This window comes from Nerophis ophidion, unplaced genomic scaffold (genome assembly GCF_033978795.1).
Source record: "Nerophis ophidion isolate RoL-2023_Sa unplaced genomic scaffold, RoL_Noph_v1.0 HiC_scaffold_32, whole genome shotgun sequence".
Classification (NCBI taxonomy): domain Eukaryota; kingdom Metazoa; phylum Chordata; class Actinopteri; order Syngnathiformes; family Syngnathidae; genus Nerophis; species Nerophis ophidion.
Window position 1 is genome coordinate 1,246,910 of NW_026906954.1, and position 72,089 is coordinate 1,318,998.

General features: G+C 39.6%; 2 protein-coding genes across 5 annotated transcripts in view; one reads left to right on the top strand and one right to left on the bottom strand.

Moving 5' to 3' along the window:
• Window positions 1-611: 611 nt before the first annotated feature.
• LOC133546569 (uncharacterized) lies at window positions 612-56,612 on the bottom strand. The gene is made up of 7 exons (XM_061892335.1): window positions 56,162-56,612; window positions 44,430-44,648; window positions 32,808-34,078; window positions 23,391-23,657; window positions 13,899-14,040; window positions 5,608-5,826; window positions 612-1,915 (listed from the first exon to the last, which is right to left on the bottom strand). The coding sequence occupies exons 1-7, from the start codon at window positions 56,274-56,276 to the stop codon at window positions 648-650; spliced, it is 3,501 nt and encodes a 1,166-aa protein (XP_061748319.1). The 5' UTR covers window positions 56,277-56,612; the 3' UTR covers window positions 612-647.
• A 10,003-nt stretch (window positions 56,613-66,615) lies between these two features.
• Window positions 66,616-72,089, top strand: part of LOC133546570 (major histocompatibility complex class I-related gene protein-like) — a 17,849-nt gene continuing 12,375 nt past the window's right edge. For all 4 annotated transcript variants that reach the window (XM_061892336.1, XM_061892338.1, XM_061892339.1 and 1 more), the window contains exons 1-6: window positions 66,616-66,797; window positions 67,873-68,139; window positions 68,301-68,579; window positions 70,349-70,657; window positions 70,740-70,844; window positions 70,943-70,960. In XM_061892336.1, the coding sequence (XP_061748320.1) occupies window positions 66,740-66,797; window positions 67,873-68,139; window positions 68,301-68,579; window positions 70,349-70,657; window positions 70,740-70,844; window positions 70,943-70,960 (1,036 nt within the window). In that variant the 5' untranslated portion in view covers window positions 66,616-66,739. The remainder of the gene's footprint in view (window positions 66,798-67,872; window positions 68,140-68,300; window positions 68,580-70,348; window positions 70,658-70,739; window positions 70,845-70,942; window positions 70,961-72,089) is intronic.

Below are 72,089 nucleotides of genomic sequence, written 5' to 3' on the forward strand. Positions count from 1 at the left end.
AAAGCAGGAACCTAATCCTGCAGTCACCAAACCCGATCCCCTCAACGCCTTGACTGCGCCTCGAAATTCTGTCCATAAAAGTTATGGACTTGAATCCTGGAAGTCAGAATGAAAGTCTGATGTTCTTACGACGGAGCAATTTAGGGTTTCTTCACAACACGTAAAAATAAATAAAAATGAAGATAGATTTTAGATGTTTCAGATGTGAACCAGTACATATGTATATCATATAAAGGTGCTAATCTATGGCATTATTAACAATTGGAAATACAAATATGTAATACTTCAATATTTCATATGAATGAGTCTAAAATTGTATGATGTATATGTATATATATATATATATATATATATATATATACACACACACATAAAATGTATATTGCATGTAAAATATGTCTTGTACTGTTTACTCCCACCTTTTTACTCAAATTGTTCTGTCCATTTTTTAATAAAAGTACACAATATCGCATATTAATGCATCTACTTGACTGAAAAAAACACTAATAAAAAATATCTAATCTATAAATGCAGAATGATATTAAACAGATTGTTAGACAAACAACAATGTCACACATGTTATATGTGCTGATGTTGTTAGAAAGTCAAAATGAAAGTCTGGACAGTTTATTTCAAATCCTGCAGTTTCATTTGCTGCTGCTGTTCTCACCAGCACACTTGTGTTTCTTACACTGGTACTTAGAAGACAATCTTTCACCACACACACTGCAACTCAACACTTTCTCACCTGGGTGTCTTCTCATGTGTGCTACAAGGCTTGATCGGTCACAAAAGCTTCTGTTGCAGATTGAACAGGAATGTGATTTTTCACCAGTGTGTGTTCTCATGTGTACTTTCAAATGTTTACTTTGAACAAAATCTTTACCACATTCTGAGCAAGAAAAGGGTTTTTCACCAGTGTGTGTTCTCATGTGTACTTTCAAACTCGGACTTTCTGTAAAACCTTTACCACAGGTAGAACAGGTAAAAGGTTTTTCACCAGTGTGTCTTCTCATGTGTACTTGCAAATTGATTCTTTGTACAAAACATGTACCACAGATTGAACAGACATAAGGTTTTTCTCCCGTGTGTGTTCTCATGTGAATTTTCAAATTGTGACTTTCTACAAAACCTTTGCCACATTTTGAACAGATAAAAGGTTTTTCTCCGGTGTGTCTTCTCATGTGTCTTTTCAGATTACGACGGTATTGAAAGGTTTTGTGACAGTGAGAACATGTGAAGTGTGTGTTGTCAGTGTGACATGTCTTATCATCTTTAGAGTCTTCATCATCAGAGTCAGGAGAGTGTGACGTTGTGTCCTCACTATCTGATAGTGGAGCTAAGAGCTTGTCTGCTTGTGATCCTCCACAGTGGTCTCCATCAGCTTCTGTTGTCATGTGTTGTGTTGAGCTGCTGCTTGGAGGCTCCCCCCCTCCCCTCTCCTCACTTTCACCTTTCACCTCATCATCTTCACTCTTCACAGGGACACCAGTCACTGGGAACTCCTCCAACCATTTAGGCTGACTGATGCCCTCTTCCTCCTCTTCTTCTTTAATGTGCGGCGGCTCTTGGTCCTCCTCTTCCTCTTTAAAGTGAGGGGTCAGTGGGTCCGTCTCTTCCTCTTTAATGTGAGGGTTAAGTGGGTTCTCTTGCTCCTTAAAGTGAGGGGTCAGTGGATCATCCTCTTCCTTTTTGATGTGTAAGATCAGTGGGTCCTCCGCTTGACCTTTATTGTGAAGGGTCAGTTTAACATTATGGGTCTGTGGCGCCTCATGTTCCTCTTTAATGTGGGGGGGCTGTGGCTCCTCTCCTCCCTCTTTGATGTGTTGGGACTGTGGTACCCCTTCTTCCTTGTGTATGTGGGGGGACTGTGGTTCCTCCTCCTGCTCATGAGGTAGATGTTCTTCATTGAGGTCTGCGGGACAGGACAAAACAAACATTCTTCAGAAAAGTCCAGCTTTGCTCAGTCACATGAGACATTGTCCTGCACCAACATATGATCTCACAATCTCATCAGTTTCCCCTCACAGCAGTCAGGGTACTTCCAGCTGACACATGAAGAAGACCTTCAGGGGAATGCCTTCCCAGGCCAACGTCCAATCCACCTTATTCATATAAAATCATCCTAAAAGTCATTCCTGCAATCCTTAATGGTAGACGCTATATGTGAAAGTGTGCTGTTCTCCCTCTGAATAAGTCATACACACACAGGAAATAATGTACCACATGCCAGCCTCCACGCAGTAGTACTAGTGATGAGCTCCCCCTGCTGGTGGACAATAACTACTGCCATTTTCACATTTATCTTTAAAGACACGTCTGTTCTAAAAATAGCATGAGCATAGACAACATCCATCCATCCATTGTCTACTGCTTGTCCCATTCGGGGTCACGCATGTTGTCCAAAAAAGATGACATCTGTTTTGCTTTCATTTAGATAATGTCACCACAGTTAAACTGGGAAGAAGTAATCAGATTACTGACTACTCCTTCAAAAGATCACTTGTCTACCTTATTAATAATAGTAATATTGAATTAATTTAGTGTGTTTCTAGACACTCAAATTGCGTTAGAGTGAGAACTGAGAAGACATCAGTCATGCAGTCCACACATTCAATGTGGTAAGCTACATCTAATTATTGTAATAATATTAAGTAGATGAAGCAATTCCTGAAAGAATTGTGTTTGAATGCTCCAATGCTGAAGTTGAACTGAAAGGTTGACAGAATGTAGTATGAATGTAAGAATAGTTTGAATGTTGAAGAGTTTGAACTTCGGGAAAACCGGGATTTTTTTAAGTTCTTAAACCAACATGATTTTTTGTCCTGACTCAGAGGAATGTTTTGACAGTGGACCGGTTGAAATTGGTTGAACAATGTGAAAAGAGTCATTGCACTAAAGAAGGTTGGAAATAAGGTTAGAAAAAAACGTGAATTCCTGTAAATTTGTTGAATGTGGAAAACTGGTTGTTTGAATTTCCAGGATGAATTGAATGTGTTGAAGGTAGAATGGTTTGAAACATGTGGGAATTGTGGAAATTTGAAACATGGATAATTCATTTTGAATGGGGAAAATGTCCCTAAAAACCGGGAATTCCAGAAAATCCAGGAATTTCTTTTAATAAATGTTGAAAGGGAGCACACAATTCCTGAACACACTGAATATTTTGAAGTTGGAACGGTTTGAATCAGATGAAAAATGTGGGAGTTGTGGAACTTTTATTTTATTCCTTTCAATGGGGATTTCATGGAAATTTTGGAGAATTTCGGGGAAAGCGGGAATTTTTTGGGACATGCTAAAAAATGTGAATGTTCTGAATGAGTTGAAATGGTTGGTGTTGGAATTTTTCAAATCGGTTTAGAAATGTTGAAGTCGTAACATTTTTAATTGAGAAATGGTTTTATGGAATTCCTTTAATTTCGGGAACACTGGAAATTTTTCCAATTCAAAAACAGCTTTGTTTTCTGTCCTGATTAAAAGGATTGATTTGACGGTGGAACGGTTAAGGTGGGTTGAAAAATGTTGTAATTTCAATTTCCAGAATTAGTGGAATATGTTGAATTGTTTGAATCGGTTGAAAAATGTGTAAATGGTGGCATTTTGAAAAAAAGCTCATTCATTTTAGAGAGGACCTCCCATTGGCTCCATTGCAAGTGGATTTTTATTTACATTTATGAGTTAGAATTAGGGCTGGGCGATATATGTAATATACTCCATATATCGAGACAACCGTAATATGTCAAGTATATAAGGCTGGGCGATACGACTAAAAAATGTATCACGATATAACTGTTTCATATCAGTCGATATTGATAATTATTGATATAAAAAAAAACAACTATTTTAAATAAAGACCAGGAGAAAAAAGGCTGAAATTAAATACTTTTATTTTAAATTTAACCTTTAACCTTTCAAACGAGGTCAGCATTATAAATGAAAATACTGGTCGATGTGCAAAATATTGACATTAAATAAATGCTTAATCTAACAAAATGTGCAAAGTATTGTAATTAAGAAATTAGTAGTGTACAATTCAGGCTTTGAAGCCATATTGGTAACGATATATGCAAATAAATAACAGTCAAATTAAGCAAGCAGAAACAAACATGTCTTACAAAATATTGTAAACATCGGAATAAACTTGCGTCTGAACATCTGTGACAAAACAAACCTTTTGCCCTCTTCAGTCATTTATGGAATAATCAAACCAACTTCAGCATATAAAAAAAATAACTCAAGCAACTACTCAACCATCGCTTCACTTTTTATTTACAATTTCCTCTTGTGCTGCCGTACTCATATTCCCATTTCGTTTCACTCCTCGTGGTCAGCTAGACGTTGTTGCTTTTTTTTATTTCCTGTTAGCATTTCCCAGAATGCCTTGCGGTTCAGGCTCAGCCGTGATAGGTCGAGAAGCCAAAGCCCTTCCTCTGCCTACACCTCCCAAAGTGCCGTGCGGTTCCAGCTGGGCCTTACTTCCTATTTTTTTTCTAACAGAACTCAGTGAAATTATCGAACGTTCTATCGACCCCATTTTTTATTGATATTGATCACATGTCTATCGCGATATATATTGTTATTGTTTTATCGCCCAGCCCGCAAAGTATGTGGCAAAAGTGTTGCTACAAAAAGTAGCAGCACTGCTAATGTGTAGCATCATTTGAAAAGTCACCCGCTAAAGAATGAGGAGTCCTTGAAACTCTGCATGTCAACATCTCAGTTTGGTGCCACACCCACAAAATGCCCAAGCAACCATTTCCACATCAACCCCATATTAAAAAATTGGTCAACAACAGAAGGAGATAACGTCCGTAGGAACCTACCACATAGCGAAGGACATACACTATTTGATTTCCTATTATGCAGCACATTTTTATTTGACACTTATTGAAATAGCTTGTGTGACATCATGCACAAAAGTGCACTTTATTTGTTTTAAACTATTGTAGTGGCCTTCTGTACACAAAGTGCACTGTAATTTAGTGTTGTTTTGATATTTCATCTTAGTGACATCATGCACAAAAGTGCACTAATAGCTTGTTTTGAAATGTCTCTGACAATCTTGCATTTTCTGTTTGGAAATGACATGAATGTTTGTGCCACTGTTTAATAAATACACTTTTGCTAATTTGACTTAGTTGTGGTTTCCCTCTCTGCATGAAAGTTTAAAAGTAGCATATATGAATGCAGTATGAAGAAGAATGTTTGAATGTAGACACACAGAATCATCATACTGCTGTGATTATATGCATCAAGTGTTCATTCAAGGCTAAGGCAAAATATCCACATATATATGCTGTATCGTGATGTGGCCTAAAAATATTGAGATATTAAAAAAAGGCCATATTGCCCAGCCCAGTTAGAATGTGATTTTTTGTGTGTAAATATATCAACCGTTGTGTCTTTCATAATGATTGTGAAAAATAGAAAAAATCCCCCAAAAAGTGTGGTTCCCCTCTATATTCAAATGATTATATTCAAGACTTGAAGTGTATGAGCATGAAGTGATAAAGCCTACTTGGATGAGAGGACAAAGGTCTTGTAAGACAAAGTGAAGAGTCCAGTTGTGATGGATTGAATGCCCTGAGAATAAAATGTTGTGCTTACTTGGACTGTGATGAAGCTGTGAGGACTCAGGTGGTTTGTCTTCATGCTCTTCAGTCTTCACAGAGACAACAGTCAGTGGAAACTTGCTGACATCAGCCTCCTCCTGCCCTAGAAGACACTCTCCTTCCTGACTGATCCACACTTCTTCCTCTTCCTCTTTCATGTGGGGGGGCTGTGGATCCTCCTCTTCCTTTTTTATGTGAGGGAGCTGCTGGACATCTGTTGGGTAAATAAGTAAATAAGATAGAGAGTATAGAAATAGTTTTGAACTGACACTGTTAACACAATGACATTATTTGTGTTCTTTCCTGTGTTGTGTTAAAAGTGTGTAGCAAAACAACCAATAAAAACACAGGAAATACCTTCTTTTTTCCTAAAATTAATTCAAAAGTGGTACAGTGAGTACAAAAACAGACTTGGAAATTTGATGCGGGGCAATTTGAAAATTTTTTATAAATACGAGGCAGCATTGATTGAAGCATTCTTAACTTCACTGATGTAAAGTGGATAGATATTGTTTTGTGTATACGGTCTATGACACCTAAACTTTATCTGTAAACTTAACCATATTCTTTTAATGCCATAGTTATTACTATAACTAAAATATCCTGGAAATTCAAAAAATCTAATTCTAAAATCACTGCAAAAACATTCATGGTATGTTTTTGTGATCATGCAAAATATTTTTTGGTGGTCATTTTGTTGGCTGGGCCAAAAGGAACTTTCACCAAAAACATGTTTTACTATGTGCTGTTTTATGGAGTATCTCCATCAACAATTCCTCTTTAGGAATTGGAGACCATCTACGACACGCTGAAGGAAAGTCAGTCACCTTTATGTTCTTTTAATAATTCAAGTTTTGACTACTTTAGTTATGGAAAATAATTGTTTACGTTCACTTATTGATACTTGTAAGTCAGATTTAGGAAGTGAAATTATAACTTTGATTAGATTTGTTTACAGTATAAAATGTATTTAGTGACTGTGTGAGTTTTATGTAAACATGTTGATACAGGTTTACTTCTTGGGGACTGGAATACTGATATGTCCTGAAAGGATGCACCCATTTTTAAAACCTTCACTAAGCTGTGCCACCAACATTGTCTCACTTAGCTCATTTAGCAAACTACCAGGGTGAGTGAGTCCTTTTAAACCTTCATAGACCTCCTTGTTACTTCTGACCAGTCTCAGATCACCACGAGTGGAACTACTGTGTGCGGCTTAAGTGATCATTCCATCATTTTCTGTACCCATGAAGAACAGAACCGAGGCTAACGGCCACAAAACAAGAGAAGCTAGAATCCTCAAGACCTAGACTAGCAAGGCTTTCAATGAGAAACTGCCGAAATAAGACTTGCCTCGGTACTTGCAAGTACACAGGTCTTTGGGTCAATTCCTAACCTCAGAAAAGTAGATAACTTCATAGTCAAAGTGGGTGACAATATAATAACAAACAAAAATGAGATTACCTATCTTGGTTGCATCGTAGAGACTAATCTCTCCAGTGAAAAAATGACTACTAAGGTGGTCAAAGAATCAACCAATGACTTCTGTTCTTACTAGTGTTGTCCCGATACCAATATTATAGTACCGGGACCTATACCAAAATGTATTTTGATACTTTTCAATACTTCTCTAAATAAATGGGACCACAAAAAAGTACATTATTGGCTTCATTTTAACAAAAAATCTTAGGGTACATTAAACATATGATTCTTATTGAAAGTTTTTCCTAAATAAAATAGTAAACATACTAGACAACTCACCCCAATAGTGATGAAGTGCTTCGAGAGGATAGTCATGTCACACATCAAGAAGACCATCCCAGACACACTGGACCCTCTACAGCAGGGGTCACCAACCTTTTTGAAACCAAGAGCTACTTCTTGGGTACTGATCAATGCGAAGGGCTTCCAGTTTGATACATACTTAAATAAATTGCCAGAAATAGCCAATTTGCTCAAATTACCTTTAATAAACAAATCTATATATATAAAAAATTTATATTTCTGTCTGTCATTTTGTCGTAAATGTTTTTTCTTTTTACGGAAGTTTTTTTTTGTAGAGAATAAATGATGAAAAAAAACACTTAATTGAACAGTTTAAAAGAGGAGAAAACACGAAAAAAATTAAAATACAATTTTTAAAAACAGTTTATCTTTAAAATTCCAAATTCAACCGAAAAAAATGAAGAGAAAAACTAGCTAATTTGAATCTTTTTGAAACAATTAAAAAAAATCATTTATGGAACATCACTAGTCATTTTTCCTGATTAATATTAATTTTTGAATGTTGATGACATGTTTTGAATAGGTTAAAATCCAATCTGCACTTTGTTAGAATATATAATAAATTGGACCAAGCGATATTTCTAACAAAGACAAATCATTATTTCTTCTAGATTTTCCATAACAAAAATTTTAAAAGTAATTCAAAATACTTTGAAATAAGATTTAAATTTGATTCTACAGATTTTGTAGATTTGCCAGAATAATTTCTCTGAATTTTAATCATAATAAGTTTGAAGAAATATTTCACTAATATACTTTGTCTCCAAAGACATGCACCTGGGGATAGGTTGATTGGCAACACTAAATTGGCCCTAGTGTGTGAATGTGAGTGTGAATGTTGTCTGTCTCTCTGTGTTGGCCCTGCGATAAGGTGGCGACTTGTCCAGGGTGTACCCTGCCTTCCGCCCGATTGTAGCTGAGATAGGCGCCAGCGCCCCCTGCGACCCCGAAAGGGAATAAGCGGTAGAAAATGGATGGATGGATACTTTGTCGAAAAAACAGAAGCTAAAATGAAGAATTATATTAAAATGTATTTATTATTCCTTACAATAAAAAAAAAAAATACTTGAACATTGATTTAAATTGACAGGAAAGAAGAGGAAGGAATTGAAAAGGTAAAAAGGTGAATGTGTTTAACAATCCTAAAATCAATTTTAAGGTAGTTTTTTTTCTTCAAAAAATTGTCTTTCTGAAAGTTATAAGAAGCAAAGTAAAAAAATAAATGAATGTATTTAAACAAGTGAATACCAAGTCTTTAAAATATTTTCTTGGATTTTCAAATTCTATTTGAGTTTTGTCTCTCTTAGAATTAAAAAGGTCGAGCAAAGCGAGAACAGCTTGCTAGTAAATAAATACAATTTAAAGAATAGAGGCAGCTCACTGGTAAGTGATGCTATTTGAGCTATTTTTAGAACAGGCCAGCGGGCGACTCATCTGGTTCTAACAGGCGACCTGGTGCCCGTGGGCACCGCGTTGGTGACCCCTGCTCTACAGTTTGCCAACAGGCAGAATCGGTCCACTGAGGTTGCAGTCAACCCCGTCATCCACACCACCCTCACCCACGTAGAGGGCAAGGACACCTATGCCAGGCTATTATTCATCGACTACAGCTCTGCTTTTAACACGGTCATCCCACAAAAACTCACTGCTAAACTCCTCACTGTTGGTCTGACACCAACTCTCTGTGACTGGGTCCTGAACTTTCTCACAAACCGGCCCCAGTCAGTCAGTATCGGCAACCAGACATCAGACACAAAGGTTCTAAGCATTGGGACCCCCCAAGGCTGCGTGCTGAGCCCCCTATTGTACACCCTCTTCACACACGACTGCCAAACACCACTGTCATCAAGTTTGCAGATGATACTACGTACAGAAGGGAGGTAGCGGAACTGGTGGCCTGGTGTCAGGATAATAATCTCTCCTTGAACACAGACAAGACCAAGGAGATGATGTACATAGGTGGGACAAAGGTGGACAGGGTGAAAACCTTTAAATTCCTCGGGACTCACATCAGCGAGGACCTCACCTGGGATCACAACACCCAACAAACAATAAAGAAAGGCCAGTAGTGACTGTATTTCCTAAGAAAGCTGAGAAAATTTGGCATGCCACCCAAAATTCTCAGCAACTTCTATAAAAGTACGGTTGAGAGTGTCCTTACCAGCTCAATCATGGTCTGGTATGGAAACTGCACTGCTAAGGACAGGAAGGCACTCCAGCGAGTGATTAAAACTGCTCAGTACATATCAGGAGCAGCCTTCCCCTCACTACAGGACATGTAGTCTACCAGGGCCACCAGGAGAGCACACAACATCATCAAGGACAGTACACAGTCTCTTCAGCCTCCTACCATCAGGCAGACCATACAGGAGCCTGAAATCCAGGACTACAAGACTGACAAACAGTTTTTACCCACAGGCCATCAGGCTTGTGAATGCTAACTTTTGAATGGCAGCTCCCCCCCAACCCCCCGTCTTTACTTTTGTCTTTTTGAACAAAAGACACCTACAATGACCACCCCCTAACTGTGAACCATCACTGTAGACACGTTTCACCGTTGATCACTAAAGACACTTTAACTGCTGCTGTGACCCAAGGTCACCTCCATATTTATACTGTTGACTGTCAATCAGAATGTGCAATAATGTTATGTTACTTACTGTGCCTTGTACATACATTTTTATTTTTATTTTTAGCTAAGTACCGTGTGACTTGTTGAAGGGTGGACAAGCAAAGTAAGATTTTCATTGTACGGCAAACTGTGTGTTTAACTGTGCATATGACAATAAACTATCTTGAATCTTCAATCAAAAAGTGATCTGATGTAATATTTTGATATTTACACATCGCATATTTACACACACGCATTTTACTAGAATGCCCTTATGACCATTACATATATCAATATCAAGTACCTACTGTACTGTTTACTTGTTGAAATACTATTTTTAGAGCAAATATCTACCCAAATGGCCACTTTGTTGCTGCCAAAAATGTATTTTGAATAATAGTTTGATATTGACACATCTCATCTCTGCTTATTTTACTAGAATACTCTAATGAGCATTATATATATATATATATATATATATATATATATATATATATATATATATATATATATATATATATATATAAATCAAGTACCTACTGAGATAGGGTGAGAAGCTCTGCCATCCGGGAGGAACTCAAAGTAAAGCCGCTGCTCCTCCACATGGAGAGGAGTCTGATGAGGTGGTTCGGCATCTGGGCATCTGGTCAGGATGCCACCCGAACACCTCCCGAGGTGTTTAGGGCACGTCCAACCGGTACGAGGCCACGGGGAAGACCCAGGACACGTTGGGAAGACTATGTCTCCCGGCTGGCCTGGGAACGCCTCGGGATCCCCCGGGAAGAGCTAGACGAAGTGGCTAGGGAGAGGGAAGTCTGGGCTTCCCTGCTTAGGCTGCTGCCCCCGCGACCCGATCTCGGATAAGCGGAAGAAGATGGATTGATGGAAGTACCTACTGTACTGTATACTTGTAGAAATACCCTTTACAAAGCTAAAATATACCGAAACAACCACTCTGCTGCTGCCAAAATTTGATTTCAAGTAATATTTTGATACTGAAAAATCTCATCTCTGCATAGTTTACTAGAATACCCTTATGGTAAAATAAATGGGTTGTTCTTGTATAGCGCTTTTCTACCTTCAAGGTACTCAAAGCGCTTTGACACTATTTCCACATTTACCCATTCACACACACATTCACACACTGATGGAGGGAGCTGCCATGCAAGGCGCCAAACCAGCACCCATCAGGAGCAAGGGTGAAGTGTCTTGCTCAGGACACAACGGACGTGACGAAGATGGTACTAGGTGGGGATTGAACCAGGGACCCTCGGGTTGCGCACGGCCACTCTCCCACTACGCCACGCAGTCCCTATGAGCATTATGAGCATTACATCTATCAAAATCAAGTACCTACTGTATTGTTTACTTGTTGAAATACCCTTTTTAGAGCTAAAAAGTACCCAATTTGCCACTTTACTGCGACCAATAATTGATTCCATATGATATTAACAATAATAACAAAATTTTCAGAATAATTGTATATGAGTTCAGCGCCCCCCGCGACCCCAAAAGGGAATAAGCGGTAGGAAATGGATGGATGGAAGTTATAAAAAAACTTTGTATTCCATTGAGTTCAGGTCCCCTGCGAGAAGACCAAAGCTGTCTTTCATCTTATCAAACAAAAGGCTTGTAAAACTCCACTGTCTGCAATGGGATGCAACATAGAGGTTTCGGTTTCTTTGATCTATTGACAGCCACAGGAAGACCTTTTCCTGACCTGAGATCTACAAAGCAGACCATTTCTTTAAACTGTTTACTACCGAGTGCAAAAGCTGCTTACGACCCCCCCCCCCCCCATCCCTTTAAAAACAGCTGCAGCTATGTAATCAGAAAAGGCCCAAATAAAAGAGGAAGCGTGGAACTCCCTCGTCAAAGCGTGGTGGGAAACTGTACGAAGTTGCAGCCCAGACGTTTCTCCTCATGAGCTAAATTGAATCCTGTCTCTGTTTGATTTCTTTGCTTCTTGTCTTGTCTAATAGATGTCATCGGTGTTTGAACCTGACAAAAATGTCAAAGCATTTCTCTAAAACACAATATTATACATTCTGAAAATGTAAACGATAGCAAGAATATACCTACACATTTCAGAAAATTTCGCTCGCAAACACTTTGTTTGGAAGATGTTTACTGCCTTTTTTTTGCCCTTTGAGACACTTGTGATTTAGGGCTGTATAAATAACATTGATTGATTGACTGATTGATACTGAACAAAAATGCTAAATAGCTAAAGAAAACTGTCACTGAACGTCTTAGTGTGATGTCATTCTGTGACAGACAAATGGAACGCAGTTTCCACATGGTGAGGACATTGATGGTCAGACTCACTGTTCTACGGATTACCTCAACTTCTGCCTAGACGTGACCTGCCCTGCTAAGACTGTTCAGTGCTACCCTAATGACAAACTCTGGGTAACACAGGAGGTTCAAGCTGTGCTCAACAAGAAGAAAGCTGCCTTCAGGAGTGGAGACAGGGAGGCAATGAGAGCAGCACAGCGGGAGGTGAAAGGACACGTAAAAAAGGCTAAGGACAGCTACAGGAAGAAGCTGGAGCAGAACAACATGATGGAGGTCTGGGAAGGTGTGAAAACCATCACAGGCCACAAGACAAAGACCAGAGCAGTAGGGGGGACAATAGAGAGGGCCAATGAGATGAATACCTTCTTCAACCGGTTTAACCAGTACTGTTCTCCCCACCCCCCACTCCTCATTGCATCCACTCCCCTTTCTTCTCCCCCCCAGCCATGGTTGCAACCCCCTCCTCCTCCTCCTCCACCACCTCTACGCAAACATTAGTCATCTCTGTGGACCAGGTCAGAGGTCAACTGAGGAAGCGGCATCATAGTTTCTGGTGCGCACAAGATACATATCTCAAAAAAATTGTACCTATGTCCCTTTAGGAGCTCTGTAATTTTTTAAATGATCAGCATGTCATCTTTTATGTGAAATTGTTATTCAAATAAAGATTGCAAAAAGGAAAACTATAGTAGTGACAACATGCAGGAACATAACTGACGTAAAACAAATAAAATGGAAGTGACCTTGTCTCTGCACACGCGTGCATTGATCATGTCTTCTTGAACCGATCGAGCAGGGATTCTAAAACTGTGGTACGTGTACCACTAGTGGTACGCGGGTATCACCTAATGGTACGCCGAATATTATTTCATTTTTTATGTACATTGTTTTATTTTCCAACATGCAAACACTGTGTTACTATTCAAACTGTGTGTACTGTTACAGTAACTAAAATATTAAATATACTTGTTAAATAATGTGTCTTCCTTGTTTTTAATGAATAATTAAGGCCTACTATGCTACTATATTTTAATGCTGTTCATGATGGTGGTACTTGGAAATCCAAGTATTTTCTGAGTTGGTACTTGGTGAAAAAAGTTTGACAACTACTGATGTAGTGAAGTTGTAAACTAAATTGGCAGACACCATTTTGTTATACCCAAACGGCGTCTGCTCATACATCGCGCTTCCAACGAGATCCCGTTCTTTCCCCCGAGTTAGAAAGTTCCAGAACTGTTCACGTTATACCATCTCATCTCATTGTGCAACATGTGAATGTTTGAAGTGGAACTAAATGTGATCTCTGAAAGGGGTACACATTATTTCCAAAGCAGGGCCCCCATCCACATATACAATATTACTACATATCTGATGAAAAATAACATTATTTTTGTTTTTTTAATTATAAGTGTGCCAAATCACCTATATTTGAACATTATCTAATGGAAATGACTGCTGTCTGATAATCACATTAATAACACAATAACAATCATGTGTCTGAGTACACCTATTGATAAATTATTCATCAAACACGTCATATTAATGATGAAATACAAAGTTAGTAAAGATGTGAGAGTAAGAAGTAAACAAACCTGTTCTGTGTAACACAACTTGAGGTTTTTGATGTTGTCGCTCCTTCTCCTCTTTAGTTGGACAAAGTTCCTCCTCGTACTCTGCTATGGTTCTTTCACACATTTTCACACAATCACAACACTTTACACTCACACTTGATCTTAACTAAGCGATGTGTTGATCAAATCCGCGTCTCTTTGTTAGCGGCTAACAAGCTAAGCTAACTAGCATGCTAAGCTAACTAGCGCGCTCAAACAACGAGCAATCTAAGCGGGCCTAATAATGTCCAAAGTTGAGTGAGACGAGTGGAGTTGATGCTGACACAGAGGATGAATAAAGTGTAGTTAGTAGATGTGCCGAGGCTTAGAAGCGTGTGTGGAGTAAAGGAGGACTTTGCTGCGAAGAACATATCCTCCACGCATGCGTCACTTAGGGGCGGGGCCAACGAGTCATCGTGATGGGCAAGTCATGAACGATTCATTCTAAATGCATGTTTTCATGGTGTCTACACAATAAATCACGGCCACCAATGATCCATCCTTCCCTTTATCGACTGTGTGTCCCTTTAGGGATGGCGGGGTGTGCTAGAGCCTATCTCAGCTGCATTCAGGCGGAAGTCGGCGTACACCCTGGACAGGTCGCCACCTCATCGCAGGGCCAACACAGATAGACAGACATGTATATAAACTGTATTTGACTTTAAATCTGATAAATATCATTCAACAACAACACAATTTGCAGACTGTAATTACTGGTTTGCTGGTTTTACTGGTGTAAATTATTATTGCCTATTGTGAGCGAACTGTGGTGCTGAATTTCCACCAGGGATCAAGAAAGTACTTTCTATTCTATTCTAAAATTCTGCATTCGAGAGATCACAACCATTGCAGCCATGCGTCCAAAACGTAACATCATCTTGCAGGGACATAAGGACACGCAAAAGTAAAGTGTCTGTTGTTTTATAATGTAATAATCTATTTAAGAAGAAATGTTCAGAGAATACCTTTTTGTTTTAGTATTTATTGGAGGCCTCAAAAGACAAAGGCCGCCTGTTAACAGCAGAGTGTCAGTGAGGCACACACTCTCAGAAATGCATGGAGGAAAGGTTGGAGACAAGCGGGAAACTCTTAGTTATAGGCCATAAGGTGAACCAGGAAAAAGTGGCTAGAAAGTGATTTTCGTTCCCACGTCTGGGCACTACTCTTTTTTTGCCTACGCAATGCCATTGTGGACATTAGGTTAAATGTTCTACGCAAAATATCCTGGCAGTTTTTTTAAGAGCCATAAATGTATAAAAATAGGAATGCCAAAAAAACGAAAATCTTATGCAGCTGTTTTTTCTTGTAAATATATTTATATTCATTCTGGAAACAGACTCTCTCTAACAAATTGACATTAATGCATATACCTAACATTTGATACAGGTATTTTAGCATTGGTATACTTTAATTTGAATTTAAACCATGAAACATACAAAACAAATGAAAAAAAAAATGCTTCAAAGTAAGTGAATAGCAACCTGTACAATTGAACATACACATGGTACATTAACAATAATGTTTTATACATTAACATTTTCAGCTGATACTTTGTTGTAAGAGGAAGTAAAGAAATAAAATAAAATAAAGAACACTTTGGCCCAAAATGGCTGACAACAATCAAAATATCGAATAATGATGAAAAATGGAAATACACCAAAAACTGCATTACAGTTTAGAATCTGTACACAATATGGTATAAAACAATGTTTACATGAACAAAACAATGTGACAGCAGGTCTTGAGTATTTTTTTATATATTTGTTTTTATTATTTTGTCTTAACTTAGCACATTGTTAAAGCCATATCTCAAGAATTCTTTGATAGATTTTCCTCAAATTTGGCACAAACTCAAACTATGATTATTATATATGTTAAGGTCAAGTGCACTGTAACCTCACATTCTATTTTCAAAGCATTTCATTTAAGTAAAAAAAAAAAAGAAATAGTAAAATACTCTGAGGGATTTTTCTCAAATGGGGCAAAAACTCCAATTTTATTCGAGAACTAACTAAATAAGTGTGAATTTGCGTATTCTGAACGAGGGAGACATTGTTCATCTCTTAGCTTTCACTATCATCAGAACCTCCGACCTTTAGATGCAAAATACATAATGTCTCGACAAACAGATATCACTTTGGAGCGACAGCTGAGCAGCGCTGTTTGAAGTTGTGTACTCTTTTCAAAGATATGGAACTCTTTTCGAAGAAAATCTTTTGAAGACAAGAACAAAGTCACAGGCCAGCATGAAGTAAAGGTATGTAATATATGGCCATATAACAGTGTGTGCACACAAAGACAGCAACAAAAAATCCAATGCATTGGTGGTTAATATTCAATGTTATTGAACCCGATAGTGGGTATTTTCCAGGAGATGTTGTGAATGATTGCAACCCGTTCGTGGGTACATTTAAAATACAAGGTGGTGTTTTATGATTCCTTGTGCAAGCCCATTCGTGGGTGAGGTTTTGGTTTGAACAAATGCAAATGAATAATTGCGGTTTTGATGTTTGGTGTTTTGAGTGACATTAACAAGGTTTCCATTTATTTGATCTGATTTAGAATTGTGGGTTGTGCATAATCATGGATCCTGGGAAAGGAAAATACAATGCTTTGGAAATGCATGATCATGTGTTAAAGTAACGCATTCAATGTGTGATACAATTAAAGGTCAAATGGAACCCTCACAGGCTGAACTGTCAGAAATGATTGAAAATCAGTCACAACCTGCAGAGATGGAAAAACAGGTGGACACAGATCATACTTACCAACACTCCTGGGTTTTCCGGGAGACTCCCGAAATTCAGCGCCTCTCCCGAAAACCTCCTGGGACAATTTTCTCCCGAAATTCAGGCGTAGCTGGAGGCCACACCCCCTCCAGCTCCATGCGGACCTGAGTGACGTGTATAAAGAGCGTGTCTGCCCAATGATGTTATAACTGTAAAATGATCGATGGCGAGTTATTGGTTTCTTATGTGGGTTTATTTTTAGGCAGTTTCATTAACGTCCTCCCAGCGCGGTAAAACAACATACAACAACAGCAGTCCATTTTCGTCTACCGTAAAGCAGTTCGTCTGCCAAACAGCATTGTTGTGAAACTCTTAAACAGGACAATACTGCCATCTACTGTACATGCATATGGTTAGAAAAAGGATGGACGATTCAACCCTTAACTCAACAATGAGTAGATGAGTGTTGTGTGTGTGTAAATGTGTAAATAAATGAACACTGAAATTCAAGTGTGTATTTTATATATGTATATATATATATATATATATATATATATATATACATATACATACATATATATATATATATATATATATATATATATATATATATATATATATATATATATATATATATATATATATATATATATATATATATATATATATCTATTTAATAATACAACTTTAACATTTGACAACCAAATAATAAAACAAGGTGACTCTGTAAAAAATCTGGGTATTATCTTCGACCCAACTCTCTCCTTTGAGTCACACATTAAAAGCGTTACTAAAACGGCCTTCTTTCATCTCCGTAATATCGCTAAAATTCGCTCCATTTTGTCCACTAAAGACGCCGAGATCATTATCCATGCGTTTGTTACGTCTCGTCTCGATTACTGTAACGTATTATTTTCGGGTCTCCCAATGTCTAGCATTAAAAGATTACAGTTGGTACAAAATGCGGCTGCTAGACTTTTGACAAGAACAAGAAAGTTTGATCAAATTACGCCTGTACTGGCTCACCTGCACTGGCTTCCTGTGCACTTAAGATGTGACTTTAAGGTTTTACTACTTACGTATAAAATACTACACGGTCTAGCTCCAGCCTATCTTGCCGATTGTATTGTACCGTATGTCCCGGCAAGAAATCTGCGTTCAAAAGACTCCGGCTTATTAGTGATTCCTAGAGCTCAAAAAAAGTCTGCGGGCTATAGAGCGTTTTCCGTTCGGGCTCCAGTACTCTGGAATGCCCTCCCGGTAACAGTTCGAGATGCTACCTCAGTAGAAGCATTTAAGTCTCATCTTAAAACTCATCTGTATACTCTAGCCTTTAAATAGACCTCCTTTTTAGACCAGTTGATCTGCCGCTTCTTTTCTTTCTCCTATGTCCCCCCCTCCCTTGTGGAGGGGGTCCGGTCCGATGACCATGGATGAAGTACTGACTGTCCAGAGTCGAGACCCAGGATGGACCGCTCGTCGGGACCCAGGATGGACCGCTCGCCTGTATCGGTTGGGGACATCTCTACGCTGCTGATCCGCTTGAGATGGTTTCCTGTGGACGGGACTCTCACTGCTGTCTTGGAGCCACTATGGATTGAACTTTCACAGTATCATGTTAGACCCGCTCGACATCCATTGCTTTCGGTCCCCTAGAGGGGGGGGGGTTGCCCACATCTGAGGTCCTCTCCAAGGTTTCTCATAGTCAGCATTGTCGCTGGCGTCCCACTGAATGTGAATTCTCCCTGCCCACTGGGTGTGAGTTTTCCTTGCCCTTTTGTGGGTTCTTCCGAGGATGTTGTAGTCGTAATGATTTGTGCAGTCCTTTGAGACATTTGTGATTTGGGGCTATATAAATAAACATTGATTGATTGATTGATTGATAAAGGAAACCGCAAGTGCACACACATCCCGCCTACCAATTCTACCAACAGAGGACCAAATCAATCACGACATATGGTACAAAGCCAAATTAATCAATCTACATGAATTCATTGAGCATGTTAACACCTGGATAAAAACACCAACCCTGGAAAATATGGAGGATTTCGAAAACGAAATTAATCCAAATGACAGCATTAGTAATATAAGTCACAAATCACATGGGAGTCACACACGGTCTGGTTCTAGTAATTCTAGAACCTCCTCAGTTCGCAGACAGGCAGAGGCCGACAGGGCTGCCCTCGCTGCCTTGGAAGAGGAGGAAAAGATCAAAAAGAAATTGGAAGAGGAGAGGGAAATAATCAGAAAGAAAAAGGAAATGATGGACCTGCAAGCTCAATTGGCAGCTGCTGATGCAAAATTAGCAGCTTTAAAAGCTTCCAGCCTTCATGCTTCCTCACATACAGCATCTGATGGCATGAGCTCCTACTTAAAAAGAACCAAGGAACCAGCAGTCACTCTCAACCCCCAGGCTCAAGACTATCAACCCCTCACACAGCAGCAGTCAAGCCAAGCTTTACCAACACAGTCCATCCACCATCCATCTGAGCAACTACAAATATCAATCAATCAATGTCAATCAATGTTTATTTATATAGCCCTGTGGAGATCCTCGTCCTGGATCCTCCGTTCCCTCCACGGAAACACCACGCCTGGTTCAGTGGTTACACACTTTTTATTTCTTTACAATTTCTTTTTGTGCTCAATGTCTCTTTCAGCTTTTCAGCTCTCAATGACATGCGTTTCTCCTGATCTCCTTCGTCTGGCTCTCACTCCTCAATCGCCAGCCCCTCTCATGGTTTCCAACGCTGCTGATAAAGGAAACAGGTGATTAGATAACTCGTCCCAGCTGAGGTATCTGCTCATCTGATTGTATTTAATATTCATACTCTATACCTTCTTTCTCTCATTTTCTATCTGTTTTCACCTTCATTCTCTCCTTTTCTCCCCATTTTTACTTTTATTCTCAACTTTTCTCTCAATCTTTGTCAATCCAATCCAATCCAATCCACTTTATTTATATAGCACATTTAAACAACAAGAACGTTTCCAAAGTGCTGCACAGCCATGTTAAAAACAATATTAAAAAAACTATTTTATGTTCCACCAATGACTGAATAAAAACACAAAATAAATAAATATAAAACCAATATAAAAACAAAATATGATTAAAAACTATTTTAAAGGGTAAAAGCAATTAAAACAGTAAAATAGAAATCAAAATGTATAAAAAACACAGAGGACAACAGAGGACAGAGGACCACACAACTCACGTAGTTTTAAAAGCCAAAGAATAAAAGTGGGTCTTAAGACAAGACTTAAAACACTCCACTGTGGAAGCAGTTTGAACATGGAGGGGCAGAGTGTTCCAGAGCTTAGGGCCGACCACAGAGAAGGCCCTGTCTCCCCTGGTCTTAAGTCTGGTTTTGGGCACCACGAGCTGAAGCTGGCTCTCGGACCTCAGAGCGCGCGCAGGAATGTAAATTTGGATGAGGTCCGAGATATATTGAGGTGCCAGTCCATGTAAAGATTTAAAAACAAACAGCAATGTTTTAAAATCAATTCTAAAATGAACAGGGAGCCAGTGCAAACTCTGAAGAATTGGGGTTATATGCTGGCGTTTCCTGGCCCCTGTTAAAAGTCCTGCTGCCGCGTTCTGGACTAACTGCAACCGGGAGAGAGCTGTTTGGCTAATGCCAGCATAAAGTGCATTGCAGTAGTCCAGGCCACTTCAAATAAAAGCATGCACCACTTGTTCAAGAAGGTTAAAAAATAAAAGCGGTATAACCTTTACTAAAAGACGAAGGTGATAAAAACACGATTTTAAAACGCTATTGACTTGTGTGTGAGGTTTAAAATGGCTGTCTATAGTGACGCCAAGGCTGGTGACTTTGGGACGCACATCATTTTGCAATAGTCCCAAGTCAGTGAGGGCCGGACCAAAAACTAAAATTTCCGTTTTTCCCTCATTCATTATTAAAAAATTCTGGGCTAACCAAGCCTTGACGTCACATAGACAGTTAAGGAGGGGTGTCAGGGGGCCGTGGCTTTTTGAAATTGGCATATAAATTTGGCAGTCATCTGCATAAAAGTGATAAAACACTCCATGTTTCCTAAAAATATCTCCAAGAGGGAGGAGATAAAGAGCGAACAGGATGGGGCCTAAAATAGATTCCTGGGGGACACCACAGTAAAGCGGGGCAGAAGAGGAGGTGGCGTCCCCCAGCCTGACAGAGAAGGACCTCTCAGACAGGTAAGATCTGAACCACTGTTACGCAGTCCCCCTGACAGCCACACAGTCTCTCAGGCGGTCTAAAAGAATTGTGTGGTCGACTGTGTCAAAGGCAGCTGTAAGATCTAAAAGCACTAAAATGGCAGAGCTGCCAGAATCAGACATTAAAAGCAAGTCATTAAAAACCTTTAAAAGTGCAGATTCAGTACTGTGCAAAGCTTTGTATCCAGACTGAAATGGATCGAAAGTGCTATTTTCATCTAAAAAAGGCTGCAGTTGTGCCAAAACACATTTCTACAAAATGTTTGACACAAAAGTTCATTTGGAAATGGGCCGATAATTTGACAAAGTTGTCTGATCAAGACTTGGCTTTTAGGAGATGCTGCTGCCAACAGAATCGCCGCACTTCTGTCGTTGTCTTTTTTTTTTTTGCCATTTATCGTCGTCGGAGATCATTTCCGCCGTCTGGGAATATTTTGATCATATATCGGAAAAAAAGGTATTTGTGTTCATTTTCTTGTCGTTTCATTAAGTCTCCACTGGAGACTCTCTGGTATTGTCCCGCCCACACAACCATCCTATTAATTACATTAAAACACAATAGTAACTGATTTCTCCGGTAGCTGAGTTGGTAGAGTGAAGGACCACAAGCGTTCATATTGAATCCCATAGGGCGGTTGTTCGAGTCCAGCTCGCCCCCAGTTACTTTTTACCATGACTTGCTTAACGTGGACCCCGATTTAAACAAGTTGAAAAACTTATTGGGGTGTTACTATTTAGTGGTAAATGGTACGGAATATGTATTGAACTGTGCAATCTACTAATAAATAAAAGTTTCAATCAATCGATCAACAGTGCGTATTCAGAGCGCATGTTAAAAAAAAATCCCAGTCCACAAGTAGATAGATAGATAGATAGATAGATAGATAGATAGATAGATAGATAGATAGATAGATAGATAGATAGATAGATAGATAGTACTTCATTGATTCCTTCAGGAGAGTTCCTTCAGGAAAATTAAAATTCCAGCAGCAGTGTACAGAGTTAAGATCAATTTAAATATAAGTAAAAAGTAAATAATGGGGGTTTAAATGGAAACAAAAAAGAGAAATATTACAATGAGAATAAAAACTAAAAAGCAACAATGGGAATAACAATATAACAGTAAAATAAGAATATAACAAGACAAAGTAGGCAGTAGTGACCATGTTATGAAAACGTATTGCACTGTTATTGTTTTGCATCCCCTGTCATCCTAATACCCCCCGCCCCCCGCCCCAGAGAGGAGTTGTACAGTCTAATGGCGTGTGGGACAAAGGAGTTTTTGAGTCTATTAGTCCTGCACTTGGGATGAAGCAGTCTAGAACTGAACAGGCTCCTCTGGCTGCTGATAACACTATGCAGAGGGTGACTGGCATCATCCAGGATGCTCACTAGTTTGTCCACAGTCCTCTTCTCTGCCACCCTCACCAGTGAGTCCAGTTTCATTCCCATTGTAGAACCGGCCCGCCTGATCAGTTTCTCAAGTCTGGAGCTGTCCTTCTTAGATGTACTGGCTGTAGAGATTTTTACTGTCCAGCAGATGTCATTATTTAGTGACACAGTATTGACACAGTATCAATACAGTTTTGCAATGTGTCCAAACGATACATGAAGCCTCATCAACCCATCACTACTTATTAGCGTCCTGCTCACGTCTTTCTCAGTCCATGTGCTTTCACGACAGTTGGCACACTTGACGTTACAAAGCAGTACTGTTCTGTTCTGCTGCCTTCCTTTTTTTTTTTTGGAATCTTTATTTATACATTTCAACAATTACAAACAGTAAGCCAAACAACAATATAAAACATTATAAAACATTATAAAAAAATTATGCCACACCGGTCTGCTCTCACTTGGCCTTAGTGAGAGCAGACCGGTGTGGCATAATGCGGCTCCAGCTCAGCGACGACGGCTGGTTGTAGAGGAGGTACGTCGGCATGAGCAGGCAGCAAGATGTGCAAAGGCTATCTCACAAGTTAAGCAAGGACAGTGGATGAGCTGGGAAGGAGTCGAGAGGAGAAGGCTCTCATGGAGGGAGCTGTTGGGCATGGAGGCAGTTCACATCAGCTTCATCTTACGCTCCACTTATGATGTCCTTCCCTCCCCCTCCAACCTCAAACAGTGGTATGGGGAGGACCCTACATGCCCCCTCTGTCCATCTCCAGCTAACCTCAAACACATTCTCGTTGGCTGCAAGACAAGTCTGTCACAAGGGCGCTACACCTGGCGGCACAACCAGGTTCTGAAGTGCCTAGCAGCCACGTTAGAGGCCAGAAGAGCGAAGATCAATGCCCTGCCCCCGCCAAAAGTACATCCTACAGCCACAAGAGAGTTCATCCGAGAAGGTGCAGAGTCCACCAAAGGCCATATAACAGACATAGGCCAGCTCGGAAGGTCTCGTGACTGGAAAATGGTGGTGGATCTTGATCAAAAGCTCTGCTTTCCTTCAGAGATAGCCATGTCAAACCTCAGACCAGACATTGTGCTCTGGTCCTCCTCACTGCGTATTGTATATATAATAGAACTCACGGTTCCCTGGGAGGCTGCTGTGGAGGAGGCATTCGAACGCAAAAGCCTTAAGTACACCGAACTGGCAGCTGATGCTGAGCAGAATGGATGGAAGGCCAAGGTCTGCCCAGTGGAAGTTGGCTGCAGAGGTTTTGTGGGCCAGACAACAATCAGGCTGCTTAAGGACATCGGATTTTGAGGCCAAACCCTGCGAAACACCATCAAAGCCCTCTCAGGAGCAGCAGAGACAGCCAGTCGGTGGCTGTGGATGAAGAGGAGAGACACCATCTGGGGATGTAGTAAGACCTACATCACATAATGGTTAAAAGCAGAGGGGGGCTCACCTGGGACGCCAGGTGTTGCCGATGAGCCCTCTGGAGGTGTCGTGGGCCTATCATTGAAACGCCGGTGAAGGAGGGTGCCCACCTGATGACCCCAATGAAGCTGACAACCATTACCCTTCCTCCTCTCTGCCCCGCATCTTACAATCCCAACCAGGTCTAACACCACAACCACTCTGAGGCAGCGCTGAAGGAGGTAGCCTATTATTTCCACTCTACTCAGGTTATCTTGTATCATGGGATTGTTCTATCTAGTCCTAAAATTGAACTTTGCATCCCCTGTCATCCTAATACCCCCCGCCCCCCGCCCCCCGCCCCAGAGAGGAGTTGTACAGTCTAATGGCGTGTGGGACAAAGGAGTTCTTGAGTCTATTAGTCCTGCACTTGGGATGAAGCAGTCTAGAACTGAACAGGCTCCTCTGGCTGCTGATAACACTATGCAGAGGGTGACTGGCATCATCCAGGATGCTCACTAGTTTGTCCACAGTCCTCTTCTCTGCCACCCTCACCAGTGAGTCCAGTTATATTCCGATTGTAGAACCGGCCCGCCTGATCAGTTTCTCAAGTCTGGAGCTGTCCTTCTTAGATGTACTGCCTGTAGAGATTTTTACTGTCCAGCAGATGTCATTATTTAGTGACACAGTATTGACACAGTATCAATACAGTTTTGCAATGTGTCCAAACGATACATGAAGCCTCATCAACCCATCACTACTTATTAGCGTCCTGCTCACGTCTTTCTCAGTCCATGTGCTTTCACGACAGTTGGCACACTTGACGTTACAAAGCTGTACTGCTCTGTTCAGCTGCCTTCCTTTTTTTTTTTTTAAATGTTTATTTATACATTTCAACAATTACAAACAGTAAGCCAAACAACAATATAAAACATTATAAAACATTATAAAAACAGTACAAAACAGCGCCAGGGGGTTGTAAATTCAAAATAACAAAAATAGAATACAAACAAATATATATATAATAAACAAAGTGCAAAGCCATAGGTTCATTCAGATTCATTAAATAACTTAAATTTGGAACACAGCATCATCGTTTTCACAGCTTTTTTGTTGTTAGAGGTAGAGAGTGTTTTAATGTAAAGTTCAAAATCTTTTTTAAAGGCACAAAAGATAGGTCGGGTATTAAGAAACTTACATTTATGAATATAAAACTTAGCCAATAAAATAATGAGGTTGCAAAGGTAGAATTCCTTTTCAAATTTTTGTTCATAAAGTGTAAAACCAAAAATCACATCTTTAAAGCAAAGCACAAATTTGTCATAAATATTGTCCAGGATGAAGCGACAGATGCCTGCCATAGTGATGGAGTGTTTTCACAAGTATAAAACAAGTGGTTAACAGTCTCTGGGTGCATGTTACATAACATCAATGTCCTTCTTGTATCTAACCATCACAGTCTTTACAGGGTAATAACCAGGAATGATTTTAAATGATATCTCTTTGACTTTGTTGGGAAGTAAATACCTGTTAGGAAGGGACCACGTTTTGACCCAACAGATGTCATTTACAACATTATTCCAGAGGGAAATGACATAGGAGACAGACACACAATCATTTCGGAATAAGCTGAGGATTTTTCTTTTTTTTTTATCAAAGCAAAGTTTCCCCACAGGAGTGTCAAGTGGATCATTCACAATTTTTACAGCAGAAAGAGGAGGTGTATAAGCCTTGTACAACATAATAATACCTGTTGGAATGTACAACATAATAACACCTGTTGGAATCTACAACATAATAACACCTGTTGGAATGTACAACATAATAACACCTGTTGGAATCTACAACATAATAACACCTGTTGGAATGTACAACATAATAACACCTGTTGGAATGTACAACATAATAACACCTGTTGGAATGTACAACATAATAACACCTGTTGGAATGTACAACATAATAACACCTGTTGGAATGTACAACATAATAACACCTGTTGGAATGTACAACATAATAACACCTGTTGGAATGTACAAAGTAATAACACCTGTTGGAATGTACAACATAATAACACCTGTTGGAATGTACAACATAATAACACCTGTTGGAATGTACAACATAATAACACCTGTTGGAATGTACAACATAATAACACCTGTTGGAATGTACAACATAATAAGAGGTGTTGGAATGTACAACATAATAACACCTGTTGGAATGTACAACATAATAACACCTGTTGGAATGTACAACATAATAACACCTGTTGGAATGTACAACATAATAACACCTGTTGGAATGTACAACATAATAACAGGTGTTGGAATGTACAACATAATAACACCTGTTGGAATGTACAACATAATAACACCTGTTGGAATGTACAACATAATAACACCTGTTGGAATGTACAACATAATAACACCTGTTGGAATGTACAACATAATAACAGGTGTTGGAATGTACAACATAATAACACCTGTTGGAATGTACAACATAATAACAGGTGTTGGAATGTACAACATAATAACAGGTGTTGGAATGTACAACATAATAACACCTGTTGGAATGTACAACATAATAACACCTGTTGGAATGTACAACATAATAACACCTGTTGGAATGTACAACATAATAACACCTGTTGGAATGTACAATATAATAACACCTGTTGGAATGTACAACATAATAACAGGTGTTGGAATGTACAACATAATAACACCTGTTGGAATGTACAACATAATAACACCTGTTGGAATGTACAACATAATAACAGGTGTTTGAATGTACAACATAATGACACCTGTTGGAATGTACAACATAATAACAGGTGTTGTAATGTACAACATAATAACAGGTGTTGGAATGTACAACATAATAACAGGTGTTGGAATGTACAACATAATGACACCTGTTGGAATGTACAACATAATAACATCTGTTGGAATGTACAACATAATAACAGGTGTTGGAATGTACAACATAATAACAGGTGTTGGAATGTACAACATAATAACAGGTGTTGGAATGGCATCAAATACAATGGAAAATTGTTTGGGAGTCACAGGTATCTTAAAATGGTTGAGAAATTCTTGGTAATTAAAAAGTTGACCTTCCTTATTGAAAAGCTGACTCACTAAAATAATGTTATTGTTAAACCAATTGTTGAGGAAAAGAGATTTCCTTTTGTAACATATGTCTTTATTGTTCCAGATGATATATTTGGTAGGTGAAAAATGGTGCTTGTATATAAGAGAGCATGCTAGAAGGGCTTGTTTGTGGAAGTTTGAGAGTGCAACAGGAATCCTGTCAATGTTAGAATTACACAATAGCAAAAATGTTAGGCCTCCAAGGTTAGAGAATACATGATGAGAAATAAAGTTCCAAATTGAGGTAGGGTCTTTCAGGTAGTGTCTTATCCAATTAATTTTAAAGGTGTTGTTTAGTGTAGTGAAGTCAAGAAAGTTTAGACCACCCTGATTGTAATTGTTCATTAGAACTGATTTATTAATATAATGAATTGTGTTTTTCCAAATAAAGTCAACCAGTATTAGTAAATAGCTGCATACGTAAGCCTGGAGATACTTTCTGCTTTGGAAAGAAAGGTTCTGCCTTCTAACGATTTTCTGCTGCCTTCCGTTTACACCGGAAGCTGGGAATGACGTCACAGCCGAGGGGACGAAGAGGTAGCTCTATATAAGATATTGCCTGCTGTCACTGTTACCATGCTTTTATAACCGGTAATATGTATTTGAACAACAATGTGACATAAAAGAGTGTCTTGTTTTTCAAAAATAAATTCAAAGTATATCAAACAAAGCTTTAATGTTGGGGTTCAGTGGCACCCCCGTGCGACATTCATTGCAATGACAAGAGTGAAAGTGCTAGAAATTGTAGCGATATTACTGCCTGATACCACGTGTTTTTATTGTTGTTCCTTTTTACTCCTAGATAATCTATTTTCCTACAAAACATTAATAAAACATTCAAACATCACAGAACGTGATTTCACACGAACTCTGACATAAAACCAATTGTAAGTCCAGGAAGTGACGTACTCTTCACGCATGCGCGGATCGATCGTGTCGTGAATTTATATCCATTTTTAAAAAGTGTGAAACATTTGCTCTCATAAACAAAAGTGTCTTTCTTGAAGTGAAATCCAAATTCTAACATTGTGCTAATGATTTGAATTTATTAATTCAATCTAGGAAGATTGTAAAAAATAAAAAAAGACCTTATTATATTTACTGAAATGATTTATGTTTATCATTTATTTATATATATTTTATTTTAATCTTATTCGAAGGGTCTCTCATATTTACTTTTACTTTCTTTAACGGGTTTTGTTTGTAAGAGGATTGGATTTAATGTGATGTTTTTTTTATATTGCTGAGTAAAATATTGAAAAAACATTGACTCATTGTCACACCTATGGATCATGTTTTGTTTTGTCATGTTATGTTTTTGATTTTGGACAATCAGTCACGTTTTGCACTTCCTGGTTTTGTTTGTTTCCATGCCAACCTCATTAGTTTTCACCTGTCACATCCCTGTTCTCAGCCTCACACCTGTTTTCACTAATAGTCACAGCTATTTAAGTCACTCTTTTTCTTGTCTTCGTCCTGGGATCTTCACACTCACACGCACCCTACCCATGCTGTCCAAACCTTTACGCCCTGTCCACAGTTCCATGCCGAGTAAGTTTATATATTTATGCCACAGTGCACTCTTTTGTTTCATGTCTTTAGTCTTGCCATTGTGCTGTTTATGTTTATAGTTAAATTTTCTTTCATGCCCTTGAGCAGGTGTTTTTGTTTCACGTTTGTACTGTTTAGCCAAGTTTCTTCCTCTTTGTGAGCGCCCTTAGTTTGATTATTTTTAATTAGAGTGTTTAAATAAAAACATGTACCCGAATTCACGCCTGGCTCGTCCTGTAATCCCGCTGCGTCGAAGGAGCACACTCAATCCACGTCAAGGCCTGACACTCATATTGTATTGAAAGTACCTTAATGTGTCTAAACATTGTTTATGTGTGTTTAATTGTTCAATAAGAAAATAAAATAAATACTCAGAAGTAGAACTGGTTAGCAAATAAACTCATATGTTAACATAAGAAGTGTTGAATTCATATTACATGATATTATATAAATATGTATATTAAATATAATTTGAATAGTTGGCAAGTAAACAAAATGCATTTGCCATACCTAATTGTATTATATCAATTATAACTCAACCCCACACTTTACAACATGTATTCACACTTTGTTGTGTGAAAATATTTTACACAAACTTACATTCAATTATAATAATCATTATAATAAGATATATAACAATGTGTGTTCTGGATCTAAATTAATTCATGGAAAATAAATTGATAAACAATCTTTTTTACCTGGAAACTTATCTCTTTAAGTGTGCAAATAAAGTCTTACGTATTACTTGTATTACATTTGAATAAAACCTTATTGAGCATATTAACAAGATTTTGTTAGAAAATGTGCTGAGTATGAAAAATGTCATTTTGAATTTGCGTACAGGATGTAGAATGACGATGATCTTCACCCACCATAAAACAAATCAGGAAGATTGGAGCATGTGGAAGGAAGTTATGACTGTTATAATTTTCCACCACAAGGGGGCAATGTTGGTGTCGATATTTATGACTAGTCATGATCAGACCCCGACCTAAAGACCTACTGAAAGCCACTACTAGCCACCACGCAGTCTGGTAGTTTATATATCAATGATGAAATATAAACATTGCAACACATGCCAATACGGCCGCTTTAGTTTACTAAATTGCAATTTAAATTTCCCGGGTGTTTTTTCTTGAAAACGTCGCGTAATGATGACGTGTACGCTTGACGTCACAGGCTGTTAGGAAATATGAGCGCTGCACACACACACACACACACACACACACACACACACAGCTAAAAGTCGTCCGCTTTAACGGCATAATTACACAGTATTTTGGAGAACTGTGTTGTTGAATCTTTTGCAATTTGTTCAATTGATAATGGAGAAGTCAAAGTAGAAAGATGGAGTTGGGAAGCTTTAGCTTTTAGCCACACAAACACACGGTGATTCCTTGTTTAAAATTCACAGAGGTGAAACTTTACTATGGATCACAGCGAACATGGATCCTGACCCAATGTCAACCAGCAGGTTTCGGTGAGAAAATTGTGGTAAAAAGTCTCTTCTTAGGTCAGCTTGTGCCGCCCATAAAGCAGCCGTCGACTTCCCTGAGACACTGGCGTCAACACACCCGTGAACACACACATCTGACTATCAGGTACTGTTAAACTCACTAAAACACTAGCAACACAATAGAAAGATAAGGGATTTCCCAGAATTATCTAAGTAAATGTGTTTAAAAACATCTGAATCCGTCCCAATGCAATCGCGTTTTTTTTTTAAACTTTTTTTTTTTTTCTTGTCCGTCGCTATCAATATCCTCAAACACGAACCTTTCATCCTCGCTCAAACTAATGGGGAAATTTTCGTTTTCTCGGTCTGAATAGCTGTTTTTGTTGGAGGCTCCCATTAAAATCAATGTGAGGATGTGAGGAGCCATCAACATGTGACGTCATCGTCTGAGACTTCCTGTAGTGGCAAGGCTTTTCTCTTAGCAAGCAAAAGTTGCGAAGCTTATCGTGGATGTTCTCTACTAAATCCTTTCAGCAAAAATATGGCAATATCGCAAAATGATCAAGTATGACACATCGTTTGGATAAGAAAATCTCATTTCAGTAGGCCTTTAAATATAAATATAAATATATATATATATATATATATATATATATATATATATATATAATCCTCCATATTGGCAGCCATAGTGATTCATTTATTCAGCAGAGCAATACAACTTGGATCTGACAAAAAAGTAAACACAAATGCTGTCTTCCTCGCTGATAAAACATGATAGCAACATGCATCTGCTAGCTCACGATCGCCCCCACTTCTCAGTGTGGCGAGTTGGAGTACTACAAGAGGCACTCTAATACAGTGCTTAAATCTGTATTTTGATAATGATGGTGATGATGTATCCGTTCAAGTGAACAAATGGATCCACAAGGGACAACAACCCTTTCCACAGACTACACACACATCATAAACATCAATCTTAGAAGCCCAGAACAATATATTTGAAGAAGACTTTAGAGTTGAAAGTGAAGATGTGAGGTGAAATAAGTACAAATGCAGCAATAAAAACAAGCATCTCCACTCACGATGGCTCTAAAGTTCAGTGATGTGTTGCTAACTTCAGCCTTTTTCTTCTTTGTTGATGTTTTTCTGTAGTTAACATCCATGATGTAACAATGCTGCTCATCTACTAGAGTCCACATTTTGTTAAATATTTTATTCATTCATACTTTTAATTGGATAATAACATCAATAAAAATACATAGGAAGAAAATGTGTGAAAAAAAACCCAAAGTGAAAATAAAGATGTCCTCTCTTTAACAATGAGAAAATCAAATAAATTAGTAGCTACATACACGATATTCAATACATGCACACAACTTAAAAACTCCAGGATAACATAACAGTAGAAGATGAGAAGCACTACATACATCATCAAATATACATTCATATTAAAGGGTAACATTATCACAATTTCAGAAGAGTTAAAACCAACAAAAATCAGTTCCCAGTGGCTTATTTTATTTTTCAAAGTTTTTTTCAAAATTTTACCAATCATGGAATATCCCAAAAAAAGGCTTTAGAGTGCCTGATTTTCGCTATCTGTAAATCCACCGTCCATTTTCCTGTGACGTCACATAGTGATGCCAATACAATCAAACATGGCGGACAGACCAGCAAGATATAGCGACATTAGCTCAGATTCAGATTCGGATTTCAGCGGCTTAAGCGATTCAACAGATTACGCATGTATTGAAACGGATGGTTGGAGTGTGGAGGCAGATAGCGAAAGCAAAATTGAAGAAGAAACTGAAGCTTTTGAGTGAATAGCTATTGAAGCTATTCGGCGATTGCCTTCTAACCAACGATTGCATCTTTTGACCACTGGAGCAACTTAAATCCGTCGATTGGTAAGTGTTTGTTTGGCATTAAATGTGGGTGGAGGGAAAGGCTGGAGGCAAATATAGCTACAAATGTACATACAGCTAGCCTAAATAGCATGTTAGCATCGATTAGCTAGCAGTCATGCCGTGACCAAATATGTCTGATTAGCACATAAGTCCAGAACATCAACAAAACTCACCTTTGGGATTTCGTAGACTTTATCGTTGGAAATACATCTGCTTTGAGTGTCGCAAGATATCCACACATCTCTGTGCCATCTGTCGTAGCATAGCTGTCGTCGGTAAAATGTGCAGAACAAACAAGGGACTTTCGCATCTTTTGACCTTTGGTGTACTTGAATCCGTCGATTGGTATGTGTTTGTTTGACATTAAATGTGGGTGGAGGGAAAGGCTGGATGCAAATATAGTTACAAATGAGGCATAACGATGCAATATGTACATACAGCTAGCCTAAATAGCATGTTAACATCGATTAGCACGCCATGCTAATCGATGCACACTCCACGTAAGTCAACTTTAATCCGTCCCTGTTAGTGTTGTTACACCCTCCGACAACACACCGACGAGGCATGATGTCTCCAAGGCACGGAAAACAGTAGAAAAAACGGAAAATAACAGAGCTGATTTGACTTGTGTGTGTAATGTGGTGGAGAAAATGGCGGATTGCTTCCCGTTGTAACGTCACAGGTGAAAGGTCATTGCTCCGACAGCGAACAATTGAAAGGCGTTTAAATCGCCAAATTCACCCTTTTAGAGTTCCGAAATGGGTTAAAAAAACATATGGTCTTTTTTTCTGCATCATCAAGATATATATTGATGCTTACATAGGTCTGCTGATAATGTTCCCCTTTAAAATTGCAATTTAGTTAACTAAAAAGGCCATATTGGCATGTGTTGCAATGTTAATGTTTCATCATTGATATATAAACTATCAGACTGCGTGGTCGGTAGTAGTGGCTTTCAGTAGGCCTTTAAATTTAACAGTAGAAGATGAGAGGCACTACATACAACATCAAATATACATTCATATTAAACATGCTGTGTTTTTAAAGTACATTTAGCACAATCACTAAGTGTTTTTAAATCCCTGCAGCTTCCATGACTGTTACACACTTGTGTTTACTGACCTGATACTTATGCCAGAACGTCTTATCACACACAGTGCAACTAAATGGTTTCTCTCCAGTGTGTGTTCTCATGTGTCTGGTCATGACAAGATTTGTGGAGAAATGCTTCTTACAAACAGGGCAAGTAAAAGGTTTCTCTCCAGTATGTGTTCTCATGTGTGCGGACATGTTAGGCTTTGTGGAGAAAGTCTTCTTACAAACAGAGCAAGTCAAAGGTTTCTCTCCAGTATGTGTTCTCATGTGTGAGGACATGTTAGACTTTGTGGAGAAACTCTTCTTACAAACAGAGCAAGTAAAAGGTTTCTCTCCAGTGTGTGTTCTCATGTGTGTGGAGATGTCAGGCTTTCTGGAGAAACACTTCTTACAAACAGAGCAAGTAAAAGGTTTCTCTCCAGTATGTGTTCTCATGTGTGTGATCATATGTTGCTTCGTGGAGAAACCCTTCTTACAAACAGAGCAAGACAAAAGTTTCTCTCCAGTATGTGTTCTCATGTGTGAGGACATGTTAGACTTTCTGGAGAAACTCTTCTTACAAACAGAGCAAGTAAACGGTTTCTCTCCAGTGTGTGTTCTCATGTGTCTGGTCATGGCAGGCTTAATGGAGAAACTCTTCTTACAAACAGAGCAAGTAAAAGGTTTCTCTCCAGTGTGTGTTCTCATGTGTGTGGTCATGTGTTGCTTTGTGGAGAAACTTTTTTTACAAACAGAGCAAGTAAAAGGTTTCTCTCCAGTATGTATTCTCTTGTGTCTTGTAAAATCAGTCTTCAGTCTAAATGATTTCCCACATTGAGAGCAGTCCAAGTGTTTGTTGTTAGTGTGATGTCTCGTATCACCTTTAGAGTCATTTTTACTCTCCAAAGGTTCTTGAATGTGGTCACTGTGATCAGAAGACTGTGACATCATGTGGTCCATGTCTGACAGTGGAGCAAAGATGCTGTCTGGTTCTGACTTTCTATCTTCACAATGCTCTCCATCAGCTTCTGTGATGTGTTGACTTACAAGCTCCGCCCCTCTGTTCTCCTCACTTTGACTGTGATGAAGCTGTAAGGACTGAGCTTCATCTTCATCATTATCCTTCACCAACCTTTGAAGCTGCTCCCACAGTTCCTCCTCTTCCTCTTTAATGTGGGAGGGGGCCTGTAGCTCCTTCTGTCCCACACTGGAGCTCCACTCCTGCTGCTTAGAGGGAATCTCTTCTTGACTCTCTGCTGACACCTGCTGGACGTCTGCAGAACATAAAACACAAATGAGGTGTTACTGTATTGAAGTTTGCAGTATTCAAACTATTCACATGTGAGCTTTTTTTTTTTTTTTTCCAAGATGGCGCTGCTGAATTGGCTGCTGTTGGCAGGAGCTCTGTGCTCTTGTGTCATCCTTTTGTGTTTCCCTCTTGTTTTCATGTGTTATTATATTTTTTTTTGCTTTTTGGTCCGGGACCCTTTGGGACTGTGTGACAAGGGGTGGCACTTTCGTGACTTCTGTGGTGCTTTTTTTGGGGATTTCTGGATCTGCCTCCCGGGAGCATTTTGGCCATGGAGACCAGCTGCTGGGTCTCTGCCACACCGGAGTCTGTTTGGAGGGACTGGAGGAGATGCGGATGAGGGGACAGGACTGCGGAGCTAGCACTGAGCGCTGGGACGGAGAGGCTTCGCGGTGTCTTGGCTGGGTGAGCAGGTGTCGGACACCTCAGTCACCTTGGACGTATCCTCGCTCATCCATGCGGACTGGACACTGGCCGAGAGTGGAGTCGGCTGTCTTGGTTGCTTTGTTGGGTCTGCTTGTCTCTGGCCATGCTCCCTCCACCCCAGCGGACGATGGCGTGGAACACCGCAGAGGCCACCAAAGTGTATATGTTTATTTTACTTTTTATTCATAGCTGTATGTAGAAGTGTCTGCTTGTATCTGCTGCTTTAATGTCTTTAACGTCCTCTGTGGTCTTTGATGTTTGATGTTTCCCTCTTACACACATGGAAGACGGATGTGTACTATGGCTATGAGTTGTTTTTTCCCTTGGCCTCAGTCTGCACCCCCTCTCCAGGGCCCAGGCTAAGACCAATTTTTATTTTATTTTATTTTAATCTTCTATTTTTTTCTCCCATTCCCCCCCCCCCCTTGTTTACCTGTATCTCATCTTTTTTGTAAGGGGCGCTGGAAGCCGGCAGACCCGTTAGCGATCATGTTCTGTCCCCCTGTAATGTTTGTCTGATCTTGAATGGGATTGTCCTGAAAATTGTAATTTTCCTGAAGGAACTCTCCTGACGGAATAAATAAAGTACTATCTAATCCAGGCCAAATAGACAGTGATGGGCAAACTACCTGGAAAATGTAGTAAGCTAGGCTACAAGTTACTCTCCATTAAATGTAGCTAAGCTATCCTCAGAGAATTGTAGCAAGCTACACTACACGCTACACTGCAAAAGCAGCGTAAAAATACCCATCATCTGAAACAGGTAAATTCCCAAACAAAATGAAAATAGCTAAAATTGCACCAATTTATCAGAATGGAGACAAACACCAATTTACAAATTATAGACCTGTTTCTTTACTTCCACAATTTTCTAAAATTATTGAAAAACTGTCCAATAACAGATCAGAGAGTTTTACAAACAAACATAGAATATTAGATGAGAACCAATATGGATACAGAGCTAATATTTCAACTTCGATGGCTGTAATAGAAATGACAGAAGAAATGACCAATGCAATTGATAGTAAAAAAAATATGCGGCAGCAGTGTTTATTGATCCAACTAAAGCATTTCACACAATTAATTACAATATTTTAATCAAAAAACTAGAACGATATGGCACCAGAGGGCTGGTTTTAAACTGGATTAGAAGTTATTTAACCAACAGGAAACAATACGTGAAGCTAGGCGAACACACTTCTGCAACACTAAATATATCCTGTGGTGTACCTCAGGGATCAATACTAGGACCAAAATTATTCAATCTTTATATAAATGACATTTGTAAAGTTATAAAATATTGAAAGTTAGTATTATTTGCGGATGATACAACAGTGTTTTGTTCAGGAGACAACACACAGAAGATAATACAAATAATAACAGAAGAAATTTAATTAAAAAGATGGTTTGACAAAAACAGACTATCATTGAATCTCGGTAAAACTAAAATAATGCTATTTGTTAACAGTAGAAAAGAAGTGTCAAACACAAATACAAATAGACGAAATAGAAATTAAAAGAGTAAATGAAACCAAATTTGTAGGTATAATGATTGGTGATAAAATGAACTGGAAATCTCATCTAAAAAAGCAAAACATGTTCTGGCCCGGCTTCACGGTGGGAGAGGGGTTAGTGCGTCTGCCTCACAATACGAAGGTCCTGCAGTCCTGGGTTCAAATCCAGGCTCGGGATCTTTCTGTGTGGAGTTTGCATGTTCTCCCCGTGAATGCGTGGGTTCCCTCCGGGTACTCCGGCTTCCTCCCACCTCCAAAGACATGCACCTGGGGATAGGTTGATTGGCAACACTAAATGGTCCCTAGTGTGTGAATGTTGTCTGTCTATCTGTGTTGGCCCTGCCATGAGGTGGCGACTTGTCCAGGGTGTACCCCGCCTTCCGCCCGATTGTAGCTGAGATAGGCGCCAGCACCCCCCGCAACCCCGAAAGGGAATAAGCAGTGGAAATGGATGGATGGATGGATGGATGGATGTTTTGGCCCAAAAATCACTTCATATTCTCTACTGCTCACTAGTGTTACCATATTTGAGTTATTGTGCAGAAAAATGGGGAAATAACGGCAAAAGTACACTTCATTCATTAACTGTGTTACAAAAAAGATCAGTTAGAACAATACATCATGTTGGATATAGAGAACATTCAAACAATTTAATCATTGAATCGAAAAAACTGAAATTCCACGACATAGTGAATTTGCAAACAACTAAAATTATACACAAAGTAAACTATAACCTGCTAGCCAAGAATGTACAAAAAATATTTTCAAAAAAAAGAGGAGGAAAATAATCTTAGAGAAAAATGTAATTTCAAACATTTGTATGCACGTACAACACTTAAGACCTTCAGTATATCAGGATGTGGAATTAAATGATGGAATGGATTAAGCAAAGCAATCAAACAATGTACTAATATCATCCACTTCAAGAAACTCTTCAAACCTAAAGTGTTTACAAAGTAGAAAGAAAAAGAACCATGATAATGAACATTCTGAATGTATTTCATCCATCCATTCATTTTCTAGATGTTCTTACTCATCTCACCATATGAAATGGAACTTACTTCACTGAGAGTTATTTATTTATTTTTATTGTGATTACTTATGGAGTATATTGTCAATAAATTGAAAACTAGAAGTGAACAAAAGTTTTAGCAACTGTTATGTAAAAGAAAAGGGGTAGGATTTAAAGGGGAACATTATCACAATTTCAAAAGGGTTAAAAACAATAAAAATCAGTTCCCAGTGGCTTGTTGTATTTTTGGAAGTTTTTTTTCAAAATTTTACCGGTCTCGGAATATCCCTAAAAAAAGCTTTAAAGTGCTTGATTTTCGCTATTTGCGATGCGACTATCCATTTCCCTGTGACCTCACACAGTGCTGCCAATGTAAACAAACAATGGGAATAGCACAGCAAGATATAGCGACATTAGCTCAGATTCCGACTCGGATTTCAGCGGCTCAAGCGATTCAACAGATTACGCATGTATTGAAACGGATGGTTGGAGTATGAAACTATTGAAGAAGAAACTGGAGCTATTGAGCGAATAGCTATTGACGCTATTCATAGTCATAGCATGGCCGAATAGCTGCGTTAGCATCGCCGGTAAAATGTGCGGACCAAACGCTCAGGACTTTCGCATCTTTTGACACTGGAGCAACTTAAATCCGTCGATTGGTAAGTGTTTTTTTCGCATTAAATGTGGGTGGAAGGAAACGTAATATAGTTGCAAATGCATCTGCAGGTTATCCATACATCTCTGTGCCATGTCTGCTTTAGCACCCCTGGTAAATAGCATGTTAGCGTTGATTAGCGTAGCATGTTAGCATCGATTAGCTGACAGTCAACATCAACAAAACTCTCCTTTGTGATTTCGTTGACTTTATCATTGCAAATGCATCTGCTGGTTATCCATACATCTCTGTGCCATGTCTGTCTTAGCACCGCCGGTAAATAGCATGTTAGCGTTGATTAGCGTAGCATGTTAGCATCGATTAGCTGGCAGTCACGCCGCGACCAAATATGTCTGATTAGCACATAAGTCAACATCAATAAAACTCCCCTTTGTGATTTAGTTGACTTTATCGTTTCAAATGCATCTGCAGGTTATCCATACATCTCTGTGCCATGTCTGTCATCGCCGGTAAAATGTGCAGACACTCCTGCACATTCAATGGGGGTCTGGCGGCAGACACTATCGCATCTTCGGGCCAGTGGTGCAACTTGAATCCCTCCCTGTTAGTGTTGTTACACCCTCCGACAACACACCAGCGAGGCATGATGTCTCCAAGGTTCCAAAAAATAGTCGAAAAAACGGAAAATAAAAGAGCTGAGACCCAAAGTTTACAATGTGTTGAAAATGAAAATGGCGGCTGTGTTACCTCGGCGACGTCACATTCTGACGTCATCGCCTCCAGAGCGATGAACAGAAATGCGTTTAATTCGCCAAAATTCACCAATTTAGAGTTCAGAAATCGGTTAAAAAAATATATGGTCTTTTTTCTGCACCATCAAGGTATATATTGACGCTTACATAGGTCTGCTGATAATGTTCCCCTTTAATAAGCTCTGCTTATTCCTACTCCTTTTCCAACATGTTGAAAAGACAAACTGGAAATTGTGATGTATCATGTTGTATGCTTGCATGTTCCAAATAAACTCAAACTCAACTCAACTAATACTTGGTTGGCCTTTTTTGGATGGTTAGAGAGGACCTCCCATTGGCTCCATTGCAAGTGGACTTTTATTTATATTTATGAGTTAGAATTAGGGCTGGGCAATGTATGGAATATACTCCATATATCGTGGGTTTCAATCAATCAATCAATCAATGTTTATTTATATAGCCCCAAATCACAAATGTCTCAAAGGACTGCACAAATCATTACGACTACAACATCCTCGGAAGAACCCACAAAAGGGCAAGGAAAACTCACACCCAGTGGGCAGGGAGAATTCACATCCACAAGGGAGGGGGGGGACATAGGAGAAAGAAAAGAAGCGGCAGATCAACTGGTCTAAAAAGGAGGTCTATTTAAAGGCTAGAGTATACAGATGAGTTTTAAGGTGAGACTTAAATGCTTCTACTGAGGTGGCATCTCGAACTGTTTACCGGGAGGGCATTCCAGAGTACTGGAGCCCGGACGGAAAACGCACTATAGCCCGCAGACATTTTTGGGCTCTAGGAATCACTAATAAGCCGGAGTCTTTTGAACGCAGATTTCTTGCCGGGACATATGGTACAATACAACCGGCAAGATAGGCTGGAGCTAGACCGTGTAGTATTTTATACGTAAGTAGTAAAACCTTAAAGTCACATCTTAAGTGCACAGGAAGCCAGTGCAGGTGAGCCAGTATAGGTATATATGTATGTATATAAAGGTATATACAGTACAGGCGTAATGTGATCAAACTTTCTTGTTCTTGTCAAAAGTCTAGCAGCCGCATTTTGTACCAACTGTAATCTTTTAATGCTAGACATGGGGAGACCCGAAAATAATACGTTACAGTAATCGAGACGAGACGTAACAAACGCATGGATAATGATCTCGGCGTCTTTAGTGGACAAAATGGAGCGAATTTTAGCGATATTACGGAGATGAAAGAAGGCCGTTTTTGTAACGCTTTTAATGTGTGACTCAAAGGAGAGAGTTGGGTCGAAGATAATACCCAAATTTTTTACAGAGTCACCTTGTTTTATTATTTGGTTGTCAAATGTTAAAGTTGTATTATTAAATAGAGGTCGGTGTCTAGCAGGACCGATAATCAGCATTTCCGTTTTTTGGGCATTAAGTTGCAAAAAGTTAGCGGACATCCATTGTTTGGTTTCATTAAGACACGCTTCCAACTGACTACAATCCGGCGTGTTGGTCAGCTTTAGGGGCATGTAGAGTTGGGTGTCTTCAGCATAACAGTGAAAGCTAATACCGTATTTGCGTATGACGTCTCCCAGCGGCAGCATGTAGATGCTGAAGAGTACAGGGCCAAGGACCGAACCCTGGGGAACTCCACACGTTACCTTAACATAGTCCGAGGTCACACTGTTATGGGAGACGCACTGCATCCTATCAGTAAGATAAGAGTTAAACCAAGACAGGGCTGAGTCTGACATACCAATTCGTGTTTTGATACGCTCTAATAAAATATTATGATCGACGGTATCGAAAGCAGCGCTAAGATCGAAGAGCAGCAACATAGATGACGCATCAGAGTCCATCGTTAGCAATAGATCATTAGTCAATTTTGCGAGGGCTGTCTCAGTCGAGTGATTTGCCCTGAAACCGGATTGAAAGGTTTCACATAGATTGTTAAACGCTAAGTGTTCATTTAGCTGCTCTTCAACAATTTTTTCGAGGATTTTCGAAATAAAGGGAAGGTGAGACACCGGTCGGTAGTTTACCATGAAGTCAGGATCGAGGTTAGGTCTTTTAAGGAGAGGATGAATAACCGCTTTTTTGAATGCTAGGGGAGCAGTGCCCGAGGAAAGTGATAAGTTTATAATATTTAGCACTGATGGACCTAATAATACAAAAAGCTCCTTGATAAGTTTCCCAGGAAGTGGGTCAAGTAAACATGTTGTTTGTTTTATTCCATTTACACGTTGTAACAATCCTTCTAATGTTATTTCATCAAAACGAGAGAAACTATTTTGGATATTTGCAGTATCCGCCGTATTTACAGTCGTATCTGTGTTACTATAACCCAGTTGTAGCTGGGACGCATTGTCTTTAATCTCCTTTCTAATAAGTTCAATTTTCTTATTAAAGAACTTCATAAAGTCATCTGCCGAATGGGTGGAGCTACTGGAAGGAGTCCCTTGTTGGGTTAGCGATGCTACTGTACTAAACAAAAATTTTGGATCGTTTTTATTAATGCGGATGAGATTTGAGTAATAATTAGTTTTAGCTAAGGTAAGCATGCGTTTATAAGTTATTAAACTATCACTCCATGCTTGATGGTGCACCTCAAGTTTAGTCGTGCGCCATTTGCGTTCCAGCTTTCTACATAATATTTTCTGAGCTCTAGTTTCTTCAGTAAACCATGGCGTACGCCTTTTTTAACTTCAGCGGTGCTATACTATCAATGGTTTCGCGCAGGGCGTTGTTAAAGTTGTTAGTGAGGTTATCAATAGAGCCCACATATTTTGGGAATGGTGCCATTACCGAGGGCAGTAGGTCCGCAAGAGTCGTCGTTGTGGCAGCCTTAATGTTGCGGCTGCTATAGCAGTTATTATTATTATTAGCTTACCGAACATGGGTCTGAACTTCGAATTTTATAAGGTAATGATCGGACATTACTTCAGTATACGGGAGTATCATAACTTTGGAAACGGTGATACCTCTGACAAGCACTAGGTCTATCGTATTACCGCTGCGATGCGTCGGTTCATTTATTATTTGTGTAAGACCACAGCTATCAATTATAGTCTGGAGCGCCACGCACGGTGGGTCCAATGGGGTATTCATATGGATATCAAAGTCCCCCATTATAATTATATTATCGGCGTGCGTCACTAGATCAGCAACAAACTCTGAGAATTCAATAATAAAGTCCGAATAGGGCCCTGGGGGGCGGTAGATAACGGCCAGGCACAGAGGCAGAGGTGTGGCAGACTTCATAGAAAGCACCTCAAACGATTTATATTTATTATTTAAGTTAGGACTAAAGTTAAAGTTTTCGTTGTATATTAGTGGGACACCCCCTCCCCTTTTGAGGTGACGGGCAATATGCGCATTCGTATAGTTAGGAGGGGATGCCTCATTTATCGCAAAAAAGTCGTCTGGTTTAAGCCAGGTTCGCTAAGACCGATGACGTTAAGGTTGTTGTCTCTAATGACCTCATTGACTAATAACGTTTTGGGAGACAAAGATCTGATGTTTAGAAAGCCCATATTATAGGTAGTGGGCTGTTTTAAGGAGTTGTTGATGAAATTATCCGTAGTAGCAATATTAATAATGTTGCGTTTATTATGCGCAGTGTACTTAAAATAATTACGACCATATCTAGGAATTGATATGACGGGAATTTTCAGATTGTCTACTTGGCGCTGCGATAAACTGAACGCATCATAATTTGCCACCTCAGTAGAACGCATGTCTAACTCTGACGTGGTCATAGACACAGTAGAAAGAACATTTTGTGAGTTGTGTATTATTCTACGAAAATTGCTATGTGTACAGGGATCATCCAGCCTGGCGCTGGCTAGTTCTAACTTAACTGACTCCATACCCAGGCTAGCAGGCTCTGTAATTGCCTGTGACCGGGCTTGCTCTAGTGCAGTTAGTCAAATGTGGCTCAATGCGAAGTCTATGTTCCGAGACAAGAGGATAGCGCCTTCCTGGTTAGGGTGAAGGCCGTCTCTCCTCAGCAAGCCAGGTTTGCCCCAGAAAGAGGGCCAATTATCAATAAACGTAAATCCCTGTTGTCTGCAGAAGCTATCCAGCCACTTGTTAAGAGAGACTAATCTGCTATATCTCTCATCATTGCCTCTCCCAGGCAGGGGGCCAGAGACAATTACTCGATGCCTGGACATCTTTGTCTCTGTGCGATATAGAAAATTACTATATTGTTAGTATTGGAGTATAGATTCTCACGCAGTTGCTTTTAGCTGCGGGCATTACACTACATCCTCTTCTCACTCCTTGTCTCTCCTTCTCACAGAGACATAAAACAAGCGCACCTTCTCACATACGTCACATACTGTCGCGCGTGCAACGTCATACGCTCTCGCAGAGCAGACAGGTAGCGGCATGGTAAGGTTAGCTGTGGTGCTAACGGTGTGGTGCGAGTGGTAATACGTGAGAAAGAAGGTGCCAATCTGGTAACAAATGAAGGAAAATTTAATTCCAAAGAAAAACAGCAGGGAGTCCATCGTCTGGCGGTGGTTTGACTTCAAGCGGGAAGATGTTGAACAGACAACCATAATATGTCAAGTATGCGGCAAACGCGTTGCTCCAAAAAGTAGCAGCACTGCTAATGTGTAGCATCATTTGAAAATAATGAGGAGTGCTTGGAAATCTGCATGTCAACATCTCAGTTTGGTGCCACACCCACAAAATGCCCAAGCAACCTGCGGAGAGGCGGAGCCGGCAGTCCGACAGCGAGGCAGGGCACACCCGTTGCAAGATGGCAGCGAGGAGGCTTAGACGGCGAGCATGCGGCGAGGCGGAACGCGCCAAGATTGACGCCGCAAATATTATCAGGTAAGTAGATTGCCCAGCTGGGCACGATTAAACAATCCTGTCGCATTGTGTCAAAGGGCGGCAGCCGTGGTCGTGAGGGGAAGAGGCGAAGAGAAGTGAAGGAGCTTGAGGGAATCTGACGCTGAGCGCGAGAGACTGAGAGCGCAAGGAAGAAGACGACGCACAAAGCTGAAAAGCCGGGGCGGACGAGCGAGCAGGGAACGGAAAGGCTGAAAAGCAAAAGACGTTCTTATTGAAAAATAAAGAAGTCTAAACCTGCTTGACAGGATTTCCTTCCTTGGTGGTACGTGGAACCCGCATGACAGCAAGCAACTGTCACACAGTCATTTCCACATCAACACCATATGACAAAAATAGTCAACAACAGAAGGAGATAACGTCCGCAGGAACCTACCACATAGTGAAGGACATACACTATTTGATTTCTTATTATGCAGCTCATTTTTATTTGACACTTATTGAAATATCTTGTGTGACATCATGCACAAAAGTGCACTTTATTTGTTTGAAACTATTGTAGTGGTGTTCTGTACAAAAAGTGCACTTTAATTGAGTGTTTTGATATGTCATCTTAGTGACATCATGCACAAAAGTGCACTAATAGCTTGTTTTAAAATGTCTCTGACAATCTTGCACTTTCTGCTTTGGAAATGACATGAATGTTTGTGCCACTGTTTAATAAATACACTTTTGCTAATTTGACTTAGTTGTGGTTTCCCTCTCTGCATGAAAGTTTAAAAGTAGCATATATGAATGCAGTATGAAGAAGAATGTTTGAATGTAGACACATAGAATCATCATACTGCTGTGATTATATGCATCAAGTGTTCATTCAAGGCTAAGGCAAAATATCCACATATATATGCTGTATCGTGATGTGGACTAACAATATTGAGATATTAATAAAAGGCCATATTGCCCAGCCCTAGTTAGAATGGGATTTTTTTTTTTTTAATATATCCACCATCAAGTCTTTTATAATGATTGTGAACGATAGAAAAATTCCCCCAAAAAGTGCAGTTCCTCTCTAAATTCCAATGATTAGATTTAAGACTTGAAGTGTATGAGCATGAAGTGATGAAGCCTACTTGGATGAGAGGACAAAGGTCTTGTAAGACAAAGTGAAGAGTCCAGTTGTGATGGATTGAATGCCCTGAGAATAAAATGTTGTGCTTACTTGGACTGTGATGAAGCTGTGAGGACTCAGGTGGTTTGTCTTCATGCTCTTCAGTCTTCACATAGACAACAGTCAGTGGAAACTTGCTGACATCAGCCTCCTCCTGCCCTACAGGACACTCTCCCTCCTGACTGATCCACACTTCCTCCTCTTCCTCTTTAATGTGGGGGGGCTGTGGATCCTCCTCTTCCTTTTTTATGTGAGGGGGCTGCTGGACATCTGTTGGGTCAATAAGTCAATACAATTAAGAGAGAATAGAAATAGTTTTGGACTGACACTGTTAACGTGTTAATGAGTTCTTTTGTGTGTTGTGTTAAAAGTGTGTAGTTAATAAAAACACAAGAAAGACTTCCTTTTGTCCCTGCCTCTAAAATGACTTCAAAAGTGGTACAGTGAGTAAAAGAAACAGGCTAGGAAATTTGAGGGGGGGCAATTTGAAAAGTCCTTCTAAGAACTAATCAGCATTGATCAAGGCGTTCTTAATTCATAATCTAACCATGAAGTGCTTTGACAGGCTGGTCAAAGGTCACATCACCTCTACCCAACCCCCCTTCACTTTGCATATCCAAGTGTTTCACCAAGGATAATAATAATAAGACTAATAATGGATTAGATTTATGCAGCGCTTTTACTCAAAGCGCTTCACAGAGAAGTGAGAATCCAGCATTCACTCACTCCATGTTCACACGAGGTGGTGGTAAGGGATGCCATAACCACCGCAGTACACCTGTCCCCGCAACACCTGGGGGAAAAAAATGACCACATTGGTCCAGATGCTGTTTGTGGATTTCAGTTTGGACTACAATACCATAATCCCACAGCTCCTGATCAACAAAATGGACTCACTAGGACTGAAACACCCCTGCAAAACTAAATAAAGGACTTTTTAATTATTTGTACGGAGAGGCAATAACAGATCAGACACCATTATGCTGAGCACAGGCTCTCCACAGGGCTGTGTGCTCAGCCCCTTACTTGTTACATCCTGATGACCCATGACTGTTGTGCTCAGTACAACACAAACCACTTAGTTAGGTATGTGGAAGACACAACAGTGGTGGGTCTCATACATGACGACAAGGAGAAGCACTACAGAGAGGAGGTGGAACTTTTTTGCTGACGGGCAGCAGCAGCAAAAAATCAATGCCCATGTCCAACCACATATGATTATACTTAGTTTAAAACACCCTGTCTTAAGCATAGAGTGCAAAAACACATGTTTCCCGGCTGTGTTTTGTATGGTACTCAATTGTAATACACTTTTCCACCAGTTGTGGCAGTATTGACAACCTCAAACAAACAGAAGAAGTCATAGAGAAGTTCTGACAAAAGTGGTGAAACTGTTTTTTATGTGCACTTTAAATTTGTCGGCAATTTAGTTAAGAAACGTATTAACTATTAGTTGATGTATTTTAGCAGAACATGATTGTATCCAGTATATGGGTCAAATGCAGAGGACATATTTCGCCACACCTAGTAGGTGTGTGACAATCATTGCTACTTTAACTTTAAATATATATATATATATATATATATATATATATATATATGTATATATATATATATATATATATATATATATATATATATATATATATATAAACACACATATATATATATGTGTGTTTATATATATATATATATATATATATATATATATATATATATATATATATATATATATATATATATATATATATATAAATAAAGCACTATAAGAGCACTGACACACTTCTGCCAAAAGATTTGGGAAACAAAGCAGTGGCCCCAAAAATTGACCCCCCTCCCTAAGAAAGAGAAATCAAGGCAGTGCCAAAATTACAGAACCATCAGCCTCATTTGTCACGCTAGCAAAATAATGCCAGTTACAGTTGAGTTTAGAATAGTTTTGTTGTCTTCACAAGTCTCCCGCTCTCTTGTTTTTTTTCCTCTTATCCGGCCGATCTTATTTGGGCACACGGAAACAACCGGAAAGAACCAAAGTATAAACTGTATAAACCAAGGGTGTCAAACGTACTGCCCGCGGGCCAGATTAGGCCCATGAATAGGTTTTATCCGGCCCGTGGAATGAGTTTGCTAAACATAAAAATGAGCCGAAATTTTTTAATGAAAGAAACGGCTGTTCTGAATGCGTCCACTAGATGTCACAATTAAAATTCTGTGTATCTTTGTAGATCAGGGGTCGGCAACCCGCTCTCGCATGCTGGTTCTTTGATCACTCTGATGTGGCTAAGCTGTGTACTTGCCGACCCTCAAAATTTTTCCCGGAGGTTGTCCGGATTGCAGTACCTTTCCCAGAAATATCCCTGGGCTAACATTCTCCGGTTTACACCCGCATAATTGTTTTGAGGGCGTGTCATGGTGACAATGCTTTTAACGATCTTTAAAACATTTCGTCGCGCCCGCCTTCACGCCATGCTATCTGCGTGCCGGCAGGTCACATGTAGCATGTGACCCCTGATAGCACACATCATCGACTGCAAGGCATACTTGGTCAACAGCCACACAGGTTACACTGATGGTTGTGGTATAAATAACTTTAACACTCTTACTAATATGCGCCACACTGTGAACCCACACCAAACAAAAATGACAAACACATTTCGGGAGAACAGCCGCACTGTAACACAACATGAACACAACAGAACTAATACCCAGAATCTTATGCATCGCTGACTCTTCCGGGTGGATTATACCCTACCTACCAACCTTGAGACCTCCAATTTCGGGAGGTGGGGGGCGTGGTTGGGGGGCGGGGTGTGGTTAAGAGTCAACTATTTAATATATATATATATATATATATATATATATATATACATACATAAATATATAAAAAATACTTGATGTGGAGAGGGGGCGTGACGCATGCGTTCCCTGCGGGTGGGGTATGTGCAGGGGCCGGCCACGAAGCGGCAACAGGTGAGTGGATACCTCAGCTGGAATGAGTTATCTAATCACCAGTTCCTTTATTTGGCAGCCCTGGAGACCATGAGGGAGGAAGGAGGCAGAGAGCTGCACAGCAGGACGAGAACTGTTGTGTGGGAGCTGAAAAGCAGAAGTCCAACTGTTGTGTGGAAAAGGAAAATAAAACTGTGTGAAACTCTGAAGCTGGCAGTGGTGATCCTGTCGGTGGTGTCAGAGAGAAGAAGTCTAGCAAAGCTCCTAGAATGTAGAATATATGTAGAATAAATGTATATTTTTCATATATCATATATGTAATATATTATATATATTATTTTTTATTATAATTGTTTATTGTGAGTGAACTGTGGAGCTGAATTTCTCCCGGGGATCAATAAAGTACATTCTATTCTACATTCTATTCTATGTACAGTAGATTGCAGTATTGCCTGTTTAAGAGTGTCACAACATTGCTTTACGGCAGACGAACAGCTTTACGGTAGACGAAAACGTGACTGCTGTTGTGGTGTGTTATTACCGCGCTAGGAGGACGTTAATGAAACTGCCTAACAATAAACCCACATAAGAAACCAAGAACTCGCCCTCCATCATTCTGCAGTTATAACATCATTGGACAGACACGATCTTTATAGTGTGGGAAAGTGGACGTGAAAACAGGCTGTCGACGCGGAGGGGGCGTGGCTTCCAGCTCCGCCTGAATTTGTCCTGGGAGGTTTTCGGGAGAGGCGCTGAATTTCGGGGGCCTCCCGGAAAATCCGAGAGGGTTGGCAAGTATGGATTATGTCCCCCCCCCCCTGTGCGTCGGTTGAGGTAGGCGGGGTTGGGGGGGGTGTATAATCTACCCGGAACAGTCAGTGATGCATAGTATTCTGGGTATTTGTTTGGTTGTGTTCATGTTGTGTTACACTGCAGATGTTCTCCGGATGTCATTCTTCTTTGGTGTGGGTTCACAGTGTGGCGCATATTAGTAAGAGTGTTAAAGTTGTTTAAACGGGTACTGTCGGTGTGACCTGGATGGCTGTTGAACAAGTATGCACTGCAGACACATCAACATGCGACTGGGCCGGTAAGCTGTTAGCACAGGTTGTAGGGGCCATTAAAGATACCACCATCATAGCATGCCCTTATTATTGTTGTCAGGGTGAAAACCAGCCGACATTCACGAGAATAGATGCTCTGAAATTCAACAGTCTCCCGGGAGAATTAGGAGGGTTGGCTAGTGTGATGCCGTCAAGCGGCATTCATATAAATCTTGCAGGTCGCACTAACGTTACATTTTCATATTAAGGTGCGGGCCGCGTGTCTGAGACCTCTGGTTTATACATAACACAAAGCAAAAAAAAACCTCTGTTTGCAGTGTTATTTCATTTAAAATTCCAAATGAGTTTTGTGGCTCCCATTGTTTTTTTTATTTTGTGAAAGGGGTCAAAATGGGACTTTGAGTGGTAAAGGTTGCCGACCCCTGTTGTAGATGATGCTACATATGGGAAAAAAACAAACAAACACAATGTTAATGCAGCAGTCGAGGAAAATTAGCAGACTACATAAATAACATCCTGTAATTTGATGTTGATATTTTATTATCTTGATAGATTGAGAATAAACACCAATGAGTGGACTGATGAACATGATCAAATAATTTATTCAGAAAGTATAAATAACGACTAGAGATGTCCGATAATGGCTTTTTTGCCGATATCCGATATTCCGATATTGTCCAACTCTTAATTACCCATTCCGATATCAACCGATACCGATATATACAGTTGTGTAATTAACACATTATTATGCCTAATTTTGTTGTGAAATCTGAAGTTGTCTCTGTTTTTAAGTTATTGTGCCGTGATTTTACCAGTCCGGCCCACTTGGGAGTAGACTTTTCTCCATGTGGCCCCCCATCTAAAATGAGTTTGACACCCGTGGTATGAACAAAACAAATACAACATGTGTTACATGAAAATGACAGTGAACTGATCTAATAACATCTAAATAAGAAGTCCTGCACATCATACTGTAAATGACTTTCTCGGGTTGTATTGTATACCAGTATTAGTATAGTACCGCGATACTAATGAATCATATTTGGTACGATACCGCCTCGAAAAAGTACCGGTCCCCCCTTGTCCCCCGTCGTCATGCCGTGTCATTGCTGGTTTACGGGCAGAGGAGCATGTTCGGCAGCGCACACACACACAGCACTTACAAGCAGACACAGTGTGTAAACAGAGAAAGGAGAATGGACGCATTTTGGTCTAAAACTAACAAAGGTAAAGTTATAACTGTAACACCCTGAGGAAGAGGTGCTTTAAGACATTGCAAGCTAGCTAGCAGCTAAAGCCCATTCTGCAGTCGACAATATTTTAGCTACTTCTAAATCACTAATCGTCGCCTCCATGGCGACAAATAAAGTAAGTTTCTTACAAGTATTATCATCACTGCAGGATGAGGAATAGCTAAACATGCTTTACTACACACTGTAGGAAGATACAATAGCTCACCAGAGTCACAATGTAAACAAAGGATCACCACCTTATCGTGGTGGGGCACTTTGCATGTCTCCATGACCCCTAGAGCTATGTCGGCTGGAGTCTTGTACTCCTGGCAGGGTTACCCAAGTCGAACAGGTCGAAGGGTAGAGGCCAGACTAAGAGTGATCCCGAAGACCTCAACGGTGGAGCAGGCAGAAGATGGTAGCAGCGAGAAGCACCACAATGGCTGTAAAAGTGGATGAAGGCTAAGGGAGCACACCCCGACAGAAAAGCAAGCTGGTGGCGGCAAGCTTTGAGGCGGTTTCCCAAAAACCTGGATTCCGGCAGCTTCCTGCAGCTGTAAGAAGATGCCGGTCGTCTAGGGTCTCCCTTGCCACTGGAACGATCTTCTTACAATCAAGGTAGTGGCGTTGGGAAAAGCGCACCCTTCATGCCACTCTAAAAACCATCATTGCGCAGGTATCTTCTTTACCTGAGTCTCCGACCCCAAAAGTCTGACGGCGATGGAGCGTCCAGTAACGGGGGCAGGTTTGAATGAGCTGGAAGCTCTTAGCTGGAACTCTGCACGTCAGCGGCACAGGACAACGGTCGTTAGCAGCTGGGATTGAGTGGCAGCTGTTTCCGGCAGACTCCTGTGCGTCTGAACAGCCCCTATTTAGGGACCGCACTGCTCACCCCAATTGGGGAAAGGCCAAGAAAAGGTGGCCTAAAGATTGCCCACTCAACACAGTACCCGGGCAGGAAACCGCACCTGTCGGGACATTCCATTACGCGGTCGAAATACAAAGATTATACCATTTAGAATTGCAGCATGGAACATAAGGACACTCCTGGATGCCAGTCCGGACAGACCACAGCGCAGAACAGCACTTGTTGCCAGCGAGCTAAAGCCCTACAATGTGGATGTGGCAGCACTCAGTGAGACCCGATTCCTCGAGGAAGGCTCACTCAATGAAGTAGGAGAGGGTTACACATTATTTTGGAAAGGATACCCCATGGGCGGATCACACCTTCACGGAGTTGGTTTTGCAATCAAGAACAGCCTTCTGCTCAAGCTCACAGAATCACCAGTGGGTGTAAGTGAAAGGCTCATGACTCTTCGCATCTCCCTTGCAAAATCCAGACATGTCACTTTGGTAAGTGCCTATGCACCAACTCTGCCATCCAATGATGAAGAGAAGGATTGCTTCTACCAGGCACTCGATGACATCTTCAGTCACATCCCGAGGAGTGACAAAACCATGCTGCTTGGTGATTTCAATGCAAGAGTCGGAAAGAACACGCAAAACTGGAATGGTGTGACAGGCACCCACGGCATTGGAAAAGTCAACCCCAGTGGCAGGAGACTCCTTAGTCTCTGTGCGGAACACAATCTTACCATCACAAACACCATCTTCCAACAAAAGAACAAATATAAGGCATCCTGGATGCATCCCAGGTCCAAACACTGGCACCTGATCGACTTTGCGTTCGTGAAGAGGGCTGACCTCAAGGACGTGCTCATTACAAGAGCTATGCGAGGAGCAGACTGCTGGACCGACCACCGCATGATTCTGACAAAGGTCAGAATGCATGTTCGGCCCCTAACACGTCACGGTGCACCTAAGAGGAAAACACTCAACTGTGCCAGACTCTCCAGCAGCGACACCCGTGACAACTTCCGTCGCTCCCTAGCTGAGAAGCTGGCTGACATTGAGCCGCTGATCACCCCAGAGTCTGGGATGGATGAGAAGTGGACCTCCCTATCCACCATCCTCTTTGACACTGCAGCCCAAGTCATTGGTTTCAAAGCTAAGAAACACCAGGACTGGTTTGACCAGAATGCTGGAGAGATCTCCACCCTCCTGTACAGAATGCACAAGGCACACAGAGCCACCCTGAACAACCCACAATCCCAATTCCATAAAAGGCAATGGCAAGCCCTTTGTTCTGAGGCCCAAACAACTCTCAGAAAACTGAAAGATGATTGGTGGATCTCAAAGGCCAATGAAATCCAGTCTCACGCTGATAGAAATGATATGCACCGTTTCTTTGATGCAGTGAAAACCATCTACGGCCCCAGAAACTGCTCCCTGGCACCTGTTTGATCTGCTGATGGAACATCTTTAATCAAGGATCAGGCTATGATAGTGGAGCGGTGGGCTGAGCATTTTAACACCGTGCTCAACCAGCCTACCCCAGTGGACCCAACTGTCCTTGCAGAGCTCCCTGAACATCCTAGCTTGCCAGATCTCGACCTCCCCCCAACCTTCAAAGAAATCCTGCATGCAGTCAAAACCCTGAAAAACAATAAATCCCCTGGACCTGACAAGGAAAGAGGCTACCTCTGTACACGGACACTGCATCTCTACATTTCAGAGGTGTGGAGACGAGAGTGTGTCCCGCAACAGTGGAAAGATACCAACATTGTGACCATCTACAAGAACAAAGGAGACAAATCCATCTGCTCCAATAGTAGGGGTATCTCTCTGTTGGCCATTGCTGGAAAGGTCCTTGCCAAGGTCATGCTCCGCAGACTCATCCCCGCAATATCAGAACGGGTCACCCCAGAGTCGCAGTGTGGTTTTCGGAAGGACAGGGGGAGAGTTCACATGATCTTTGTGACACGTCAGCTCCAAGAGAAATGCCGGGTGCATCACAAGGACTTGTTCATTGCCTTTGTCGACCTTTCAAAGGCATTTGACACAGTAAACAGGGACCTACTGTGGCAAGTCCTGAAGAGATTTGGGTGTCCACCCAAGTTTCTCACTATCCTTGCACAGTTCCATTCTGGGATGATGGCCCGAGTGGTAGTGGGAAGACACCGCTCAGATCCCTTTGGTGTGAAAACCGGAGTGAGGGAGGGCTGTGTGCTGGCTCCAGTTCTCTTCAATATCTTCCTCGTCTGTGTCACAACACTGCTACGTAGGGGGATGGAGGAGCAGGCTGGAGTTACCATAGACTTCAGGCTTGATGGTAACCTGTTTAACATCAGGAGGCTACAGGCAACTACCAAGCGGACCTCAGAGACCATCATATAGCTGCAATACGCCGATGACTGTGCCCTGGTTGCCCATACACCACAGGCTCTGCAAAACATCCTCTCGGCAGTTGTAACTGCATATACCAGAATGGGACTGACGATCAACACCCAGAAGACAGAGGTACTCTGTCTGTCTAGTGCTGACCTCCCACAAAGCCCCACAATAACCCTCACAGCAGCAGAGCAACAGCTGCTCACGGTGCCCACCTTTAAATACCTGGGGAGCATAATGTCTGACACCTGCTCAATGGATGACGAGATCCAGAACCGCCTCAAGCAAGCATCAGCATCTTTTGGTCGTCTAAGGAGAAGGGTTTTTCAGAACAGCAACCTCAAACTCCACAGGCAGCTGCAGTGTGGAGTCCATCATGACCCGACATCAACTCAGGTGGTTGGGGCATGTCATCCGAATGCCCAGCCATAGACTCCCACGCAAAATCCTCTATGGTCAGTTGCACCTAGGCCAACGCAGTGCTGGTGGGCAGAAGAAGCGGTTCAAAGACCAAATGAAGACCACACTGAAGAGATGCCAGATCAACCCCTCTTCACTGGAGGAACTTGCTTCCTGCCGAGACCTCTGGCGCTCCCACTCCTCACAGGGAGTGGATTATATAGAGGAACAGCGCACACAACACCGTGCAGCAAAGCGTGCGAAGAGGCATGCTTGCCGAGCCACCCCTGCTCCCCCCAGCACCTCCTTCACATGCCCGGTCTGTAACCGCATCTGTGGATCCAGGAACCGGACTGTTCAAACATCAGCAGACTCACAAATAAAAGAAGATGGTCATCATCGAATCGATGGACAACCATAAGCAAGCAACCAAGTACAGGAATGTATCTCGTCGATACTATGATTACATCGATATTTATCATCACAAAATCTTCTTTAGTTTTTTTATTTCATATTATATTTATAAAGTCAGGAAATATGTCCCTGGACACATGAGGACTTTGAATATGACCAATGTATGATCCTGTAACTACTTGGTATCGGATTGATACACTAATTCGTGGTATCATCCAAAACTGATGTAAAGTATCAAGCAACAGAAGAATAAGTGATTATTACATTTTAACAGAGGTGTAGATAAAACATGTTAAGATATAAAGCAAGCAGACATTGACAGTAAATGAACAAGTAGATTAATAATTAATTTTCTACCACTTGTCCTTAATAATTTTGACAAAATAATAGAATTTAATAGACACAATATGTTACTGCATATGTCAGCAGATTAAATTAGGAGCCTTTGTTTGTTTACTTACTACTAAAAGGCAAGTTGTCTAGTATGTTCACTATTTTATTTAAGGACAAACTTGCATGATAAACATATGTTTAATGTACCCTAAGATTTTGTGTTAAAATAAAGCCAGTAATGCATTTTTTTGAGGTGCCCTTTATTTAGAAAAGTATCAAAAAGTACCGAAAAGAATCAACATACATTTTGGTATAGATTCCAGACTTTCCATACATAAATAATAAAACCAGACCAGATTAAATGTTACACTGCTTCAAAAAAAGTCTACACGCCACTGACATAAACCTCTAATAAATAGTGTGTGGCTAAACGGTCTCGTTTTTATGAATCAATCAATCAACGTTTACTTTTTTAGCCCTAAATCACGAGTGTCTCAAAGGGCTGCACAAAGAGATCCCACATGATCACATATAATTAGTGCTGCAGCTATCCATTATCTTAGTAATCAACTAATCCATTGATTTATTTGCTCAATTAATCGAGTGATAAAAAAACACACATTATAGCCTCAAAGCTTCTTTGAGGGAAAATAGTTGAAATACAAAATGATATTTCTGGTAATTTTGTCTGTATACATACTGTATACCGTATTTCCTTGAATTTCCGCCGGGGCGCTAATTAATTTAAAACATCTTCTCACTACTGCGCTTATCAAAAGGGATGCGGTAAAAGTAAGCATGCGCTAATTATTTTAAAACCTCTTCTCCTTCCGGCACTTACCAAAGGCATGCAGTAAAAATTTGAGTGTGATGTAAGCTTGGACCTTAAATCTTACTGAATAGCTCTTAATCTTCTTCCCTTTATGCGATTTAAAATTACAGGTATTGAAATCAGCCTCCTCCATTTTCAAAATGATGACAGGGGAAGTGTCACTCGTGACGTCACGAGTTTGACCAGGCGGTAATACTATCCATCCATCCATCCATTTTCTACCGCTTATTCCCTTTTGGGGTTGCGGGGGGCGCTGGCGCCTATCTCAGCTACAATCGGGCGGAAGGCGGGGTACACCCTGGACAAGTCGCCACCTCATCGCAGGGCCAACACAGATAGACAGACAACATTCACACTCACATTCACACACTAGGGACCATTTAGTGTTGCCAATCAACCTATCCCCAGGTGCATGTCTTTGGAGGTGGGAGGGGCCTATCCCCAGGTGCATGTCTTTGGAAGTGGGAGGAAGCCGGAGTACCCGGAGGGAACCCACGCATTCATGGGGAGAACATGCAAACTCCACATAGAAAGATCCCGAGCCTGGATTTGAACCCAGGACTGCAGGACCTTTGTATTGTGAGGCAGACGCACTAACCCCTCTCCCACCGTGAAGCCCGCGGTAATACTAAGCATGCGCTAATTATTTTGCCAAGCGAGTTTGACCCGGCAGTAATTCAAGGCAGGCACATACTATATGCCCTGTGGCAATTCAAGGAAATACGGTAATTGTAAGCATTTGACAAATGATGTTGAATAGTTGAAAAGTTTACATTAACTTTGACTATCTAGTGAATTGGAATTGGCTCTCTAGACTGTTTCATCTGAGAATTTATATGTATTTGTCTGTGGAAACATCGAGTGTTCTGAATTTGTGGACGTCTGTAGACAATAGCCAATTAAAAGGTTCCGCCTATCAACCATCAAACTGTACCGTCAATCAAAATTATTAGAGGGGAACTGCACTTAAGCATTCTAAAATAACATCCAATTTAGAATTAGTTGATTAACAAAATGTACCCAGTAGTCTTTTTATTTGATCTCCTTTAAACATGCTGGGTTTTTTTTCCTCTAAATTTGACATGTAATAATATCTGTGGAATAATAATAAGAATAAGAAAAACATATTCTGTAAGCTTCTTAATATTTACAGGTTACAAATTGAGAGGCAATGTATTTAAAAGTATAAGACATTTAAAAAGGTACGTGCTGGAGGCAGTGCATCATCCCAATGAGACAATTTACTTTCTTATACACAATATGTTTAAGAATAGTGTTAATAATCAAATATAAAGTTAGTAAAGATGTGAGAGTAAGAAGTCAACAAACCTTTTATGTGTAACACAACTTGATGTTTCTTGAAAACAGCGTCCAGTAGTTGATTGTCCTCCTCTTTTCTTTTGGAAAGTTCCTCCTCACACTTTGCTCCCGTTCTTTCGCACATTTTCACACAATCACAACACTTTACACTCACATTTGATTTCTACTTAGCGAAGTGTTGATAACGTCAGCGTTTCTTTGTTAGCAGCTAACAAGCTAAGCTAACAAGCTAAGCTAACTAGCACGTGACGCTTCTCAGCTTTATAGTCCTGACTAGCAAAGCAACGAAAATATTTTCGCAGACTGAGACGTTCTACCCTGAAATAAATAATTAAATATGTCTCTTTACGACATAAATATTTACATCATAGCGAACAAATAACAACACTAACTTATTAGCGTCCGCCTTCACTTCTTTGTCCTTCTTCCATGTGCTTTTACGACAGTTGGCACACTTGACGTCACGAGACAGCGCTGCTCTGCTCTCGCGAGATGTTTCGTGCTTTAAAAAAAGCTTTAAAAAAGCGATATAATAAATTGTATTATCTAGTAGTCTTATATTATGTATTGTTATATTTTTCAGAAATATGTTAAAATATTATAGCACTATAAGTACTCTTAACGTTAAAAAATAGACTTTATGTGAAATATAACCCCTTAATTACGACATGATGCCAGCAAAAAAGTGACTTGCAGTATCTTCTAAATGATTGACACATATTTTCTGCTTTATAGTTGCTGCATCGATATTGGAAAAATTAAAAAAATATAATACAACCTATTACTTTTGACTTGATGCAATACCTTTTTAAAACCTGGAATCAGCCCATAACTAAACATTATGGCACTTAACATAAAGTGATGTGGAAAATATTTACTTACTGACACATCTTTTCTGGAATAAAAACAACCTAAATCTCAGTTATTTTAATGAAATAAATCATATTGAAGTTCATTACGTTTTTTCAATACTCCAAATTACTTTTTGGCAAGCGTTACATTTTGAAGTCTTTTAAAAGGGAATTTCAACAAGTATTGAATGTACTTTATTATGATGCAAAACTCTCCCAAGTGTGATCCAGTAAAGCAGAATAGATGTCAGTCACAAGACTTCAGGTGTTTTTTCCCTCTTTGATCATTTGCATAATACAAGGGCGTCATCTACTGTACAAAGAATGTTATAACATGTAATAATACAACATTTCTATTTTTGTTTGTCGTCAGACATTCAGTCGTTGTCGTTCTCAAAAACATATGCAAGTATTTTGCGTCATGTTTGCTGAGGTAACAATGAATGGATGTATAGTGAGCAGACAACATGTGGACACAGCATTCTTCTTCTCTTATTGTGTTTACACACACAATTATACATGATATGTACATATACAAGTGTCTTTTATTACTAATAATTAGTTCAAGTTCAAGTTTATTGTTCTTCGGTCAATGGTCAACAAAGCAAACAAACAGTTGTACATTCATAGATTGAAAATAAAAAGTTGTACATTCAGAGATTGAAAATTAAAAATGTTACAGACCGAAAGGGTTTAGGCTGAAGTTAAACACTTATTGTGCCTAACCCTGTAAACAATTTCAAGTACAAAATAAACTTCGGAAAATTACAAAATGTCCTTTGCACAACTTATTATAAACAACATTATAAACAACATGAACGTAGTTCAATTTTATACACAGTACAGGCATGTGAAATATCCCTGTGTACATATAGACCTTTGCACTAATTATATATACAATATATACAAACAATTGTACTTCTATTATTATTTATATCTCATGTTTAATTTTTAATTAACATTCATCATAGTATTAACTACAATGTTAATTCAAGAGTGATATATTTTTTCAAGACATTGGTCTTAAAGTGTTTTTTCAATGTGTGAATGGAACTGGAACATTTGAAGGAATCATCCAAGCTGTTCCACAGTTGAACTCCTCTAACAGAAACACATCTACTTTTTAAGCTCGTTCTTATTTTGGCTTTCTGAACCTCTGAGGTCATAGGGATTCTCTCTGGGTTTAAATCTCACTTGTAGACACCCAGGCAGCATGTGGTTATGAGCTTTGAAAGCCACAATAGTAGAATTGAGGTCAACAAGATGGTGCAGTTTTAATGTTTTTAATTGAATGAACAGAGCATTGGTATGGTCATGATAATTCGCATAAGTTACAATTCTAATCGCTTTCTTTTGAAGTAAAAATATAGAGTTGATGTTTGATTTGTAATTGTTTCCCCAGATTTCAACACAATAATTAAGATATGGGAGTATGAAAGAATTATATAACATGATAAGAGCCTTTTGATTCACAGAGTTTTAAATTTTATGTAACATAGCAATATTTTTTGCCATCTTTGTCTTAAGTATATTTATGTACAGTTTCCAATTTAATTTATCATCTATATAGATTCCCAAAAATGTTATTAAATACACCCTTTCTATCTCCATATCATCAATTCTTATATGACGCTGTATGTTATTTTTCCTGTTTCCAAAAATTATATATTTAGTTTTATTTAGGTTGATTGATAGTTTATTGCCATCAAACCATTGCTTTAGTATGTGGAGTTCGACCTCTAAAACCTCTAGGAGTTGGTCAAGGCCTTGCCCAGAATAATACAGACTTGTATCATCAGCAAAAAGAATACAGTTGAGTTTTTTAAGGATTTTGGAAATATCATTAATATATAGTAAAAATAATTTTGGTCCCAGTACAGAACCTTGGGGTACTCCATGTGTTATGATCTTTTTGTGTGAATCTACATTGTTCATATGCACATACTGCTCTATGCCTCCAAGATAACTTTTCAACCAATCATGAGCAAGACCTCTGACACCATACCTCTGCATTTTGTTTAAAAGTAATGTGTGATCGATGGTGTCAAAGGCCTTGCTCAGGTCAATAAAAACACCAACAGCAAAGTCCCTCTTATCAATTGCAGTGGTTACCTCCTCAACTACTTCCATCACTGCCATGGAAGTGGACCTGTTAGATCAAAAAACGTATTGGTGTTCACTTAGCAGGTGATGTTTATCAATAAAACTGTCAAGTCTTGACACAAATAATTTTTCAAGGACTTTTGAAAATTGTGAGAGTAAAGAAATAGGCCTATAGTTTGTGAACTGATGCTTATCTCCACTTTGAAGATGGGAATGACTTTTGCCGTTTTCATTTTCTTTGGGAAGACACCTTTTATAAAAGAAATATTGCAAATATAAGTGAAGGGAACAGCTATAAAATTAACAACTACTTTGATCAGAAAAAAGTCCAAGTCACAACAGTCTGTTGACTTCTTGTTTTCCTGAGAATTTACAATTGTTTTGATTTCACTTTCATTAACGGGGGAAATAAAAAACAATTCTAAATTGTTTTGAATGGTTTGTTCATTAAATTTTGCACTGTTTTCAGGTTGTACAATTTCATTTGCTAGATGAGGTCCAACATTTACAAAACAATTGTTAAAAGCATCATTTATCCCTTTAGGGTCATTTATAGTTAGATTATTTTCTATAAAATAGCTAGGATGTTCCTTATGTGTCATGTTTTTTTTTTTTAATGATACCATTTAAAACTTTCCACGTACCCTGGATGCTATTTTGATGTTGTTCTAATAGGTTACAGTAATATGTTCGCTTGCTGTGCTTTATTATTGGTGTTAACTTATTTTTGTACGTTTTATATTTGTGTTCAGCTTCTTTGGTTCTGTACTTTAAACGTCTTCTGTAAAGATAATTTTTCTTTTTGCAAGACTTCAGTATTCCTCTTGTGATCCACGGTTTGTCTTTAACGGTGCTGTCTTTAATGAGTAGCAGTGTAAGAAACACAAGTGTGCTGGTGAGAACAGCAGCAGCAAATGAAACTGCAGGATTTGAAATAAACTGTCCAGACTTTCATTTTGACTTTCTAACAACATCAGCACATATAACATGTGTGACATTGTTGTTTGTCTAACAAACTGTTTAATATGCTTCTACATTTATGGATTTGATAATATGAAATATTGAAGTGTGACATATTTGTATTTGTAATTGTTAATAATCCCATAGATTATCACCTTTATATGATATACATATGTACTGGTTCACATCTGAAACATCTTCTGGACCACTTCAGGAAGCATATTATTATTTACTTTATACATCATTTGAACAGTTGTCTTTTATACAATTTTAAAATGTGTGATTTTATGAATCATTTGTTGGGTCTCTATAATCTATTTTATTCAATACCGTCATTACTCTGTATCATGATGATTGTGTTGTGATTATTTTATATGTATGTCCCCAGACCTTTATGCAATATAACAGAGAGAAAATGGCTGAATTGTTTGTGGGAGGATTTTTATTTTTTTATATTATTTTTTTAAATATTTTTACAAACTTACATTCGTGGATAAAACAAAAATTTCCATTATTGGGTTTCGTGTTTAATGTGTTTTCTTTTTAAACATCCCCAAAACAATATCAATATCAATCAAAGTTCGGAGTGTCAGTAAAAAGCCAATATTGTACATCATCCTACAGATATACTTTGCATTCTGTTGGAGCCAAATTAACTTATTTGTTTATTTAGTTTTTATTTTGTTTTCTCTAATTGATTGCTGGCCTCAGGTCATGCTGAATTTCCTTTTCGGCAGATTGCTCCGCCCACTTCCTCTTGAGAACCAGGAGATGTTGACAGGGATGGGACCGTTGCTATGGTGCGGTTGCTATGGTAACGTGATTTAATTGGGTTCAGGTGGGAGTATTCGGGGCGATTGCATGGAGGACACAAACAGTTTAGGACGGTGCCGTGCGTGGTCAGGTCTCGCTGCTGTGACAATGTTCCATTCAAGCCAAGGTCAGCATACTTTATGTTCTATAGTCTACATTTGATTTCAGTTTGATAGCTTAAAATAAACGGATTCTCATATGCAAACGTATTTCCACAGTACTGGACATTGAATCATTTGCACGCATCAAACTAGTCAACACAGTCGCCCTCAGTATCAGCTTAAAGGTCAAGTCTGTACAACAATACCAACATGTACAGTAACGCCCACAAACACTTGCCTTTTGTCAGCAAAGTTCTTGTAAAAAAGGAAAGAAGAATGTTGCCGAGCTAATGTCCCGCCTATCCTCCCCCGAGCCACTCACGACTTCATCTGGGACACAAAGGACAAGACAAAAAGTGAAAGACAGTTTTAAGGACTTCAACACAAAATGTGTGCATCCTTTCTAACGGCCACTGGGGGGCAGTAGAGGTAACTATTCCAGCAAGGTTTTCCAAAGTGTTTTACAAGGTCTGACTCCAATTGCCTACCTGGTCTGTGTGACTACACTCTGGCAACCCATGTTGTCTGATATAGTCCTCAAACATACATTTTGCTACTGTAAAGACACGCTGGAAAAGGTTGACATAGCGTGTAAAGTAGTCTTTAACCCACAAGTACACACCTGTTGTCCTGAGATGTAACAGGTAACTCAGTAATATTCATAGCAGCAGATCTTATCATGTTGAAATGTACCATCTTTATCTTTCATGATGGTCACTTACCATGACTTGATTAACGTGGACCCCAACTTAAACAAGTCGAAAAACTTATTTGGGTGTTAACATTTAGTGGTCAATTATACGGAATATGTACTGTACTGTGCTATCAACTAATACAAGTAATCAATCACTGCGGTTAAGTGGCTTGAAACAAGCATCCAGTCAATGTTTGGCTTTACCGTGTCGGATTTCACATTTCACTTTCCTTTTCTTGGATGCTTTGCCACCAGAAGATTCAGCCTCACACTTTTCCTCTCCTCCCACTTTTAGTAGTTTGGCCACAGCGATTCATTCACATGAATTGTTTCAGCTTTAGTTTTTTCTTCCTGAACCAACCCTGGCTTGGAATTTATCCCTGGCTTGGACTCTAACCTATGCAAGGCAGAACTGCCAAATGTGACTATCATAAACAGAAATAAAAGCATAAAATGGGTGAAGTCAGCAGAAAGCGAACAAGAGCCAAGGTGAAAGATGTTCTTCTGCTTGGAGACGGCACATATCTAACATTAACATACACACCTTGATGAGTTACCCACTAGATGTCTAAAGTCTGTGCTGAGCAGTTTGTCAGCACAATTCCTTCATCTCGTTAAGGTCTCACTTCAGACTGGAACATTTGCAAAGGCCTTAAAGGGGCTGTTTGCAACATTTACACAGATGTCTAGAGGGCGCTAACTTTCCAATTGATTTCACACAGCATATCCCTCCTTCTTTCAGCTTCTAGGACGTAATGATGTAACTACATACCTGCGTAACACATGCATTAGTTGTTAGCTAATAATAGTCATTTGGATGTAATGATGTAACTACATACCTGCGTAACACATGCATTAGATGTTAGCTAATAATAGTCATTTGGATGTAATGATGTAACTACATACCTGCGTAACACATGCATTAGATGTTAGCTAATAATAGTCATTTGGATGTAATGATGTAACTACATACCTGCGTAACACATGCATTAGTTGTTAGCTAATAATAGTCATTTGGATGTAATGATGTAACTACATACCTGCGTAACACATGCATTAGATGTTAGCTAATAATAGTCATTTGGATGTAATGATGTAACTACATACCTGCGTAACACATGCATTAGATGTTAGCTAATAATAGTCATTTGGATGTAATGATGTAACTACATACCTGCGTAACACATGCATTAGATGTTAGCTAATAATAGTCATTTGGATGTAATGATGTAACTACATACCTGCGTAACACATGCATTAGTTGTTAGCTAATAATAGTCATTTGGATGTAATGATGTAACTACATACCTGCGTAACACATGCATTACATGTGGCTGTTGTTAGCTAATAATAGTCATTTGGATGTAATAATGTAACTACATACCTGCGTAACACATGCATTAGTTGTTAGCTAATAATAGTCATTTGGATGTAATGATGTAACTACATACCTGCGTAACACATGCATTACATGTGGCTGTTAGCTAATAATAGTCATTTGGATGTAATGATGTAACTACATACCTGCGTAACACATGCATTACATGTGGCTGTTGTTAGCTAATAATAGTCATTTGGATGTAATGATGTAACTACATACCTGCGTAACACATGCATTACATGTTAGCTAATAATAGTCATTTGGATAGTTCAATTAAGTTTAAATCCTATCTTAACAATAACATGATTGCAAATTGTTTGTGGCCTCTCTTGGACTGCTTTTGTATGTGTGCACGTGTTCTCTGCACGTACGTGTTGACCAGACAGGGTGAGTGACCGCCGTAAACACCAATCATTTTATACACACTGGTTATTACACAACCTTAGTAATTGTAAAAGTAATAGTCTTTATGCCACAGTGCTGAACAACCATCTGCCCATATCAAACCTGACATTTTTGGGCAAAGTCCTGGGAAAAGGTGTCTCCCAAATCTGGTGATGTGCAATACCACTGATTTTTATTCAGAACCTATAACAAGTAATATCCAGGCTGGTATCGGCAATACGGGTCCGATGCTGATACTTTGTACAATTATACTTAATGGAACTGGTAATATTTAAAAAGTAGTGTGTTTTGAGTGCTGCTGATCTTGGGGAATCATCTTCAAATGATATAAAGTCAGAGGGCGAAACAAATAGTAGTGTTATTCTGCTCCAAATGCATTATCCTGTCTATATTCAACTCTGTATGAAGTGTCTTCAAATAGTCTACATAAAAGGAAACATACACCTGCTGTTTTAGAATACTGACTGACACAATTTACTCGCCGCAAATTCTGAAAGACTGAGCACAGCACAATGTGCCGCTGCGCTACGTACTTACCTCTGCGGGAGAAAAAGTAGTTCCCACCAATCACGTTTCATTTGGACAAGATCTCGGTGATTTAGTAACTTTACACTGTGTTCATGTTAATGATATACATGATCTCAAATAACTAAAATATCAATATTTTGACTTGAGAATCAATATTAGAGCATAAAGAGCTGGTATTGAAATTTCAGTATCGATCCGTACATCACTAGCAAAAGCTTGGTGACTTTCTCCTGTTCAACAATGTGTTTGATACTTTCCAATCAGTCTTTAGGTCCCACCACAGCACTGAAACAGTGATAAGGTGACAAATGATGTCTGCCTGTAAACAGATGCAGGACAAGTCTCCGTCTTGGTTCTGCTGGACCTGAGGGCTGCCTTTGACACAGTTGACCATTCCATCTTATTACAGAGGTTACAAAACTGGGTGGGAATATCCACTTCTTAGAATTGCTAACGGTGTTTCTGACCAAATGGCTATGACCTGTGGGGTTCCTCAGGGCTCTATTCTGGGACCCTATTGTTCAACTTGTACATGCTGCAACTTGCACACCTTGACACCATGAATATTCATGGAAGACATAACAAGTCCGCCATTGTTTATTCATTTTAATAAGTGGTATGACTGTGTGAGAACTTGTGTAACTAAGATAAATCTACATGTGTGACACGTTAGCCTGGTGAGAATGTTTCTTACCACCCAGCCACCAATGTATGTGACACGGACAGTTCTGAGGTGGCGTCCAGTTGGCATAGTCGTGCTGGACAAGAACTCTTGGCACCACCTTAAAGGCACCTGGAATGCTGTCCTCCGAGTCCTTCGTCATCGGGAGGATCTTAGTTGTGGCATTTCCAGTTTTGCTGGCTTCAATGCCACAGTGTACAGCCAGCTTGGCGTAGATTGAGTGGAATTGCTGTGTGTTGGCATTGTTGTTGCAGCCTCCTGTTTATAATAAGAGAAGAGAACATACATAAGATTGTGCATTAGCACCCTCATCTTACATTCTTATTGACATATACATATATAGTTATTAATATTGTATTTCTTGAAATGCCTTATGCCTATATAAAAGATGAAACAATTAAAATGTACCTCTTCGTTTCATATGTTCAGTTAACACACAGCACATGATTTATGAAGGTGAACAAATGTAACAAACAATCCTTGATGTGATTAAATGAATGAATCATTAAAATACATCTTTGGTATCATTTTTTTTAAGTTTAAGTCCCAACGATGAATTGTAGATGAGACTAATATTTGTAGCAGGAAATCAACTGCAAACAAAGTTATCCTTTTCCTCATTAGCGTCACGATCTCGGCAGCACCAATTAATCCAACTTTGTCTTTCAGGGATGAATGTTTAATTAGTGGAGTCCTCAGATGTAAAGACATTGGTGCATCTAATGCTTTCTTCTCTAAATCCTTGTGAGTGTCACATGAAGTGAGGTCGCAGCGAGCAGTAACGTCTTGCTGATCATAAATGCTTTAAATCTTTAAAAACGATATTTTTATTAAGAGTGTAAAAATCCACTCCATCCCATTTTAGATATATTTTTTTAATGATCGCTTTTATATTTGTCGCTAAAGCTTTCTGCACGGATTCAGGTGAATAAACAGAAGCCTAATGGGACTCTAGACTAGACCATAGTTTGAAACCCGGAAGTGTCCAGATGTGCCTCGAGGTCACGTGATTGCAACCCAGCTATACCACATTTTGTGCTCAAACTCTACACTCACTCTCACTTCTTTTATTTCTAGCCTCCAGCTGCTTGACCATCGTGTCAATTAAGCCACGAAGAAGAACAAACGGTATGACGTCATATGCAACCCAGCCCGTGCAAGCTACATTTTTCCAGCACAAAAGTCGCTTTCTTAAACTGAAACCCAATTTTCTACATTAAAATATTAATGACATTTTGGAAAATGGTAAACATGATAAACAGCCTGAAATTATTATCTCTATTGGAGAAATAAAGTTGTTTTAAACAAGCCCAGTTTTTATTTAATGTATTTACTTATATATATTTTTATTTTAATCTCATTTGTATTGTGTCTTATTGTTCCAGGTCTGCTTGGTATGAGCATTGTATTTAATTTGATGTATTTTATATTCCCATGTAATTGTTGAACTTGCTATAAAATATTGAATGGTATTGTGTTGAAAGTGCCTTGATGTGTGTGTGCATTGTATATGTATGTTCAATTATTACAAAAACACAAACAATTGAAAATAAAACAAAAGTGATAGGTCATTGTTTTTTGTCCTTTTAAAAGAGTGTTTTAAACGCTTAGACCCTACAATATCACTTGTTTTTGTGTATTTGTTTCTAATTTATTATGTGTGTATTATAATAAAGCTGCTTCAAGAAACATGACATCACCTCCGACACTTTTATTCTTGTGATGATGACATGACTTTTATGGAGTTAATATTCATGTGTTAGCTGCAGTGGAGGAACTGCCTTGCTGTCAAATATTTCTATCCTCCTCCAGGAAGTGATTTCAAGTCACGTGATTTCCCCGAAATCAGCCGTTAGCAAATGTGTGCGCAAAGCAAACCAGCTTACCTGGTGACAATGACGTGTACAATTCTCATTGGCTCAGGGGAGATTTGATATAAAAGCTGGTTTCCGCCTTGGCGTCCATTTCATGTTTACTCGTCAAGCAAGTTGTCGTCGCCTTGCTTTTCTCTGAGGATTAAAACTAGAAACTTTGTTTTTTTCTGGACTTCCGCACTTTTGTGACATTTAATGATGAACTTGCTTTGCTTCTTCCTCCTAGTTGTACAAACACACAGCGTGACGCCTGGTAAGTCCACTTTCTTTACAACTTTATACACCTCATTCCTACATGCTCAGTCCATACAAAATACTCTCTTTTATTTCTTCTCATTATTATTGACGCTCTTCTCTTCTCATCAGTCAATAGTTTGCATCTTCTTTTGTTGCTCAAACTTTGAACGAGTCAAACTTGTTCAAGTTGTCTCACTTTAACAGCAACATACATCCAACTTTTTACTTTAGCATTTCCGCAAACGTCGGTTTCACTTTTAAATAGGAAAATAACAATAATTAATCCAGGAAACAATCAGGAGTATCAGTTATAAGATGAGATGTAGATCAGAATTATTTAATGTACACAAAAATCACTTTATTGGTGGGAATTATTCTGAAATAATGGATATAATTGACCCCAAAGGGACAAGCGGTAGGAAATGGATGGATGGATTATTGTTTATTGTTTGTTTATTGAGGATCCCCATTAGCCGACGCACAAACGGCAAATAGGGATCCTCTTTTCAAAAGTTCAAAGTAAAATAATAATGCACACATTTATTTACAAATAAAAGAAAGGAAAAATAAAAATACAAAATAACAGTACACACGTCTAATTACAATAAAAGAGAAGAAAAAAACATGAAAGATGAACTCTTAAGTCTAAAAAGTGACTCAATATGATTCTTAAATGCTTTTTACCGGTAATAGTCCTAATATGTAAAAGAAGAGTATTATAATATTGTTGTTGTATTCCATTGTCAACATTCCATCAGGCGGTGCTATATTTCCATGCTTTGGCAGTGACATCACTAGTTGGAACTTCCCCTCACCTGGAAAAACAACTTTCACTTCTCTGCCGGCAATAATGTCATCTATTTATTTGACACTTGAAATAAGTGCAGTTGTTCATGTGTGTGGTCTTAAAGTGAGGTAGAAATGTGAGATGCATGACATCAAAGACACACGCTGTTATTGTCTCCTGGAACAGGAAGTGATTGTTTACTGGGAGAAGCAGCCGTGTTTGAAGTTGAAATGAAGACAGCATCATTTCAAATAGGAATTGTTCAACATGAAAGTCAAGAATCAAATGTTGTTTTGTCTTTCAGTGATTCACACGCTGCAGTATTTCACCACCGCGTGCTCTCAAGTTCCAAACTTCCCAGAGTATGTGGAGGTTGGTTATGTTGATGAAGTTGAGGTGAGTTACTATGACAGCAACATCAGGAAAGCAGAATCCAAACAGGACTGGATGAACAAAATCACAGCAGAGGATCCAAACTACTGGAAGATACAAACAGAGAAGAATGTTGTTGGTGAACATGTCTACAAAGACAACATTGAAAGACTTAAGAAGCGTTTCAACCAAACTGGAGGTTTGTTTATGTTGAACTTTCTACTATTCTAATATATTTGATATTTTGGTAGTGTATTAAAAACACACACTACCTTGTCTCTGTCCATCCCATAATAAGCTGCAACCAAGACATGTTGTGTGTTAGTTTCACTCTGCTTTACAACACTTTGTGTCTCTCAGGTGTTCACACTTTCCAGGTGATGACAGGATGTGAATGGAATGATGAGACTGATGAAGTTAAAGGTTGGAAGCAGTTCAGTTATGATGGAGAAGATTTCATATCGTTGGACATGAAGACATGGACATTTACTGCAGCAAAACAACAAGCTTTCCCCACCAAACTCAAGTGGGACCAGGACACACGTAGACTAGACTACTATAAGTATTATTACACTGAGATATGTCCTTCTTACTTGAAGAAGTATGTGGAGTATGGGAAGAAGGTCCTAATGAGAACAGGTAGAAGCACACCTTGTACTTTCACCTTCTCACATGTTAGCACTCCCCCTATAGGAACATTACTCACATTACACTCTCTCTCTCTCTCCATACTCTTTTCTCTTCACCTCCTTTTCTCTCCATCTTGACCTCCATTTTCTCTTTCTTTCTTTACCTTCATTCTCTCCATCTTTACTTCAATTTTCTCCCCTTTTCTCCATCTTTACCTTTATTTGCTCCTATTCTCTCCATCTTTACCTCCATTTCTATTTTTTTCTGAATCTTTCTCTTCTTTTCTCTCCATCTTTACCTTCATTTTCTCCTTCTTTGCCTTTATTCGCTCCATCCTTACCGTCATTCTCTTTTTCTCTCCATCTTTTACCGTCATTCTCTCCTTTTCTCTCCATCTTTACCTGCATTCTTTCCTTTTCTCTCCATCTTTATGTTCATTCTCTCCATCTTGACCTTCATTCTCACTTTCTATCCTTTTCTTCCATCTTTCCCTTCATGCTCTCCATTTCTCTCCATATTTACCTCCAATCTCTCCTTTTCTATCCATCTTTACCTTTATTCACTCCTATTCTCCCCATCTTTACCTTTTTTCTCTCCATTTTTCTCCATCTTTACATCCATTTCTCCTCCTCTCCTTCTTTATCTTCATTCTCTCATTTTGTTTCCATCTTTACCTTCATTCTCCCCTTTTGTCTCCATCTTTACCTTCTCTCTCTCATTTTCTATCTGTTTTGACCTTCGTTCTCTCCTTTTCTTTCCATCTTACTCCTTTTCTCCCCATTTTTACTTTTATTCTCAACTTTTCTCTCAATCTTTGTCAATTCTCTCCATCTTGACCTCCATTCCCTCCTTTTCTCTCCATCTTTACTTCCATTTTCTCCTTCTCTCTCCTTTACATTCATTCTCTCATTTTTTTCCATCTTTATCTTCTTTCTCCCATTGTCTCCATTTTTACCTTATTTCTCTCCTTTTCTATCTATTTTCCTCCTTTTCTCCCCATTTTTACTTTTATTCTCAACCTTTCTCTCAATCTTTATGTCAATTCTCTTCATCTTTACCTTCTTTCTCTCCTTTTCTCTTTATCTTTAACTTCATTCTCGCCTTCTCTCTCCTTCTTTACCCCATTCTCTCAATGTCTCTCCATTTTTACTTTTATTCTCAACCTTTCTCTCAATCTTTATGACAATTCTCTCCATCTTCACCTGCTTTCTCTCATTTTCTCTTTATCTTTAACTTCATTCTCGCCTTATCTCTCCTTCACGTCCATTCTCTCAATTTCTCTCCATCTTTACCTCCATGTTCTTCTCCATTTTTGCCTCCACTCTCTCCTTTTCTATCCATCTTTACCTCCATTCTTTCCATTTATACCTTTATTCTCTCTTTTCTCTCCATCTTTAACTTCATTATTGCCTCTTCACCTCATCTTTACCTTCATTCTCTCCTTTTCTCTTCTTCTTCACCTTAATTTTCTCCTTCCCTCTCCTTCTTTACCTTCATTTGCTCCATCTGTACCTCCCTTATCTCTTGTCCTCCCCATCTTTACCTCCATTCTCTCCTTTTCTCTCCATCTTTAACTTCATGCTCACCTTTTCTCTTTCTTTTTACCTTAATTTTTTCCTTTTTTTTCTCCATCTTTACCTCCATTCTCTCCTTTTTTTTTGCCATCTTAACTTCATTTTCTCCTTTACCTTTTGTTCCATCCTTACCTTCATTTGTTACATCTTTACCTCCATCTTCTCTCCCTGTCATCCTCCATTCCCACGTGACTTCCTGGGCAGAGCTTCCAAAGGTGTTCCTCCTCCAGAAGACGCCATCCTCTCCGGTCATCTGCATGGCGACAGGTTTCTACCCCGACCGAGCCGACTTGTTTTGGAGGAAAGACGGCGAGCAGATCTTCGAGGACGTGGAGCACGGAGAGCTGCTCCCCAACCACGACGGAACCTTCCAGTTGTCGGTGGAGCTGAAAGTGGAGGTGACGGCCGAGGTGGAGGGCAAGTACGAATGTGTGTTCCAGCTGTCTGGCGTGAAGGAGGACCTGGTCACCAAGCTGGAGAGAAGAAGCATCCTGAGCAACGCAAGCCATGAAGGTGAGAAAGACACATGTTGAATAGTGTCAATGGAAGCACCTGATGTGACTTGTCAAACAAATCAATCATACCATACCAACAGGCAACGTGAGCGTCACTGCCACGCTGGCGGTCCTCGCTGTGGTGCTCCTCCTGGCGGCCCCCATCATCATCATCTTCATCATCAAGCGTCGCCCAAGCAGACAAGGTGAGGGACACAAATGTTTCCTCTTTCAGGAAGACGCCAACAAGTCTCTGCCGGCATTCATCAGATGTGAATTTCACCTGCTTTCTCTTTCATTTCAGCCCAATACCATGCAGCTGGTAAGTAAAACATCTTCTCTTTCTTGGAAACCAGAACAATAAACAAAGCACACTTTGTAAGTTTACCCCCACAAAGACGATCATTTATGACTGATTCATCTTTGTTATACACCTTTTATGTCTGCTATATTCAATATAATATTGACTTTCTGTTACATTCTGGATTGTTGGTATCTTTGTAAGGGTCAACTTGCAAACTTGCTGTTTGAAGGTGTGATGTAGACACCTGTTACAAGTTTAGCAGGGAAATAAAAGCTTCCCTCCATCAGGAGTAGCTTGATACTGGTGTAAGCCCACACAATAGAAAGTATCGCAGCCAACTTTTGATGAGTGCTAATGATAAAGAACATCTAGGGCCTGATCTATTAAAGGTTTGTGTGTATTCAAACATGTGCAAACCTCATCTACTTAACTCCTGCCCAGAGTCTCTGAAATGAGCAAAATAGAGAGCGCAATCCACTTAGCGTGTCTGTCTTCATGTACAGTCGTGGTCAAAAGTTTACATACACTTGAAAAGAACATCATGTCATGGCTGTCTTCAGTTTCCAATCATTTCTACAACCCTTATGTGTTTGTGATGTAGTGATTGGAGCACATACTTGTTGGTCACTAAAAACTTTCATGGAGTTTGCTTCTTTTATGAATTTATTATGGGTCTACTGTACATGTGAGCAAATGTGCTGGGTCAAAAGTGTACATACAGCAATGTTAATATTTGCTTACATGTCCCTTGGCAAGTTTCACTGCAATAAGATGCTTTTGGTAGCCATCCACAAGCTTCTGCTTGAATTTCTGACCACTTCTCTTGACAAAATTGGGGCAGTTCTGACATGGACTTTTTTCTTCAGCATTGTCCACACGTTTAAGTCAGGACTTCGGGAAGGCCATTCTAAAACCTTCATTCTAACACGATTTAGCCATTCCTTGACCACTTTTGACATGTGTTTGGGGTCATTGTCCTGTCTGAACATCCAACTGCACCCAAAACCCAACCTCCTGGCTGATGATTTTAGATTGTCCTGAAGAATTTGGAGGTAATCCTCCTTTTTCATTGTCCCATTTACTCTCTGTAAAGCAGCAGTTCCATTTACAGAAAAACAGGCCCAGAGTATAATATTACCACCACTAC

Bases quoted from the DNA above. Each gene is read 5' to 3' on its own strand.
- LOC133546569 (XM_061892335.1), bottom strand. From the start codon at position 56,276: ATGTGCGAAAGAACGGGAGCAAAGTGTGAGGAGGAACTTTCCAAAAGA. The intron at 34,079-44,429 runs GTAAGCACAACA...TATGTTCTGCAG, and splicing joins ACAGCTTCATCACAGTCCAA to ACGTCCAGCAGGTGTCAGCA. The intron at 5,827-13,898 runs GTTTGTTTACTT...TTTACCCAACAG, and splicing joins AGTTGTGTTACACAGAACAG to ATGTCCAGCAGCTCCCTCAC.